We start from the raw sequence: 72,089 nt of genomic DNA, 5'->3' as shown, positions 1-72,089 counted from the left end.
AAGCAAGAAGACAAACTGAAAAGGAGGGTCAGAAGCCGCTGGAGAAGGTGGTGATCAGGTGGAGAGCACCAAGACTGAGGGGCAGGCGGAGTCCAGCTCCAGGGAAGTGTGTATGTTTCTGAAGTTCCAATTTTATAAAAAGGTTTAGATTTTTAAAATTAGATGTTAAAATGAGGCGGATTTAGATTTTAAACTATTTAGAATCTAAAAGGTTTCGATTTTAAAATGAAGTAGCTTACACAGAAGAGTCATCAACCGTATTATTTTGGAAATTCTCCTCCACACCTTACTCCTATGGTCATAGTCCCAACAAATGTAAATTAGTGTGGCTAGCCCAGTATAAAAAGTTTGTACCTCATCTGATAGCATTCATGGTGGGGAAAAACCCTGAATGTGGGAAAAGTTTTATTCACTTGTCATATTTTATTGAATGTAAAAGTCATGCTGAAAAGAAACTGCCTCTGGGGAGTACTGAAAAGCCTTTAGCTAGATGACAGATCTCAATGAGCACCAGAAAATTCATGCCAGAAACCAGTACATGTACCAGAATTTCACTGAATATTAGAAAGCTTATAATGAAGAGAAAGCTTTGAATGTACTGAGTATGATAACACTTTCTTTCAAATCTTATCCTTTTTTTTGCATTTGAGAGGTCATATACAGAGAACCTTTATAAATGTAGGCAATTTGGGGATATCTTCAGCCAAAAGTAAATTCTCATTCCTGAAAAAATTTTTGTTGAGCGTCAGGCATGGTGGCGCATGCTTGTAATCCCAGTAATTCGGAGACAGGAAGACTGCAGTTCATGGACAGCCTCAGCTACTTAGTGAGGCCTTTTGCAACTCAGTGAGATCCTGTTTCAAAATAAAGAATAAAAAATAGGGCTGGGGATATAGCTTGGTGGTAGAATACCCCTGGGTTCCATCCCCAGTGCCACAAAAAAGAAAAAAAAAATTCTTGTTTTAGAGAAATCCTGTGAGTGTGAGAAAGCTTAGATTCAGATGTCGCACATCAACAGAGAACTTATAGTGGGGAAACCCCTTTGCCTGTATGGCATGTTGGAAATGCCAGCTCTCTGTACATAAAAAAGGTGTGAAGGCCTTTAGCCAAAGCAGTATGTTAATAAACATCATGATACCCATACTGGAAAAACTGTTTGGATGTAATGATTGTGGAAAATTCTTTAGCCAGAAGGAAATCCTCCTTACCCATCAAAAAGTTCACACTAAAGTATACCTTTTGAGGGCAAAGACTGTGGGAAAGCTCTCATTCAAAAGTCAAACTTCATCAGATACCAGAGAAATCACACATATATGAAACCTTTTATATGTAAGGACTATGGGAAAACCTTTAACCTTAGTGATCATGAGAAAAATCTATATGGGAGAGAAACTCGTGTGTATGTGTGGGGGGGTACTGAGGATGGAACCCAGGGGCATTCGACCTGTGAGCTACCCACAGCCCTATTTTTTTTAATCTTTATTTTGAAACATACCTCAACATCATAAAGGTAATATATGATAAATCTAAAGCCAACATCATACTAAATGGGAAAAAAACTGAAAGCATTTCGTCTTAAATCAGGAACAAGACAAGGATGCCCATTATCACCGCTCCTATTCAATATAGTACTAGAGATTCTAGCCAGAGCAATAAGGCAAGAAAAAGAAATTAGCCGGGCGTGGTGGCGCACGCTTGTAATCCCCGCGCTTGGGAGGCAGAGACAGGCGGATCGCGCAGGTTCGAAGCCAGCCGCGCGCGCTGGCTTAGGAGACCCTGTTTCCCAATAAAAATATAAAAATAGGTCTGGGAGTGTAGCCCGGAGGTAGAAGGGCTTCCAGGAACCCCAGTACCACCAAAAAAAAAAAAAAAAAGAAAAGAAAAAGAAATTAAAGGAATACAAAAAAAGAAAAAAGAAATGAACTCTATTTGCAGATGACATGATCCTATATTTAGAAGACCCAATAGACTCAAGTACAAGACTTTTAGAGGTGATACACAAGTCAACAAAGTAGCTGGGTATAAAATAAACTTACAAATATCAATAGCTTTTCTATACATGAACCATTAATCCACTGAAAACTAAATGAAAATAATTTCATTCACAATAGCTTCAAAAAGAATAAAATACTTAGGTATAAATCTAGCCAAGCAAGTAAAACTTGTGTGTGTGCGCGTGTGTGTGCATGAGAGAGAGAGAGAGAGAGAGAGAGAGAGAGAGAGGATATGAATGAGAGTGAATGAGAATTATATATACTAGAGATAGAACCCAGGGACATTCTACCTCGAGCTACACCCCAGCCCTATTTTATTCTTTATTTTGAAACCAGGTTTCACTAAGTTATGAAGAAACTCACAAAGTTGCTTAGGCTGGCTACAAACCTGCAATCCTCCTGTCTCGGCCTCCCCAGTACAGGGATGACAAGCGTGCACCACCACACCCAGCTGGAATTAAAACATTTCTACAATGAAAATTGCAGAACACTGAAGAAAGAAATTGAGTCCTTGAAAATGGAAAGACCTCCCACTTTCTTGGATAGGGAGAATAAAATGTATCAAAATGATCATACTACCAAATATATGATATATAGATTTAGTGCAATCCCATTAAAATACCAGCGTCATTCTTCAAAGAGCTAGAAAAAAGTTCTAAAATTCATATGGAAAAACAAAAGGCCCAGAATAAACAAAGTAGTTCTTAGCAATAAGAACCACTCTGGAGGTATCACAAAACCTGACTTCAAATTATACTGTAGCCGGAGCCGGGAGTGGTGGTGCATGCTTGTAATCCCAGCCTTTGGGAAGCTGAGACCAGAGGATCAGGGTTCGCGGACAGCCTCAGCTACTTAGTGAGGCCCTTTGCAACTCAGTGAGACCCGGTTTCAAAATAAAGAATAAAAAAAATAGGGCAGGGGATGTAGCTCGGAGGTCGATGCCCCTGGGTTCCATCCCCAGACCCGCAAAAAAAAAAAAAAAAAAAAAAAAAAAATTTACTGTAGCCAGGCATGGTGGTGCACACTTGTAATCCCCGTGCTTGGGAGGTGCTGGCTTAAGAGACCCTGTTTCCAAATAAAATGTATTAAAAAAAAAAATAGGTCTGGGAGTGTAGCCCTGAGATAGAAGGGCTTCCAGGAACCCCAATACTACATACATACATACATACATACATATATATACACACACACACACACACACACACACATACATACACACACACACATATGTACTGTAGAACAACAGTAATAAAAGCAGCATGGTATTGGCACAAAAGCACACAAAGATCAATGGAATAGAGGATTCAGAAACAAACCCTCACACCTATAGACAGTTTACTTTTGACAAAGGTAAAAAAAAGACCGCCATTTCAACAAATAGTGCTAGGAAAACTGATTATCCTGATGTAGAAGAATGGAATTAGACCCCAATTAACCATGCACAAGTCAATTCAAGATGGATAAAAGATCTAAAATTAGACCAGAGACTGCGATTACTAGAAAAGCGCAAAGGACTAATGCTCCAACATACAGGAGCTTCCTCAATAAGAACCCCCATACTCAGGAAATAAAATAAGAATCAATTAATGGATGACATTAAAAGCTTCTGTGAAACAAAACTATCAAGAGTCTAAAAGAGAGAGCCTGTAGAATAGGAGAAAATCTTTGTCAGCTTGTCTTGTCCTCCACTAGAGGACTAATATCTAGAATATACATAGAATTTTAAATTTTTCACACACACAACACACACAAATAACTCAACCAAAAATGGACAAACTGAATAGATACTTCTCAACAAAATACAAATTACAAATGGCCAATAAATATATGAAAACATGTTCAACATCATTAGCATCCAAGAAATACAAACCACAATGGCACTGAGATCTCATCTACTCCCAGTTAGGGAGGCAATCATCAAGAACACCAACAGTACTGCTGGTGAGTGGGGGAGGAGTCAGGAACGCTACTCAGCTGCTAATGGATACCAGTGTGGAGGTTCCACAAAATCCTGGGAATGGAACCACCATATGACACTGCTCTCCCACTATTTGGAATCATTCCAAAGAAAATGAAGTCAGAATATTCTAGTTATACATGCATATCCATGTTTATAGCAGAGCAGTTCACAACAGTCATCACAATAGTCCAGCTACAGAACAAGCCTAGGTGCCAGCAGATGAATGGATTACAAAACTGTGGTGTGCACACAAATTTTACTCAGCCATTTAGAGCAAAATTATTTCATTTGCAAGAAAATGGATGGAACTCGAGAATATCATGCTAAGTGAGACTGGCCAGTCTCGGAGAGTGAGGCGCCATATGTTTTTACTCACATGTGAAAGCTAGAAAAAAATAAGAAATAAAGAGATATTAGATAAATGATGGGAGATACTAATAGAACAGTGGAAGGGAATTGGGGAGGGAGGTAAACGGGGAAACCGAGGAAGGGAGATCATATATGATGCTATCAATACCAACAATATATATATGAGAAGAGGAGGGAGCAGGGGAGGACCCAGAGGAAAGCACAAGTGCTGTGTGTGTGTGTTTCTCTCACGCTGAACCTCATTACACTACTTTTTAAAAGACATGACATTTTAAAGCAAGGGATATTGGAAGAACGCGGAGGACGGTGGGCCCCTAGGTCATAAAAAATGCTGCTTTGGTCCCGATTACATTAAATCCACACAGTACCAACCCTATGGCATAATGTCGCCATATTTAAGAAATGAGGATACCACCAACAGATGCTATGACTTCTGTAATGACCACACCAGATACAACAGAATTACAGTTGTCATGGATAGAGAAACCCTGGCATTGCTGCCCACAGCAAAGGAACCACCTTGCCAACCACTCTCTGAAAAGGCACTCAGCTGCCACCCAGGCAGCATACCCCACTAAAGATGCACTGTGGAACAAAATATTCTTGGGCTGGGTAAGACCACTGGGTGATCCTCGAGACAGCGCCCTTCCTGTTGGCCACAGATGGCCTGCAGCGCTAACCCCTGCTCCGTTGCCATACCTCTTTCTTACCTGAGGAATTCCCACCTTGCACTGCCAACTGTACATCTTATTGGTGGTTCAGCCTAGTCTTGCTTATGCTATACTGCTGCTGACCACAGCATGTCATATCACACACAAGGACACACAACATGGGTCACAATGGGGCGAGGGACCACACTGTTGGCCATCTGGGTGGGTCAGTCAGTACTGAGGCTGGCATTCTTCCTACGTCTCTGCCACTTGTTCACGCTAATAGTTATTGACCTCATTTTCTATATATAATCTTTCTCCTCTCCTACTATAAGTCCCATTTACTAAGAAGAAAAAAAAAACTGCACTGAGTAGCCAAGGGTACATTATTACTATGGCTCTCCTTTGTGGCTGCTGCTAGCCAATGTACACAGGAAGGTTATGAATATTAAAAGATATTACGTGGGTAAATCATGTTTAAAATCAGGGACTACAACCAGCTTAGGAATTCTCTTTAACCTAACCCTCTCACAATGCCAGCTAAAAGTTTTATACAAATCCCTGTGGAAGCAGGCCCTACAATAATTGCAGTGCTGCCCAAAGAAAATAATCATAGCTCTTGGGTATCACAACAAAGCAAAATTTTTAAGAAAAAAATGCGTCTGAAGAGATTGATAGAATAAGTAATCTATTATTCTCTGCATGAGAGTTTTTCCACCCAACTGCTTGCTTATAGCTATCACAAAATTTGCTGGGCCTGCCTTCCAACACCACCATTAAGAAGGATTTGAGGGAAACTGCAGGGCAATGTTACTCTTGGGGGTTTCTTAAAAACATACCCATCATACCCATCTGACATCACGGAAGTAGAAAAGTAATGAAAAACCCAGCAGGAAAGCTAACCTGGAGGAAATTTATTGGTGTGCTCATGTCGCCACTTCCCAAGAGGTCATCCCTGAGCTACTAAAGCTCTACAATCTGCATGAGTGGTGTCCTTAGAGTGGAGGTGACGCAGCATATAGTTCCACAATAACACACAGCCATGCTACACTGTAATGAACAGAGACAGAGATGTGTCAAACATATAATACAATTAATGCCTGCTTTTAAAATAACTTGTCCCTGCTGGGCTTGTTGGCACATGCTTGTAATCCGAGTACTCGGGAGGCTGAGACAGGAAGATTGCAGGTTCGCAGCCAGCTTCTGCATCTTGGGCCCTCAACAATTTAGCAAGACCCTGTTACAATATTTTTTAAACTATGAAATCAGGCTGGAGGTAAAGTTCAGAGGTGGAACAACCCTGAGTTCAATCCCCAGTACCACACAAAACAGTTAATAACTTGTCCCGCCTGTGGCAACCCCATGTGTGAATGCCCCACACTTCCAGATCCAATTTGGTGCACAGCTAAATTAACTTGTTTGCAAATTGCCAAGAGCATTTGACAGACCTATCTTCTAAGCCCACTGAAATGCTAGTAACTGCTGCAATCAGTAGAAAACTCAGTCAGTGCACACTGGTCTGAGCAAGAAATGGCATGCAGTTGCTTATGACATCACAGGAAGACATGGCAACAATCTCCTGAGTTCAACTCAATTATTCTCATTTAACAATCAAAAAGTCTAAGCAACTGTTTATAATTGTTGTGTAATTTGCCTGGTATAAAACAGAAATATCTAGTAGAATCTTATTTGGAATCCAGATCAATTTGGAATCCAGACTGCAGCGCCTACACAAATAATAAAAACATACAATTTAATTCCAAGGGCTTGGAAGAAATGGGCTGTATTTATTTTATAAGTCCTATCAGAAGAGGCCTTGGCTACAAGGGATGTACTTCCTAGCCCTGGAGTCACCTGGTTTGCATTCTGACTGCTATGTCTTCTCTAAGATATTGCAAGCACATTTCAAAGTAAAACCAAAGAATTTTAATATCAAAGAATTTAAACCCAGGAGGGCTCTTGGAGATTATTTAGTCCAGGTTTCATATTACTACCTTAGATAAAAACTAATGCCTATGAATAGAAAATAACCTTCCTAGAGATCATGGGATGTTTGTACAAGAGCTAGAAACAGAACCTGAGCTCTGTTACACAGTGAAAGAAATGGTCATGAGAACAGCAGTGATTACAGTACAAGCTGTCAGCATTGGGTGGGGGTTTGCAGTATGTCCTGTATACACAGTTTTTCATTAAATCCTTAACAATACTTTAATGTAGGTATTATTATATATGCCTCTTAAATAAAAGTTTCTAAGTTCAGGATCACACAGGTAATACATGGCAAAACCTACACTTGAATTTATTCTTATAGACTCAAGATTCCAATATTTTCCCACTATTATATTATTTCCATCTTAATTTTAGCATCAAATTTATTTATGCTATTCACGCAACAGAAAAATAATTAAAATGATATCAATGAGAAGAGATCAGAATTGAGGCAAATAAATGAGTTTCATGATCAGAAAGATCGTGAAAGTAGCTAAGCTTTATTCCTGTCTCAATGAAAGCTTCTAAGAGTGTATGCATTGTATATTACTATTTCAAGTTGTAAAGAAACAGCATCATCTGGAAAAATCAATGCTTATTTTCTTTTGTAGATATTTCATTTGTATCTTCAATTGTATAATCTTTTTTTTCCACTTGCCCTACTCTCTCATACTGCTTTCTTGGGTTATACAGATACAGGAGACTCAGATGTTTTCTGAACTGAACCATTTGGATGCACTCCTCACTTACAGTGGCATCAGTCACCAGAAGTCCATTCGAGGAAAATAACCAGTTGTTGTGTGAAGCTTTTTCAAGAACTTCTTCAGGGTTGCTTTTTCTTTATCAATCTCCCTGATCCGGGTATTTAAAGCTTTCTGGAGTTTTTCAATGTGAATCTTGGTCCTCTTGTCTTCTCCCAGGTTGTTCACAAGGGCCTTCCGCAGGTATGTGGGGTCTCCAGTCTTGACAGTGTTCTTCTTTGTTGTGCATCCCACCCCACCCATCTTCAAACCGTGGCCAAGGTGGTTTAAGATAGACCGTGAGGCCGCCTGGGTCTTTATAGAATGATTCTTCTGTGGTTTAGAATATTAGAACCACAGCACAATGGGGACAGAGCCTCACAGAATCTTGGAGCCGAGTGGCATCAGAAATCTACCTAGGCCAAAATCTTAAGTTTACTGATCAGGAGGTGTTAAGGTTGCAGAAAAGCTACGTATACTGATAGACCAGGATGCCTATCAGATGTGCACTACCAATCTTCTGCATCTGTTTAGGTTCAGTGGTAAGTGCTTTAGGTGCTCATAATCAGAACTAGAATGTTTATGGAGAAAAAACACGTTGATTCAATAGTTTAGTTTAGCAATGCCTATTCATTCCCTTATGTATGCACCTGAAGCTAGAGAGTGAGACTGTCTTCGTTTAGATATAGGATTAATTAGACTCAGATACAAAAATTTCATGATCTAGTTTTCATATTAAAAAGAATAGGAAACAAGAAATATACATTTATCTATTCATTTTCACAAGAGAGAAAATAAAAATTCAGAACTAATTAGATTACAGAAATGGGATGAGGCAAGGTAAGTAGGATAGGGAACGGGAGCTAGGTAGGAGGAATAACACTTCTTGGAATGCACCTTTTCATGGGTCTTACACTTTAAAATGCTGATTTTCTTTCGTGTGCTCAAAAATAATTAAGTTTATCAAGGACTGGGGGAGGGAGTACCCTAAACTACTTCATGTATATTCTAGGGTTGAGCAAAGCAGCAAATGCATTGTAGGTAATGAAAGCCAAATGTCCTGTTGGAGAAAGAGCTACAAATAAAGTAGGAAGACTATTATGTACTCTATGGCGATGGGTGGGATTAGAAATATCAATTTGAATCTCTGTCTTATGAATCAGTATGAGTTTGTGTCTGTGCTTGTGAACCAGTATGAATTTGTTATATATGAATCTATAAATTAGTCTTTCTACTAATCTGTGGCTTTTTGGAGCAGTATAAATTAAGAAGAATGGCACACTAGAAGCCAGGGATGGTGGAGCATGCTTGCAATCCCAGTACTTGGGAGGTTGAGACAGGAGGATTGCAGGTTCATGGCCAGCCTCTGCTACTTACTGAGGCTCTCCATAATTTAGTAAGGTCCTATTTCAAAATAAAGAATGAAAAACAGGGTCGGGGGTATAGCTTGGAGGTAGAGTGCTCTGGGTTCCATCCTAGTGCCGCAAAAAAAAAAAAAAAAAAGGATGGTCCACTTTAAACTCTGACCCCAAAGATGCCACAGTGACTTGGGACCTAGATTGGGGTCTGTGGTTCTCCCAACCTATTTATTCCCAACTTCAAAATTCTGGAAAACACAAAAGACAGGTTTTATGTTCTCCCTTGTGCATTGTGAATATGTATAATTTCACCTACATCTTGATTTTGTTGTTTCAGTCCCTTGAGACTCTACGAGCAGTGTACACACGCATAAATCTTGCAGTCCTCCTGTTACTGGGCTCCTAGTCCAGAAGCCCAGTTTTGGGTATCTCAACAAATAAGGTCTGGCCACTCACCCCAAAAGGCAAAAGGGAAAGTGATGGTAAAAGGAACTTAAATCAGTATGGCTATACTGGGAAGGCAAAATGCACCCATGCATCTCAGGCCTGTCTTCAGGGCACTGACGCGAGTTTTAGATTTAAACAGGGAAAAAAACTGGAATAAAGACTTAGATGTATGCATAATTAAACAGTCTTGGTCAAACTGTGGTCCAGTTGGTCACATGAAGGACTGGAGATGTGGCTCATTACTACTGCCCAGCATCTCAAGAGATTACTGGGCTAGCCTGGGGGAAAAGATCAAACTTCAAAGTCTGAAGTACTGTTCCTATCTAAGGTGCTCTGTCCTTCACTCCACTTCTAAAGCTGAAATGTGAATCAATATGGAGGTTTCTCAAAGCTATACTCCTCAGTATCTTTCCAAAGGAATTAAAGTTAAAATACTATAGTGGTCAGAGCCGGGCGTGGTAGTGCACGCTTGTAATCCCCGCACTTGGGAGGTGGAGATAGGAGGATCGCGCAGGTTCGAAGCCAGCCTCTGCTGGCTTAAGAGACCCTGTTTCCACATAAAATATAAAATAGGCCTGGGAGTGTAGCCCGGAGGTAGAAGACCCCTGGGTTCCATCCCCAGTACTACCAAAAAAAAAAAAAATACTATAGTGGTCCATGCGTACCTGTGTTTGCTGTAACACAATTCACAATAGTCAAATGATTGAGCCAGCCTAAGTGTCTGTCAACAAATGGAGGAAGACAATGTGGACTATTTCACAGTAGACGCTTATTCAGCCATAGAGACAAAATGACGTCATTTGCAGGAAAAGGGATGCAACGCGAGAGTATTTAGTTAAATAAGATGGACCAATCTCAAAAAGTCAAGGGTTGCATGTTTTCCCTCATATGTGGTAACTTAAGAAAAATCAGGAAGCAAAAGGGACATCAGGCAAGTGAGCAGAGACCAGTGGAAGGGGACTGAAGGAGTGAGATGAGAGGGAAAGGAGGAGGAAGGAAGAAAACAGTTCAGATAATGCTACGTCCATTTATGACAGCATCCACCACCAATCTCACTCACATGCAACACGGAGGAAAGAGGGGAAGTGGGTGGGATGTGGAGTGAAACACACCAAGCCATGTGTGCATGTATGTCGGTATTACTTTGAATATCACTATGATATATAATTGCAGTGCACCGATAAAATTATATAAAAAGAAAAAATCGTTGGAGAACTGTGTTTTAGTCTTCTAAAGAGAACTTTAAAGTAAGAAAATGTTTATGTAATGTCATTTACATTTACCTACATATTTACTATTTCTACATAATTTACATATTTATTCTTCTGTGAAATATCCTATTTCCATGTGGTGTCCTTTTCCTTCTACTTGAAGTACTTAATTTGCTCTGGTGACTATTTAGGTTTTCCTTGTATGAAATGAATTTATCTTGATATTTGATTTAAAAATTATTTGTCTAATCATAGTTTCAATGCTCTAAAGGTGTTACTTCAGTGTTGGCTAGCTTGATTTACTTAAGAGAAACCAGTCGTTCTTATTTCCTTGCATATAATGTAGTTTATTTCTCTGTTTTATCGCTAGTTTGGAAAAACCTGATTATGACATGCTTTGGTATCATTTTATTCTTTTTTATTTTATTTTAGTCTCATTGAGTTCCTTGGATCTGTAGGTTTATTTATTTATTTATTTTTTTGGTGATACTGAGGTTCCTGGAAGCCCGTCTATCTCCGGGCTACACTCCCAGACCTATTTTATTTTTGGAAACAGGGTCTCCTACGCCAGCGCGGCTGGCTTCGAACCTGCGTGATCCTCCTGTCTCTGCCTCCCAAGCGCGGGGATTACAAGCGTGCGCCACCACACCCGGCGGATCTGTAGGTTTATGAAGTTTTTTAGAAAATAAAATTTGAAAATATTTTGGCTATTGTGTTGTCAACTTCCAACACTGTAATAAAATATTGGAGATAATTAACTTATGAACATGGTTTATTTGGGCTTATGGTTTTGGAGCTTCTAATCCAAGATCAGTGTGGTATGGGCCTCTGTTTAGGGTTACATATCCCACTTAGGAGCACATGATCAGTCTTGTAATGAAACAAAAAGGACAAGGATGGGGCCAAGGTCCCATAATCACCCTTGAGGGCATCCACCCAGTGACAAAAGGCTCTCCTATTATTTTCCACACCCTAAAGGGTCTATGCTCTCCCAATAGTACCACCTTGGGGGGCAACCTTTAAGACACAGCCATTGAAGAACAAACCATAACAGCCATATCCAGAATTTCTCTTTCATCTGTTCCAAATACTTTATACATATTAACTCTAACATTCAAAATCCTATAAAGTTAGCATTGCTACTAGATTTTACAGAGAAGGAAGCTGAGGATAAGAAAGGCTAAGACACTTGCCCAAGGTCACAAAGATCACAGAGCTGAAATGGGTTTCTGGGATTTCAACCGGCCCCTGGCTCTGCAGCCTATATCCTCATAATGCCAAGGCTTTCCCTTAAGGACCATGTCAGCCCCTGAATAGTTGTTAATGCAAAGAAAAAACTTCATATAGCAAGAGGCCCCTCAAATACCTCTTCTAGAGATATAACTACTACAAAGCACCAAAAGAAGCATCACCCCAGGTAGGCCATCCCACCATCCACTGCAGCCCGGCAGGTATCGCCTTGCTGCGAGGATACCCCGCTGCCCACTACCTGCTCCTGAGATGGGTCAGGGTCTACCCACCTGGGCTCCCTCCAGCCGCGTCTGTCCCACGGCTGAATGGGCGCTAGAAGCTCCTCACAGAAGTAGCCCTTGGCTTCCTCATGTGTACCTATTCTAACGGAATCCAAGAGCATCATGAACCTCTGTTCCTCAAAGGATGGGTGAGTGAAGCCTCGGTCCATGGGAAGGATTTAGAATGCTGAACCCCAAGCGGACATCCCTCTGTGCTCCCTGCTACCCAGTCACAGGAAATTAATCTAGGCAAAGTGAGGGCTGAGCCTGCTGTATTCTGGATGAGAGCTATATATTTGGCTTTCCAACAGTGCAACCAAATAGCTGAGATGAACAACTGAAAAGGAGAAAGTAAGCAGACATGTTGTGTACACTTATAATCCCAGTACTTGGGAGGCTGAGATAGGAGGACTGCAGGTGTGAGGATAGCCTCAGCAAATTAGGCCTTCTGCAGCTTAGTGAGACTCTATTCCAAAATAAAAAAATAAAATATGGCTGGGGGTATAGCCAGGAGCAGATTGCCCCTGGGTTCAATCCTCAGTACCATATACACACAGAAAGGAGAAACTATGATGGGGCAGTGCCTTGTGGTGGGAAGGATGTGTTAGAGGAAATATGCTCACTTCATGGTGGCTGGAAAATTAAGAGAAGAGAAAGGGCTGAGTCCCAACACCTCCTAAGGGCACAACCCCAGTGACCTAATTTCCTTCCACTAGGCTTGATCCACTAGAAAGTTTCACTAGCGTCCAACAGTGTCATTAACTGGGGACCAAGTCTTTAGCACATGAGCCCTTGGGGGACACTGCCAATCCAACCCTAACAGGGGAATCATATCCCCTAACCTGTTCCCTCTACCTTTTCCTACATATACCAAGTCTGAGCAGGACCATACTGGGATCCCATCCAGGAGATTCAGCATAAAAGAAAGGCATAGAAACCCTGGAGAGGGTCCCAGGGGGCAGGATGTGTTTGTTGTAGGATAACCTGGTAGCCTCTTTGATCGTACGACTCCCTCTGTTGGGTTAGCTGCCAAAGAGAAACGCAGAAAATGAAGACAGTTGCAGGACCCTATCCGAGAACCATGAAGCTGAGATGAGCTTCCCATAAAAAGGATACTGACCCTTCAGAAAAGAAAGACCATTTCTTCAACTGGAATATGGCTCCCCAAACAGAATCTCAAATCTCTCAGCCCTAGGGCCCCCTGGAGGTCCTGACTATCCCTGAAGCCTCTGGTTTCCAAGGGTATAGGTTGGTTTGGAACTAGTGATGCAGTTGATCTGCCAGGTGCCTAGTACTACTAAACTCTGAAAAACTGTGTCCAATGGCATCAGGTTGGTAGGTTGAAATTAGTCACGATGGGGCAGGTATACTACTTAAAGCCAAAGTTGTCTTGCTTTCACCTGAGAGATAACTTATTAAATATTTACTAACACAACTTTAGTGTGGTTGGGGCAGAAGGTAGATGGTATTGGAGGTTCTGTAGTCTTTCAACAGAAAGTGTCCTTACCTACCAGCTACACTCCAGAAGAAACAGCAGCACCTTAGAGCTCATCTTCTAGGGGTTTCACATGGGAAAGGACTTTACACATATGACTTCCCACCTGGACAATACTCATGAAAGTTCTGTTCTCATGGCTTCCTCCACAGCTATCTGTCCATCAGAGCTAGCCATCTCACAACCCATATGTCAGGACCGAAGAAGTGCCGGAAGAGCATTTACCTATTTAAGGTACAGACACAGCTGACTTGAAGAATCTTTGGCCATGAAGAATGAACACAAGATAGGAGTAATGCAGTGGCTCAGAATGATAATAGTCAATGCACACACACACACCCCTCACATTCCCTTGCCCTGCTCAAAATTCTCATAAAGTCTCCAATACTCATTCTTTCCTGAATGTGTTCATGTTACAAACATCTGATCATACATACTGAACATACACACACAGGTACATACAACTAGAGGTGTGCTAGTAATGCTTAAGAGGATACTCCAGGGGAAAGCAAGACAGCCATGACACTGAGCAGTGTAACTATCCTACTGTGACTCATAATTCTGACCTACCAACCTGATGCCACTGAACAGAGTGTGAAGAGACAAGCGCCATACACGACCACAAGCTAGTTCCAGCTAGCTCTAACGCACATACAGAGATATGCACATTATTCACCTCTCCCCAAAGTAAGAGCCTCAACTCCACTCCCCAATATGCACCCTTCACATTTCCTGAACACACACATACAACTGCTACCTGTGAGACAGGAAATGAGAAGTAGGTGTGAGCTGGTCCTGCTTACCTATAGATATTCTGCTGGCATAAGGCCTCCTGCTTGACCACAGATAGCCTGCTGGCATCAGATTGTACAAAACAGTATTCTACCTAATCACAGAGTGACCACAATCTCGAGCCAGCTCTGGCCGGCTTCTCACACAGGAGCATCAGAGGCACTGACCCTAATTTCACATACTTGCTTATTTAGGCTGATTAGTATATATATACATATATATATACACACACACATATATGAAACTGAGCAGGGCTTCACCAAAAGACCCTATTTCTAGAAAATCCAATCCATTTTCAACCCCTGCTTATAAATATTGATTCCCCTGACCAATATAAACCACAAACCATCTGACTGAAAGCTGATCTGCCTTTCAGTATTTGGCATGCAGACCTTGAGTGTGAACCTTTGCAGGAAAGCTCTTACCCTTAAACATGAAGCCATATTAAATTCTTTTCTTCTACATAGTCAAGAACCTGGAAGTTTTGAGTATATGTCTCCTCCATCTCTGGAGACCTTCTCAAACCACTGACTGCTGACACCTGCACACTAAACACACAGACAAACCACTTGTTACCACGTAAGCTTTTACAGAAAAAAAAACTACTCACCTGAATGTTCACATGCCATTCCTACAATGCACACATACCCAGCATGTGTAATCGATACAAACATGTACAACAAACACACTGCCCATATGCACAGAATAAAATCCCATGGATAGAGACTCTAGAAAACAAACCAAGCATACAGAGAGTAGTCTCATGCACCACCCAACAAAAGGCCTACACAAAATACCACGGCTTCAAAACCTATATGCTCCAAAATTTCTGAATGCACACACAATATACACAGATTGGTTTAGAAGGGGCAAGAGAGTGGTGGCCGCAGTCGCAGTGGTGATTGTGGCCACCAAAAAGAACATGCATTCCTTGGAGAAACCTTGGACACCAGATTTTGGTTTAATATCTGATTGGGACAACTTAAGGAAAGCTGTGACTTCCTATCTAGAATTCAGGAGAGAGAGTGGATAACGGCAGAATTAGAAACAAGGTGACAAGGAGGTGCACGCCACGCAAGAAAAGTGTTTTGGAAGAACATCTCAGATGAGATTAGAGAAAAGACCACTTCAGCTGTGCATGCTGGGGAACTCTTAACAACATACCTTGTAAGATAAATGACCTGGGCGTGGTGGAGAGAGCTGAGCAGCGCTGGGCGGGAAGCTGAGCCACATGTCCCGAGAAGCTCAGTGTCGGGTGGGAAGCTGAGCCATGCGTCCTGAGGAGCTCAGTGCCTCTGTGCTGCGCTGGGGGCTGTGGTGCGCTCAGAACAGCAGATCCCGCTCTACGCGGTCAGTCTGTGGGCCTCTGCTCTTGGAAGGGAGATAAAATTCATTGCTGCTGAGTGCTCGATCCCACAACCTCTTCAAAACACACATACTATCTTCTCTTACTAAAAAAAATATTGGAGAGGGGTTAAGATGGTGGCAGCAGCATCCAGGATTCAGGAGATGCAGACAAATCCTATCCAATTCATCTGGAACTTTTGGAAAAAAATCCCCCTGAAGGGGAACTGCTCCTTCCTCACATGCTTAAGAATTCTGGATATCATATGTAAGGAAGGAGCTCAGCAGAGAACTAGGTGGTGGCAGTGGCAGCAGTGGTGGCGGTGGCAGTGGAGGCTAGTATTTGGGAGAGGCTGAGATCTGATCCAACCCACCCTGATCTTCTGAAGAAATTTCCCCAAAGGTAGAATGCTACCACCACGCATGCTCAACAATTCCGGACAACATGCAGTGTGGGAAGTGTCTGGGGCAGAATTGAGATGGTGGAGGCAGTGGCAATGGCAGCGGCCAGTATTCAGGAGAGGCAGAGATCTGATTCAATCCACCTTGATCTTTTGAAGAAATCGCCCCAATGGTAGAATGCTACCACCATGCACTCTCGGGAATTTGGGACAACATGCTGTGTGAATAAAGTACTTGGAAGAGAACCGAGATGGCTATGGCAGTGGCAGTGGTGGTCAGTATTTGGTAGAGGCAGTGATTCAATCCAATCCACCTAATAATTTGAAAGAAATATCCTCAAAGGTATAATGCTACTGCTGCACATGCTCGGGAATTCTGGAAAACAAACTGTGTGGGAAAAGGTGTTCAGGAGAGAACCAAGATGGCACTGGCAGCAGCGGTGGTGGTGGTGACCAGAATTTGGAGGGGCAAACAGATCCAGTCCAGGCCACCTTGAACTTTTGAGGAAATCTCCCCAAAAGTAGACTGTTCCTGCCACACATGGTAATTATGGACAACATGCTAAGTGGTAAAAAGGTTTGGGGGGTTTCAGAGGGAGCTCTGCATAGCCGGAATGGGCTGCCACGCTGCATGTTCTGGGGGTCATCAGCCCTCATGGCCACCACGCTCCTCTACGTAGACCGGGAGCTCAGGGTACATGTGGAACAGCAGAGCCTGCTCTCTGGAGTGAAGCTGCGGACCTCTGCCTTTGGAGGGAAGACAAAATTCATTGCCACTAGGTATTTGGGGTCCCAGCTTTTGCCAAAGACACGTACTGCTCTCTCATATTAAAAAAAAAATCGAAGAACACCGGGTGTGGTGGCACACACTTGTAAACCCCGCACTTGGGAAGCAGAGACAGGAGGATCACACAGGTTTGAGGCCAGCCTTGCTGGCTTAAGAGACCCTGTTTCCAAATAAAAATATATAAAAAATGGGACTCCAGGAATAGGGTTTCCAGGAACCCCAGTACCACCAAAAAAAAAAAAAAAAAAGGAAAAAGAAAAAAGGAAGAAAAAAGGGAACATCTATAGACGACCTTCTCATAGTGGCAGAGAACAGAGCCCGATGCACAGCAAGACAGCAAGGCTGGTGCCAGGGCCTCTGAGGCCAGGACAGGAGCCTGCCGGGCGGCTAGGCCAGTGCCGGGGCCAGTGAGGCCGGGATCGGAGCCTGCTGTGAGGCAAGGTCGGTGCTTGGGCCTCCAAGGCCAGGATTGGAGCCTGCCAAAGCGGTGAGGCCAGTGTTGGGGCCAGAGAGGCTGGGATTGGAGCCTGCTGTGAGGCAGGGCTGGTGCTTGGGCCTCTGAGGCCGGGATAAGAGCCTGCCGAGGGGTGAAGCCAGTTCTGGGGCCTCGGAGGCCGGAATCGGAGCCTGCCAAGGGGTGAGGCCGGTACTGGGGTCAGCAAGGTGGGGTTGGAGCCTGCCAAGGGGTGAGGCTGGTGCCAGGGCCAACGAGGCTGAGATCGGAGCTTGACATGAGGCAAGGGTGGTGCTGGAGCCTCTGAGGCCAGGATTGAAGCCTGCCGAGGGGTGAGGCTGGTGCTGGGGCCAGCGAGGCCAGGATTGGGGCCTGTCATGAGGCAAGGCTGGTGCTGGGGCCTCGGAGGTGGGGATCGGAGCCTGCCAAGGGGTGAGGCTGGTGCTGGGGTCAGTGAGGCCAGGATCAGAGCCTGCTGTGAGGCAAGGCCGGTGCTGGTGCCTCCAAGGCCAGAATCGGAGCCTGCCGAGGGGTGAGGCCAGTGCCAGGTCCAGCAAGGCTGGGATCAGAGCCTGCCGTGAGGCAAGGCTGGTGCTGGGGCCTCGGAGGCTGGGATTGGAGCTTGCCAAGGGGGGAGGCCAGTGATGGGGTCAAGGAGGCCGGGATCAGAGCCCGCCATGCAGCAAGGCCGGTGCTGGGGTCAGCAAGGCCAGGATCGGTGCCTACCATTTGGTGAGGCCATAGCTGGAGCCAGCGAGGCCAGGATAGGAGTTTGCCTAAAGGCATGGCCAGTACTGGGATCTCCGAGCCCGGGACAGGAGCCTACCATGAGGCAAGGCTGGTGCCAGGGCCTTCAAGAGTGAAATCAGAACTTGCAATGTGGCATACACAGAGAAATATATAAAAAAAAAATCAGATCCTCTCCCTAAAATGCAAAAACTAGGAAGAAATGGGTAATAGGAGGAAATCTAGTGGAAGAAAGGGCCCTATGGAGGAGCAATTAAGGTGAGCATGGAGGAGCAATTAAGGTGAGCAATCAGAGGGTATATGATGGGGGAAAATGGAATCTCTTTAAAACATATGATGTATGTAAACAAATATGTCAATGTAAATCACTAAATCAAGCATGGGATTGAGGGAGGGGGAGGGAGTGGGATGGGGATTGGATAAGGGCTAATTGGATGATGTGTACTTGGATATCTTCACAAGTCTTCTATTCCATTGTGATATTTGACTACAATGCACCAATAAAAATATATTAAAAATAAATAAATTTGCTACTATAAATAGTGCTACAACCACCAACCATATGCATTTATAAAGAAACAAAAATCTATTTTGTACCACATAATTATATTTAATACATGTTCCATTTGACCATAATATGTGTGGACCTGAAACAGAATCACGTGTCATGAGACCATACAAGGGTATTAAAATTTCATTAATGTCAAACAAAAAAATACATTTTATAAAGGCAGGTATTAAAAAGACTGCATCTAACAAAACTCTTATAAATACTGCTGAAAATTCTAAGTTAAAAAAATAAAATGCTTGGGTTCTTTTTATTTATACTATAAAAACTCTTTGCAATGTTACATATAGTGACTCGTGTTTTGTGCAAATAGGCTACCTGGCCTCCAAATTAGAATGAATGCTAACAGATAGATGGCACAAGATAATGGGTTATGGAAACATATTATAGCAAAATATCTGGGCTATTGTATGGTATACTAATATATCAGTTTTTCATGTAGATACCCAGTTATCGCCATAAATAACTTTGAGCCAAGATAATCAAACACTTTCAGCCTTCCAGCTCCAGATGATTATGACTGAAACACCACATATAGAATTCCTTCTTCCACAGACCTCTAGATCGTCCCTCATCCATCCCTGAGACCTTAAATTGAAATACTCTGACAGCACCCCTACCAACTCAAAGCAGTTAGGGCCACATCATCACGGAAGAGAACATATAGAAATATTGAGGTAGTCACCTACACCCCCTTTCTGTGAGGTTGGAAAAAGTAAACAGAAAACTGCAAAGGTCCAAAATATTGTAGCTTGGACTCATCACAGTCGCCTAAGGCCAGCTGCCTTGGAGACCACTGCTTCCGAGACAACTCATTCCATTGCTTGCAGGAAATCTGCAAAACCAAGCAAGCTGATCCTGAAAGAAACAGCCTGCCCTGTTCTACCCACAACTAGAAACGAATACACTAACACACACAAGACACCAAGGACCATCACACCTCAAACCACAAAATGAACTCTAGATTTTGTGCCATCAGTGCCTCAGAATTGACAGTTTTAGCCGGGCGCGCTTGGAAGGTGGAGACAGGAGGATCATGCAGGTTCCAAGCCAGCCTTGCTGGCTTAAGAGACCCTGTTTCCAAATAAAAATATAAAATAGGTCTGGGAGTGTAGCCTGAAGGTAGAAGGGCTTCCAGGAAACCCCAGTTTTAGTAAACTTTTTTTCTTTTGGTTTTTTATTTTGACACTGGGGTGTCTGCTTAATGTGACTTTGAATTGCTAAGATACAAAAAATGTCATTAGCAGTTCTCATCCTGTGGGGTAAAGCTCAACTGGAACTGGTGTAAGAATTTGGTCCAATAAATGATAAAAAAAAAACCTCAATGGCTGAAAAAAAAAATCCAACCTTTTATGCTGTCCTCACAACTGACTAAAAGTAGCCTTAAAGGCTGAGAATTCCTCGTTTATTGAAAATTCTCAAAAGGGAGGAATGAGGTAGAACACCCAGTCAGAGCCTTAGAAACATTGTTAGTTTAGACCCAAGGTGGGAAAGAGTAAGAGTTCCCAAACTCTCCCTCTAGTTATTCACGAGCAAGGGAGCAGACGCTCCCGAAAACCAGGGAACTGTTCCTTAGACAACCCAGAGTCATGATCCAGGAGCATTCCTGATGTAATAAGAGGAGACAGTTAAAGACGGGAGAGAGCTGGGGGATGGTATGCAACTTAAGCCCCTTGCTAGGTAGAATAAATTTCAAACTTCTCCCCTCTCCAAAGTGAGAGAGGGTGCAAGAACCATGGGCCCTTTGTTTGAGGCTCAGTTCCATGAATTTGTCAAACGAGCCATTTACTGGTAAATAAATACGAGAGCCCGTCTCTGATTTTGACCTCTGGAAATCCTGTCTCAAGAATCTGAGAGAAACTGAAGAGAGGGAGTCTGAAGAGTCTTCTAGAGCAATATAAACACACCACGAACCTAGAAAAATAGAAACACTTTTCTAAACATGGCCAATGTGTACCTACCTGTATTTCTTCCAGACTCCCCATGAACACACACGCAAATCCCAACATTCAAGGGCAAGAACACAAGTGAAACACTGCAAAACTATATTCACAAACACCTAAATACCAATTCTAAAACTCAAAGAATATACACACATTCCCAACCCTCTGACCCCAAAGATATACAACAGACCACGAACGCCCTCTAAATTCCCCAAGTCCCCAATTAGTATGTGCAGGTGCACAGGATCACCCACAACTCGCGTGCCCGCCCTCAAATCCCGCGCCTCCCGCCACGCGAGCGCGCAGAGCCCGCGCTGAGCTTTCCTCCGGGACGCGCAGGCCCCGCGGTCTTCACGGGAAGCTCCTCGGGGCGGCGGGGGCGCCGTGCACAGCGGCCCCTCCCCGTCCTGGCCCCGCGGCCCCGCCGGGCTGCACGGGCCCCGCCGGGCTCAGGCCGCCCGCCGCGAGGCCAGGACCCACGTGCAGGGGCCCCGCGGCCATTCCCTCTGCGCCCGGGCACGGGCTCCCGACGCCCATGGAGCCGCGGCCGTTGGTACCCGCCCTGCGCTCACGCGCCTGCGCGAGGCCGCAATGGACGCCGGGAGCCGTTGAAGCGGCGTGCGCGCATGCGCCAGGGTGACGTAGGCGGAGGCAGGGGCACAAGCATAAGCGTGCGCATGCGCGAGGAAAAGCCTAGCTCCGGAGGGCTTGCAAGACAGGGCCGGAGCGGCCTTGTGGTTGAGGCTTCGCATCCTCATGGATCCTCTGCGGCGGCCATCCTTAAAAATCACAATTACAAACACGCCATCCTTGCATTCCATACCACTCTCACTGAAACATTTCACACAGGTCCATCCTGAGCCCAGGGCTTTGGCTCACTACAGGCCATGATATTTGATTCTCACTCCTTAAGAAAAAAAAAAAGCGTGTCCTTTCTTCCTAGTCCATCTGAAGGTTCCATTACATGACATTCTGAAAAGAATTTTAGGCCTGGGAAATATTCTGAAGACCCAATTTGTCCCGACTTCAATAGCTGCATTTACTGTACTAAGAACTGATTTCACACAAGGAACTCTACTAATAAATGCTGATTCAAAATGTTATCTTTGAAACTTTTTTGTTATACTTTTAATCAAGACTTGACAATCTGAACCAGTTTTAGTCATCAGAGAAGATAGTGTGGAACCAAATTTACCCTTTCATTAAAAATTGTAATGTACTTGCAATTTTTCACTTGGAACTTAAAAAATGTGCAATCCAACTTGCTTGACTCTGAAATAGTTCGATAAATCTTTGTATATCATTTCCTCTTTCTGACAATTTGCAAAATTGGTATCTTTTCCCTCCACAGGATAACATGGATGACCCCCACATTCAGCACTGCCAGGTCCCTCCCAGCACACTGCTCCGCAGGGCAAAGGCTGTGGTCCGCCATTCCTCTCTGATGGAGTGGACTAGCATCTCTTCTGAAGCTCATGATCTATGTTCAGAAATGCTTTTCTTCTCAGCAGTCAGCATTGGCCCAGGGCGTTCCTAGTGGTCAGAGGGTATAGTCCAAGGAACATTTAGACACCCCTTTCCATGGCAGCCTTTACAAGTTCTATTTGGGTTAATATGGTTATTATATGTATTGGTGACTAGAGTTTTGAAGCAGACCAAAATGACGACAGAATCAGAAGAAGACAGTATCTCCACAATGTAATTTTTGCATCACAGGTCCAGAAAACAGAAAAAAATAAAAACAAAAAGAAAAACCAACTAACTCAAATCCTATATACAAAACCATGAGTTGGAATCTTGGGAAATAATTAATTAATTAGATGGTGGGAACATGCAGCAAAAAATCCTGTCTTTCTCCAGTGCCTGAGATTATTTTGCCTCACCATCTCTCAAAAAGTGTATTTTATAATAAAGTTTTGAATATCTTAGAGACATACATACATGGGTACTTTGTATAAATGATGACATGTAAAAAATATGAAACAATATTCAAAAATGTAAGCTGCACACTACTATGTAGAGTACTGGCTATTTGCCTCCCTGATGGTGTAGTTAATGAGAGATACAACCTACTTACCCTGCCCAACCAAGTGAGAGAGTATGGTACCCAACATCACTAGCCCAGGGAAAGAAAAAACACAAAATTCAGAGTACAATGTCCTCTGAATGAGTATCGCTTTGGCACCATCTCAAAGTCAAAGCTGTAAGTCGAGGTGCCATAAGTTGGGAACAGTCTGTTCTTGCAATGAAGACACTGGATCCCAAAGAACCACAGCCAGTGATGGAGATGAACAGTGAAAGTCGATGAGCAGGGTCCCCAGGATCAACTGGAGAGCAGGATTTAGGAGAGTTGTACAGATGAATGGGGATTCAGATTAGTAGAATCCTTACCCATTCGATGGGAAGTGAATCTCGACCTTCTGAGAAATCAAGACTCTAGGAATGTTCAGCTCCCTTTCCTTCCCGTCCACGACACCTGTGCATACTCCCGCCAATTCTAAAGGCTCCAGGGGTGTGATGGCTGCTCCATATGACACATGATCCAGTAAGCCTGAATATTTTTCATCTGCAACTATAGTGTTTTAGGGGTAGAGCCTATATTCTTACTTGAGTGCCTTCACTGCAAACAAACTTGAACACTATAATTTGATAAACCAAAGGAAGACATACGTGGTTTGGATCTCATGTGGGCTACATAGTGGCTCCTCGATAGTCTGAGGCTTTTCAGCAAAAGGGATCTCAAGTCAGACTATCACGCTGAAGAATGAAGACTCCACCATGGACATTTACTGGCGACACAAGGATTGCTTTGGAAAACACCACGCGCCCAGCATGCAAATGCCCGGCTCTCCTGGGATGATGATCCTCCTTCAAACACCATCCTCGAGTATCCCTGAGAAGCCCTGTATTTATCTGAATATAGGTAGCAAATTTCTCTCATAAACTGCAACCATTACTGGAATTAGTTAAGCGCCCACCTCTACAAGAGCAGCAGGGTAGAATGAGTGGACTCAAGTAAGGCTTATCAAGGAGGAATGGAAGGAAGGTGACTTCCTTGTGCGATGAATCTGAGAAACCTTTAAGGTGGCCTAGAGGCACACACCAACTAGGTGGCCACTGTGTTCTGAGCGGGGAGTGGACGTTCTTGCCCACCTGCCAGAGCTCTCCTTGGAATGTTCCCTCTCCCGCTCGGGCATGCTGCCAGCCCCTCCCCCACCACAGAATGTCTGGGCCCTACATTCTGTTCCTATTTAAATTCAAACTCTGCCTGCCCAGCTCTAGTTGGACCTCGAGCATCGGCTGGAGCCAGCTCAAGCTCTGGGTCCCGCAGTTGACTCTTTTCACCGTGGAGGACATCAGACACCTGTAGTCAGTGTCCAAGCGTGTGGGGATGACTTTAGAAGCAGGTAAGCCTGGAGGGTCAGGGGATTATTATCTGAATACCTGCCACCCCTTACATCTTTGAGAATTTGAAGTTGGCACTTGCCCTGTGGACAGCTGACTAAGCTGACCTAGAGGAAGGAGTGAGGGATGTGCTTCCCCAAGGGTAGCTCACTTAGGTACGGGGGAACCCCGCAGGGGCACTGCTTATGGGAGGAGAGGGATCCTTTGAGGGAGATCAAGATGCCTTGGTGGGAATGCAGTGGGTCAGGAGAAAGACAGGAGTCAGGTGACTCAGTCTTCCTAGACAGAGACAGGTCACCTCAACAGGTTTAGGGAAGTGGCGGGAGTGTGTCACGGTGGGACCTGGAGGGGGTTCAGTGGGAAAGCCCTTTCTCAAGACACCTAGAACTCCCCGTGATATCTTTCTAAGGGGCTTGAGAATAGTATCCTAGATCTTACGGGACACTGGTGAGAAAAGATGTCAGCCAGGACATTGCCTCATGAGGGTCTCTTACGACACTGGTGATGAAACCTCTCTGCCAGTGGGGCTGGAGGGCTCTCCAGCTGCCGTGGCCCAGGCCCCCTTGGCCTCTTCCTTCTCAGAAGGAAGCTTCTTCTTCAGCCTAGGCAACGGATGTCTTTGATTTCACCGGGGCAGGGCAGCTGGGAGACCTCAGCCAACATAGTGCTGGGCCTCCCTGAATTGCTGGACTGTTGTCGCCCTACAGACGCAGGTCTTCAGAGGTTCTGTCTTTCCACTCTACTGTGTATGTTCAACCTTCCTTGTATAATTGACAGGAAGACTGCTCATCTTCCCTGTCTGCGAGTTTGTGATCAGGGAACAGATGTGGGTACACCTAGCTTTCTGGAAGCAGGTTCTGTGACTGCTGGAACCCTCCAGGGGAAAGAGACCAGCATAGAATCAGGAAGACCCCTGTCATTGCCACTGGTATGAGAAGTCACATCAGGGCCTCTTGTAAGGTGATTGCTTTATGGCCCTTGCTCTCATCCACTGGTCTGCATCAAGGCTTACTGGACAGGGAGGTGTCCTTGTCCCACCTGGTACCTGGCTCAAGCCTAGTTTCTGTCTTGTTCATTATTGGAAGCTTAAAAAAAAGTGTGGGTGAACAAACAGGTCTTGATTGGATCCATTTCCCATAATGAATTCTGACATGACCAGTGGCTATAAAAACCTCTGGCGATCGTCCCTGACAGACCCATGGCACCCCCCCACACACCTTTACCATCCTAGGTGGCAGCTGCTGCACTGCAAGGACCTGATCTCAGGGACCCAATGTCTACCCACTCACCTCTTCCCTGGAAACAGACCTCCCCATGTACAGCAAGGCCCACTGCTGGGGAAAGGGTGGCCAGAAATGTCGCCACCTTGGTCTTTGCTGTGGAAGGTGCCAGAAGAAGTACCCACCTTCTTTACTGATTTCCCTTCAGGGTTCCTCATGCACCGTCTAAGGAGAGGTTCCACTGATGTGCCTTTGTTTCTGCGTGATAGGTTGGGGGAAGAGAGATGATTATTAGGAACATCAGCAAAACAAAGACAAAGGGTGCAAGGGCGCATCACCCTTTGAACCTGTGGCCAACCCACAGGCTCATCGAGTGCCGGGGACAGGCCGAGACAAGGTCCCTTTCCTGCCGGTGGGATGCTGAGGTGGCATCACTGAGCAGAGTCCACAGATCCATCTCTAGGGAGATGCCTGGGCAGGAGGCTCCAAGGCCCGCGGGGGGTCTCAAGAGGAGGGAAGGCCTAGGCGCTGCTCCTGGCAGACAGGGCCAGGGAGTTTGGGTGGACTTGGAGCCAGATGTTTGCCGGGATACTTCTGAACAGTTGGAACACAGCATGAAATCCACTCGGAAACACTTACAAACTGCCCGATGCCCCTGCCGCAGTGGCCGGAACTGCTGAGCCTTTGCTCCCAGTGACCGAGGAGCTGGGCGTCGCCCTCCAGCTGCCAGTTCTCCTCCTCAGCTCAACCCTTTCCTCTGTCTCCACAGCGTCTACAGGGCTGGGACAGAACATGGCCCTGAACCCTGCGGCCTCCATGTCTCCATTCGCTGGCCTGCCCCTCCTGCCAGCTCTCCCCGTCCCAGCAGTCCAGCGGTTCTGGGAACAGCCCCCAGGCACCTTCATGCCTGCACCGTGCTCTCAGGGGAGCGCACAGCTGCCACCTGCCCATCCCAGGACACCTTTGGAGGCAGGAGCTGGCGGCCATGGGCCAGGCGGGCCTGGGCCTTTCAACCTCATCTTCCAAGTTGGGACAGAAGGGCGGCCAGCAGGGCCTCCAAACACCCAGAATGCTGTCCTCACTCAGGCCCCAGCCAGCTGGAGCGCCCTCCGTGGGGCTGCGGGGCACCCCGCTCCCATCCTTATGGCGATTCCTGCCCCAGTGACCATTGTGCCTGCCTCGGCCAGCGCCGAGCCTCAGCCCCCGGCGGGGAGCTGGCCCCTGGGCCTCGCCCCTCAGGGCCCACCACCGTTAGCCACCCTGGCCCCCGTTGCGTCTCCAATGACTGGCGGGCCATGGCAGTGCCGGGCAGGTGGAGAGGGCAGCCTGGCCAGCTCCCAGGACGGGGCTTCCACGGATGGCTCCTGCAGACAGCATAGCGTCTACGAGAACTTTAGACACTGGCAGCGCCTCAAGACCCTGGTGCGCAGGAACCTCCCCGGGACGCCTGATGTGAAGGCACTCTCCTGCTTCCTCATGTGAGCACCCCAGGGCCTGGGCTCACCCTGAAGTCCTGCCCGAGTGCACATGTGGGCGGGGGGCCGGGGCGGGAGGGCGCCAAGGACGGCTGGTCAGGAGGGGAAAGGCAAGCTGAGAGCCGCGTGCCAGCACCATGCCTCTCGGGCCAGGCGGGAAGTGTGCCTTCTCCCGCTGGTCCTCAGCCCCGGGAGTGCAGCCATGGCTCCTCAGCATACCTGGTAGGGGCACCTGACCAGGCAGGAACACAAAGGCACGCGGCTGTGTTGACCTGGGGCCCCTGGGACGCAGGGCGGGCTGGGGGACCGTGGCTGACCCTGAGCAATTCCAGCCCCGTGCTCCGGACCCTGTCGCGACGGGAGCCCACCATGTCTCTGGAGGACGGGCTGTGGAGGGGCCTGCAGGAATGGCAGCGCACAAGCAACTTTGACAAGATGATCTTCCACGAGATGGCGGAGAAGTGAGTGAGCCCTTGGCCGCCCAGAGGTGGGGTGTGAGAACTGTACAGCAGCGTGGTGTGGCTGGTCACAAGCACTGTTGGGAGAGTCCACTCCTACAGGCCCGAGCCTGCGTCCCCTGCTGCCCAGGCACCATCCCCTCCCTGGAGGGCTGTGGTTCCAAGTTCGGGGCTCCTGAAATTCCAGGCTCACTAGAATTCAGTCCACACTGGCCTTGATGCTCCGGGGCAGGGTGGGAGGCCTAACACAGCCAGCCAACGTGGTCTCCTGCGCAGCAGGGCTGCACACACCGGACACTCCACTAGTGCATGCCGCCCACCCAACGGGGCCTGTTGCCCTTTACAGGGTGGGCCGCCCCTGCTCATCAAGGATGCCACAGTTACAGTCTTGCATCCTCAAGGGGTGGGAGTGGGGACAGCATGGTGGGAAAGCCTACCTCCAGATACCCTGAGGACAAGTCTCTTCCTACGACCTCTGCTCCTCCCTGTCATCCCTGCCACTCAAACGAGCAAACAACAACAGCCACACAATCCCTGCCTTCTTGTAAGAATCCCAGTCCTCTCTGGGTAGCTTCCACGCTGTGTGACCTCCCCTTGGCCCTTGGCTCCCAGATAATACCTCCAGGGCTCATGGGCCTCGTGATCCCGGGGTGACAGGACCCTGGTATTCTCAGCCACTAATCACCTCCCTCATGAGTTGACTGGTGCCCTCTTTTATGCTTGATCCTGGGCAGGGACAGGAGAGTCCTGGCGGAGGAATCCCACAGGGGACCTGATGGGTCGGCTAGGCTGGCCAGTTTCCCTTGGGTGCTAGGTGGCATGGTGGAACTCCACGCTGTGTTCTGCCCAGGCTGCAGCTCCCTCCTGGGGCTGCCCCAGCATGCACACGCACTGCTCCTGCCCCTGTGCTGGGATCCCGCCTCCTATGGGGATGTGGCTGGCACCCCTACTCTCGCTTACCTGGATCCCAGCCACCCATCATCTCTGTCACCCAGGTTCACGGAATTTGAGGCTGCGGAGGAAATGGAGAATCCCAAGCTGCTGTTGATGGGGGAGTTCCAGGGCCGGCCTCCTGCGGCCCCACCCAGGCTGGACCCCCCGAAGCCATCAGCTCCCAAGGTGGCCCAGCAGCCAGGTGAGGCTTCCCGCATTCCCATAAGCACTCATGAGAGAAGTCAGGGCTCAGGAAGACCTCTGTCCCCCAGGAGCACTTTTCCTTCAGGATGGGGCACTTGCGGGTGCAAGCAGAGCACGCCCCTAGGCTGGGCTCCCCGATGCCCTTGCTCCTGGACTGCTTGGCTGGCTATTGACCTTGTCTAGTTCAGCGCTCTCTCCCCCTGCACTGTCCACTGGACTACCAGTGGCTCTAAATGTCCTCCACGTGACCACTGTCTTAATGCCCCACCTCATGCACAGCCTCCTCTATGGGTCCTGAGGTCAGGATGCCCTGGCTCACCCTGGGCCAGATTAGGTCCTCTGCCTGCCCTGCAGCAAGTGTCTGGGGTGAGGCTGGAGCCCTCTGCACACACCACCCTCCTCTTCCTCCCTGGCCCAGTGTGCGCCTCCAGGAAGACTGGTCCCAAGTCCCGGGCTGCCCGCCCATCGGCACCCAAGCGCCAGCTGCCAGCACGGACCAAGGCCCCGCAGGAGATCCCTCCTGAAGCCGTGCAGGAGTACATTGACATCATGGAGCACCTGGCTGTGACTTGCTCCTCAGCCTCAGGGGCGTCTGACACAGCCCGGGAAGGGGACGAAATGCAGCCGCTGCCCGAAGGATACAGCGCCAGCTCTAACCCGAACATCATGAGCTACATTGACAAGCTGTGCGCCCAGAGGGACTTTGTCACCAGGGTAGGCTGGGCCTGGAGCTCTGATGTCTGGAGGATTCTGGGAATGGTACCCAGGCCCTTGGAATTAAGCTGGGTCCCTAGTACCAAGTATAGTGTGTGTGTGTGTGTGTGTGTGTGTGTGTTTGTGTGTGTGCGTGCGTGCGCATGTGTGTAGCTAGTGGTCATGACGATTTAGCAACCCCATGGTGTGGACCAGTACCAGGCTTATTGCTTCCTGTTCTTCCTGGAAGTCTCCTTGGCCTTGGGGTTGCTCCAGGCCACGGTCAGCCATGCTTTATCCTTCTTTTCCCAGGTGGAGGCCATCATTCACCCCCAGTTCCTGGCAGATTTGCTTTCCTCAGAAGCAGATATGGATATCTTGGCTCTAACCAAAGTGTTGGAGGAGGAAGAAGGACTGACTTCTGACCAGGTAGGCGGTGCAGGAAGGGTCAGGAGGCACACAAGTATCCAGGGGAATACCTGTAAACAAGAAATGAAAGGTAACAGGTAGACCAGGGCATGGTCACCAGAAACATTAGCGGAGGGGAGGAAACCTGGTAGAAAGGAGAGAGGGACACCAGGTGGGACAAGGGAGATGGACCACCACGAACCAGGGCAGCAGCTACACTGGCAAGCAAAGGTTCCTGAGGCAGAAGAGGAAAGAAAGGGATCCCAGATTAACAGAGGACTGGAGAGCCCGGCTAGACCAGGGCAAGAGCGTCGCCATGTACAGCTGGGGACCTGAAACACCTGGTAGAACAGAGGAGCATGGGACACCAGGTAGACAAAGCCGAGAGGGACCCCACCCTCTAGAAGCAAACGCCAGACGGTGAGGGCGGATATGCGGTAGACCTGGGTGGTGGAGACCCTGCTCTCAAGCCTTGGTCAACCTGGCTAGCCCTGTTCTGCTGGGGATTCATGGCTTCCTGAACAAGGCTGCCCCTGGACGGGGTGTTGTGGGATGGATAAGATGAGAGGAGACAGGAGATCCAGGGACGGCTGAGGCTGCAGGGCTGAAAGAAGGCCCACCACGTGAGCTGGCAGAGACCAAGTCCTTCTCTGAGACCTAGACAGGTGACGCTCAGGTCCTCGCTCCCGTCCCAAGCTCCCGGGGTCCCAGCCCCTCTGCCCTCCCCCTGCCCTGTGCAGAGTCGGCAAGTCCCATTTCCTCCTGCAGCTGGTGGAGAAGCGTCTCCAGTCCTCCAAGAAGAAAGGAGGGGCGTGGGGCCAATGGAGTCGCGCTGTGCCTGCAATGGACTCAAGAGATTCCAAGCCTGCGGCCTGCCGAGGTGCAGAGCAAGATGGCCGTGGTGCGCAAGGGGTCAGCACTGAGGCCTGCCCCCCACGGATCACCTCGCAGGAACTTCCAAGATGCAGGGCCACAGATGCAGAGTTGCCTAAGCGTGCTGCCAAGGGCTCCCTCGGTGCTGCCAGGCCCCACACTGAGGAGAGCACAGCCACCTGCGTGAGCCTCAGGCCAAGAGGTCCAGTGAGCCCCAGCATGGCCTCTCCCACGGCGGGACCAAGTGGGACAGCAGTCGGCCTCAGAGAGGACGATGAGCTCCCCAGCCTGGCCTTCCTCCTGGCCTCCCAGCACCGTCTGCTGCCCCTGGAACTGTCCCACAGCCAGGGCCCTGCCATGGACCTCCTCTGTCCTGGAGGTCGAGCGTCCCAGCAGGGAAGGGGCCTCCACCCCACCCTGCATCCAGCCACCCACTCCAACACGCAAGCTCTCATGGGAGGCGCATCTTGGCTGGCAAAGGCCCCCTGCTCTGGGCCTTCCCTGGATGGATCTGGACGGCCAGATGAGGCTCTGGGCCTGGCTCGAGGCTCACAGCCTCAGAAGAAGTGCGAGTCATTGGGGCCCCCGAAGAGGAAGAAGAAGAAGAGGCATTGAGGCCCGTGGTGTCAGTGGGCGGCCCCCAGGGTGCTTACCACTCAGGTTGGGCCTTGGCGTGGGTTCACCCTCAGTGCATCCTGCACCCCCAATGAACTGAAGGCTCCTCACACTGTGGGGATCCCGCTGGTCCTCAGCATGGGAAGGTAGGGGAGGGTATTGGGAGGGTTGGGGTGGGCAGAGGGCGGGCAGGGGATGAGAAAGTTTGGGAGAGTGGGTGTGGTGGGAAACTGAATTCCGGGCTATTGTAATATGTTTAAGTAAATTAGTGTGGTTAACGAATGTGCTGACTCTTGTCTTGGTATCTGTGCTGCTCCATGGGGTGAGGACTGGGAGGACTGCAGGATCCTTGATTCCAAGTTCTAGGCTGCACAGGCGCACTAGGTGTCTGGACGAGGCCTTTAGGTTTAGACTGGTCATTCCACTGTTCCTGGGAGAGAAAGACCAAAACTCCCTGAAATTCCGTTTATGACCCCACTCGCAAGTTCCTGCTTCATGTAGAGAAACTTCACTTCACATCCCTTCATTACCTGTGTCTCTTGGACATCGGTGTGTTACCAATTGTCTGAGAATTCTTAGGCTCAATTTGGAAAGCATTCCCAGACAGGCCAGTCCTGCCCCTGGTGTCAGCATCTCCGTCTTGGAGGCAATTGGATCTCAGTTGTATCAGGAGGCCTGACGCCAGCAACTCGCGTGGCCGCTCTTCCCATTGTGCTCCCAGCGGCAGGAGCCAGGTCCTCAGCGTGGGGAGGTTGGGAGGGTATTGAGAGGGTCAGCAGAGGGGTGAGAGAGGGAGGGATCGTGCCTGGGTGGAGGCTGAACTTTGGGGTGTGTGTGTCTTATGAGTAAAGGCAGTGTGGCCAGAAACTGCTCGTGGTGCCACTGCCTTGCGTTCTGTCCTCCGTGGAGTGAGGACTGAGAGGAGGAAGGAGCCGGCGTGCCAGGCTCCGTGTGCAGGTGTCTGGCCAAGGTCTTCCTCTAGAATGAGGCTGCTCCTAGAATTCCCCATAATCCCACCCGTCTGTCCACTCACAAGGCCCCTCTTCAGCCTTCTGTGTGTGTCCCTATGCTATCTATGTCCCTTAATAATCTTTATTGTCCTGCTCTGATGAGGGTTTTTGCTTAATTCATGTAGTGACCAAGAATAGGCAAGTGCCACGTCGGGTGTGGTGGCGCACCCTGGTAATGCCACGTCGGGTGTGATGGCGCACCCTGGTAATGCCAGCATTTGGGAGGTTGAGGTGGGAGCATCTGGATTGGTGGACAGCTCAGCTACTTAGTGAAGCCCTCTGCATCTCAGTGAGACCCTGTGTCAAAATGAAGACTAAATCTAGGGCTTGGGGTGTCACTTGGAGGTAGAATGGCCCTGGGTTCCATCCCCAGTACCATAAAAAATTTTTTTAATAAAAAGAGGATAGTCAAGTGCATCTCTTCCTCCAAGGGCTAGTCAGTCTCTGCTGTTACCTTTAGGGCTCTTTGCCTTGAGGGCAGTCCTCAGTTCCTGGTGCTAGTAGGTCTCCTGGTGCCTTCCTGGAAGCCAGAGCCAGCAACTATGGACAGGTCAGTGGAATGCTGCAGAGAGCCAGAGCTCCTGGCAGTTCTTGACGGGCACCTGTCCCTCTCTGGCTGGTTGTTGCCTCAGTGTGACCAGCACAACTGCTCTCCTTGAGGTAGAAATCAGGTGAAATACAGCCATGTGAAATAGGCTTTATTAGCACAGTTGCTGTAGCCTGGGAAGTGGTCCAGGGGCTGCTTACATAGATTAAAATGTGGACTTGTCAGTGGAGAATGTCGATTTCACGAAGGGCCCAGAGGGATTCTGAGCAGTGGACAGAGGGGGACAAAACTCAGAACTGGCTGGTTCTTGGTGTACATAGCAGTAAGGAATTTCAGCAAAAGTCAGAGACATAGATTTATTTCAGAACGTGAGAAATACGCATCTAAGGAGAATGCTGGCTGTTACCGTTGTAATGGCGCTGTGGGCTCTTTTCCCTCTGTTCAAGTAAAATTTGTTGAATAGGGAAATCAAAACTAATAGCTTGGTGAAGCATTGACAAGTCTTTATTACAAAATCAGCATGAAATAGAACTAGAAGAAAAAGCAGCATGCCTGGGGCACACTGGAGAATCCCCAAAATGGAGCTCTGCCGCTCTCCATCCCTGGCCTTTCAATAGAGTTTGTGTTGGAATATTCCTATCAGTGTTACCTAAGCAATGGGCTAGGAAGTTATTTTTTCTCAGGCGGTGCCTCTTTGCCTTTGGACGGTGCGCTTGCGCAGTGCAGGGTCAATCATCTACCTTGTTTTCTGTTGTATTAGACAGCATTGGTTGTTGATCAGCTCTGGGTGCTTTGAGGCAGCACAGTTACCTTTCCTATACCCAGCCAGGTCACAAAGGAGAGGAGGTCAACAGAGGCACTGATTACCTTTACATATTTTTAAGGCTAAAAGCTTCAGTTGTCTCTAGAACTTTTAAGGCTAAAGGCTTTCATTTCTTTTACGTCCTTACTATAGTTTAGTCACTAGAACAAAGAACAGAGAGACAGGGGAGCTCTGCGGCGTGACAGCCGCCACCCCTCCCCTCCCTGCCTGAGCGCCCGCGCAGCACCTAGGCTCTGACTGCTTCTTACATTTTGGAAATTAGTACCAGAGCAATTTTCCAATACCAGCACACTGGCCATCACAAGAGACACCTTTTGAGGGCTGTGTCGCTCTTATTTCATTGGGAACTATACTTGGGAGAGTGTAAGAGGTGCGTGGGGGCAGTGTCAGCCTGATGCGCTCAGTTCCTTGACTGTGGCGCACAGAGCAGGTGACGGTGGTCTGGTTTGCCTCAGAATCTTCAGGGTGGCATGATCTGGCTGATGGTTAGCACCCATATCACCTGGACTTTGAGCAATACCGTCTCGAGACTTTTTTCGATTGGTCTAATAATATATCCTATAACCAAAATGGATACTATAAATATACTCCAAAGTATATTTTATTGGATCTTTTAAGAATTCCGATGTGGAAGAAAACTTTGGCGTGCAGGCGAGAACAGCGTAGAATGGCTAGATTTAAGTGAGGCCTTTCCTGCCTCTTTGTCTCCTTTCTCCCAATTTCTCTTATTTCTTCTGTCCTACCTCAGATTCACACGCATGCGCAGTGTCCCGCCAGCTAACTGCAGAACTTGTGCTAGTCATGGGTAGAGAAGGTTCTTCACTGTGACCAGACCAGAGATGGCTGGAAGGCTCCATGCCGGTGGAGTCATCTAAAGAAGACAGAGGGTGGAGCCCTGTGGACTGGCAACCTGAACTTGGCGATCAAAGCAAGAGTGTCCAGGGGACCATGAGGTGTTTGAGGCAGCCATGGATGTCAGAGACAAGAGACAGAAAACATTTTAAAGTACTTCTTGGGAATGTTGGGCCCTCACTTTATTTATTTATTTATTTATTTATTTATTTATTTATTTATTTATTTATTTATTTATAAATTAAGAAAAAGTGCTGGGAGCCGGGCGTGGTGGCGCACGCTTGTAATCCCCGCGCTTGGGAGGCAGAGACAGGAGGATCGCGCAGGTTCAAAGCCAGCCGTGCTGGCTTAAGAGACCCTGTTTCTAAATTAAAAAAAAAAAAACAACAACATAAAAATAGGTCTGGGAGTGTAGCCCTGAGGTAGAAGTGTTTCCAGGAACCCCAGTATTACACAAAAAAAATAGGGCTGGGGGTGTAGCTCGAAGGTAGAATGCCCCTGGGTTCCACCCCCAGTATGGCAGAAAAATTCCTTCCCTTTTAGCTAAAATTCCATCCCCCACCTACACCCCAACTCTAAGCAATCCTAGACCATCTCCATGTCTTTCCAAATTCATCCATGCCTCATCTCCTCCCCACCAGTTTAGATCAGTATGCAGAAATATAGTGTTCGTCTGATTGAGACATTCACTCTCATTAATCATTTTTACTGCTTCATCTAGAATATGCTTAACAGAAAAATTTTCAATGCAGGTGTATCACAATGACAAATGTAATCCCTACTAGTACAGTTTAGTGCCACGAATTGGATATTCTCTCTCTCTCTCTCTCTCTCTCTCTCTCTCTCTCTCTCTCATTAAACCCATGGGCATTCCTACTTCTGAGCTACACCCTCATCACTTTTTTTTTTTTTTTTGGTGGTACTGGGGTTCCTGGAAGCCCTTCTACCTCTGGGCTACACTCCCAGACCTATTTTTTTTTTTTTTACATTTTTTTAAATTTGGAAACAGGGTCTCCTAAGCCAGCATGCACGGCTGGCTTCAAACCTGCGCGATCCTCCTGTCTCTGCCTCCCAAGTGCAGGGATTACTAGCGTGCGCCACCACGTCCGGCCACCCTCATCACTTTTTATTTTGAAGTGGGTATCACTAAGTTGCAGGGTTGGCCTCGAGCCTGGTCTTCCTGTTTCCGCCTGCCACCTTGACTCCTCTTAAGGAGCCAGCAGTGCTGGCCCGTTGTTGTGTGCCATCAGTACACACATCGACGCAATGGCTCCATAACATTCACCAAAGTGAATCATATTGGTACCTGCGTATCTATGTTTATAGAAGTACAATTCACAATCGCCAAATTATGGAACCAACCTAGGCGCCCTTCAACAGATGAATGCATGACGAAAATGTGGCCTATACGTGCAGTGGAAGTCTACTTAGCCGTAAAGAAGGAGAAAAGGATGTCATTTGCACGAAAATGGACGGAACTAGAGAATATTGTGCCGAGTAAGATCAGCTGGTCTCAAAGGTCAAGGATCATGTGTTCTCTCTTGTATGTGGAAGCTAGAAAGAAACTGCGAGGCCAGAGAGACGTAGCTAGTTGAGAGAGACCCATGGGAGAACGGAAGGGATGGAGAAGGGAGGAGAGGGTGAAAGGCCGAGGGAGGACGCACTCAGAATATGCTGCGTCCGATTGGAAGGTATCACTACCAACTTCACTATTCTGTATGGGAAGGGGGAGTGCAGGGTGCGTCCTGAGAGGGACGCCAAGACCCCCACACGTGTGTGTTTGTATCGCTTTGAACCTCACTGTGTCCTGCGATTACAATGCACCAAAGAGGCATTAAAAGGTTAAACAATGTGTGGCTACTTTGCCACCATTCTGCTTGTGATACAGTATGAAGATCTTTTTTTTTTTTTTTTACTATTATTTGGTGCTGATAATGATACCTAATAAACTCCTGCATCTAGAATCTATAACTAAAAACTCCACAGTAAAAATAGAAATTTTAAAAGCGAGAAAAAAGCTGGATGGGGTGGTGCATGCTTATAATTCCAGTCCTGGGGGGGCTGAGACAGGAGGGTCACAGGTTCACAGCCAGCCTCAGCTACTTAGGCCTCTGCAGCTTGGTGAGACCCCGTTTCAAGATAAAGAATAATAAATAGGGCTGGGGGTGTAGCTCAAAGGTAGATTGCCTTTGGTTTCATCCCCAGGACAGCAAAAAATAAAATAAAACAAAATAAAATAAAAAGTGAGAAAAGGCATTAAGATACATTTTACCCAAGAGGACATATTTTTGGCAAGTAAGCCATAAAAGATTCTCAACTTAACTAATAATTAATGAAATGCATATTAATAACCTGAGGAGAATAATCACATGCCAATTAGCACAGCTAAGACGAAAATTAGTGATATTATCAAATGCTGGTGAAAATACTATGAAAGTGACTTGTCATTTATTTCTGGAGGACTGTAGAATGAAAAATCATTCTGGAAAATAGTGTGTTTTTTAAAAAAAAAATTAAAAACGAATCATGCACTTCCCATATGACCCAACAATTGCATTCCTTGCTATTTATCCCATGAAAATGAAGACTTGTGTCTTCACAGAACTCTCTCCACAGAGTAGCTTTACTTGTAGTGTCCAAAACTGGCAACAGACACAACACCTCCAGTAGCTTAATGGTGAAAGAAGCCAGCACGGTAGTCCCAGGAAAAGCTCGACAGCTAAGGTAGATTTCAGGTGTGTTACTGAAACTGGGGGAAAGCCTCAAAAACCTGCCAGATTCAGCTGCATTTAAGTTATTTTTATACTGGAGGTGTAACCCAAGGGTATTCTGCCTCTGAGCTACACCTCCAGACTTGTTTTATTTTTTACTTTGAACGAGGTCTCACTAAGTTGTTGAGACTGGCCTTGAACCTGCAACCCTCCTGTCTCAGCCTCTCCGGGACTAGGATTACTGGTGTGCACCACCATGGCTGGCTCCTTCGCTTGCTTTTAGATACTGGCTTTTCCTCAACTTTAACAATCCCTCATTTTGGCGGTGACACAGCTGAGCAATAGAGCGTTATTCTCCTCCCACCTCAGGCGCGGGTGTCACCGCTGACGTGTGTGCTCTAATGACGCTGGCCCTGAGGTCTGCGTCTGATGGACCACTGACTGGGAAGGCACAGAGGTGCCGGCCTATTACAGAACACTCAATCCCTTCTCTACCTGATGGCCGCCCTTCAGAGGCCCTGCAGGCCCCGTCTCCGTCTTGCACAGTGGGTGTCTGACGCCCACCCTTGGGACAGGTCAGAGAAAGCCTCCCCCAGCATCTGGCTCAGCTTGTGGGAGAGGCAAGGACAGAGGTGTTCAAGGTCTGTCAGGAGAGACCTGGTTTCGCGTTCCTATTTCACCACTTACTTCCTAAAGCATCTCAGGTAGCTGCTCAGCCCTAACGGGCTTCAGCCCAACATTAAAAAGAAGTAAGACCAGCTGGGGACAGCAATGTGCACCTGCAATCCTGGCACTTAGGAGGCTGGGACAGGAGGGTCTCAGGTTCAAGGCCAGCCTCCGCAACTTAGCCAGATCCTCGGTAACTTAGAAAGACACTGTTTTGAAATAAAAAATAAAAAGGGCTGGCTGTACTTGGGAGGCTGAGGCAGGAGGATCTCAGGTTTGAAGCCAGCCTGTATTCCAGCCAGGGGAAGGCCCAGGAAATTTAGGAAACACCAGAATTAAAGAGAATTTGCACTAAAATCCCAGAATGGAGCCTGGTTCATGCAGACTGTGCTAATGCAGAGCTCTGAAGGCGGGGATGGGCTGCACTGTAAGACCATGGGCCCCTACTGTCTGCATGAAGGCTCTGGCATATTTTCAGAAAAAACAGCCTAGCCCTACTCCAGGGCCTATTTCTGGTACCCCGGGTGCCAGCTCAGCTACATAAACAAGGTGACACGTGGCTCCTCCCACTGGAGGCGGTGGATGTAGACTGGAGAGGTGTGACCTGGGCCTGGGATAGCAGGGAGCTGGTTCATGGGGCCTGGGAAATGGGCAGCGGGTTAGTCCTGGCAGAGGTGGGGAGGTGAGGCCTACGGGGCAGGCAAGCAGGGTGCAAAGTGCACCCCAGGAATGGACTCAGCTTTCAGCCCGGCAGCAGGGCCTCCTCCGTCTGCTGATGAATCACTACGCCCGCTGCGTGGCCTTCTTTGAAGGACTTGGTGCCCAGCTCCCCAGCACCTCCTTGGCCTGCCGTGAGCCTGCTTTCTCCCCAGGGGCCCGTGGCTGAATGTCCCTGTGCATTTCATTTCCTTCCGTGGTGAGTCAGACGGCAAAACTCAAAGGAAGGGTGAGTGCCAAGGGTCACCCATCGCTGGATGGTGAGTCTTTTATTTGCTTTGGTTTGCCGGGCGTGGTTTGGGGAGTGGCCGATGTTGGACAGAGAAGCTGGGGAACAGAAACCATTTGGGCCGATGTGGGCTGGAGACGGGGGCCACAGCCTGGGAACCTGGGCCTGAGCAGAGAGAATGGCCAGGGCCATGCTCACCCAGGGGCTTGCCATGGTGTCATGATGATGACTGGCAGAAGGAGCCTCGTTGGTGCGGGCACAAGGGTGCCGTGGGTCCCAGGCCAGCCGGCAGCCCTCAGTGACTGCCTCGGAGCGTCTGTGTGAGGAACAGAGGGTGTGGGGGTTGGGGGAACATCGAGCCTCTTGACACTGCTGATCCAGTCACTAAAATAGGCAACCCTGGAGAAGATGCTGGGGTAGGCGGGATGTCGGCAGTCCAGGCCCCAGCTGGCCAGGCCCACCAGGACCCAGGCATGGAGGTGGTAGCAGACAAGGGGGCCCCCGGAATCACCCTGGGGGAGAGAGAGAGAGAGAGAGAAGAGTTAGTGGGTGGAGCTGAGCGGGGTCAGAGATGCCAGGTGTCTGTGGCCCCACCAGATCAGTCCTCGGGGTGGGACACTGAATCGGGCAGCAAGGGGCAATGGCGCTGACCCTCATCTATCAACACATGGACCTTTCCCGTCGTTCTCTATTCCTGGGCACCTGGTGGCCTGCGACAACCCGCTGTTTACAGCCAGGAGGGGATAGCTGTATGGACAGAGGGATCTCTGAGCCGACTTGGTAACTGATATCAGTACACAGACCCTGGCTCATGAACCCTGAGCTGCAGCAGGACGCCGACACACACACACACACACACACACACACACACACACACACACACACACCGTCTTTAACCTCTCTTTTCACTTGGGCTCATGGTTTTGTCTCAATCCCTGGTTTCACATCTTTTTTTTTTCTTCTAAACCTCTTTTAACCTGTACTTTGTATCTATCATTTTTATTCCTCTACTGATAGTATTTTCTGGCTTTGTAGAATGCTGTTTTTGAGGCAATAAAGATTAGGTTTCAGCAGGAATGGTATGTGCTACTTTCCTCAGTTGCCATCTTCTGGAAGTCCCTGTTTTACTTTTAACTTTATTTTTTTAATTTATTTTTTTATTGGTACACTGTATTCATACATCATAGTGGGATACAAACTTTTGTAGACATACATGCACACATCGCCCAGTCAGCCCCCACCCGATCCCCACCCCAACCCCTCCCCATCCCTCCCTCCCATGCTTGGATTAGTGGTTGACATCTAGTATTATAGCAATTTATCCAAAATTAACAATGATAATCTCACATAACAGTTTCATTTGTCTGATACCAAGCTTTTGATGACTTAAAGATAACATTTCAATATTTCTTTTTGCTTTCTTACCAGAGAATTTATTTTTCTATTTTTTTTAGGTGAAACTGTCATATATTTATATATTTATTTTTCAGAAAAAAATCTATCCTAATATGGAAAATGGACTCTAGATACCCAAAACGATCTTGAAAAAAGAACAAAGCTAGAAGATATATATTTTCTGATTTCAAACCATATAAAGCTACAATAATTGAAACAGTGTAGTATTGTTCTAAAGGCAGATATATAAAACACTGGAGTTAAAAGCCTAGATCTAAATTCTTCCCTATATTGTCAAGTTATTTTTGACAAGGTTTCCACGAACATTTATTGGTGGAAATAATAATCTTTTAACTAAATATTGTTGAAAAATAATAATTACATGAAAAAGAATAAAATTGGACCCTTACCTAATCCCATATACAAATATTAACTCAAAATAGATAAAAGACCTAAATATAAATCTTAAGACTGTAAACTTTTAGGAGAAAATCTGGGTCATAAAAACTTACAACATTGAAATTGGCAGTGATTTATTGGATATGATTTCAATGGCACAGGCAACAGAAGAGTATACAAACTCCCTAAAAAATAAAAAAATAATGTATATCCAAAGACAATGTAAACAGTTAAAAGTTACTAATAGAATGGGATAAAATATTTCCAAATGCTATATCTGAAGGTATATAAATATTCCAAATAGAAATCCTAAAAATTAACAACAATAAGGGCAAACAATACAATTTAGAGATAGGTAAAAGACTAACATAAATAATGAATCTCCACAGATAACCAATCTTAGTTGTCTGTTGGATGGAAAATCTTATTTCTCTGGTCCTGGTGTGTGTTACCTATTTCTTCTTTGTAGTTAATCTCTTTGAGTATTTTCTCTAGTGCTGGTTTTGAAGACATAAATTCCTTCAGTTTCTGTTTGTCATGGAAGCTTCTTATTTCTCCATCTAATTTGATAGAAAGTTTTGCTGGGTAGGAAATTTTTGGCTGGAAGTTGTTTTCTTTCAGAGTTTGGAATATGTTACTCCAAGCCCTTCTGGCTCTCATGACTTGGTTTGGGAAGTCTGGAGTGATTCTAATTGGTTTGCCTCTGAATGTCACTTGGCCCTTTGTTTTTGTTGCCTTTAAGATTCTCTGCTTGGCTTCCACATTGGTCATTTTGACAATTATGTGGCGTGGGGATCCTCTTCTCCGATCCTGTCTGAAGGGAGTTCTATAAGTTTCCTGGACCTATGTACCGACCTCTTGCTCTATGTTTGGAAAATTTTCTGCTATTACTTCCCTGAAGAGATTGTTGATCCCTTTGGTTTCACTTTCTTTTCCCTCCTCTATTCCAATTATTCTTAGGTTAGCTCTCTTAAAATGGACCCATATTTCTTCAATATCAGATTCCTGCTGTCGGATATTTTTTTCTAGCTTAGAAACTATGCGTTCATTTTTGGAATGATCATCTTCTAAGAGCAAGATTCTGTTCTCCATGTGGTCTAATCGGTTGTTTGTGCTTTGAATTGAGGCCTTTACTTCATTAATTGCATCCTTTATCTCTTTTTGGCTCTCTCTGAGTTCTTTTCGAAGCACCTCTATTATTTCTACAGTTATTTTCCTGATTTGATCTTCTAGAAATCTCTGATTTTCTGTTTTATCAGGTTCTGATATTGTGGGGTTGTGGGCATTCATTGCTCCAGTATTATTCCTCTTTCTCATGATTTTGGAAGTTTGTGCCTTCTCTGGGTTCTTCCCTTGGGTCACTACGACTTACCTTAAGGTGCTCTGGATCTCGAGTCTGTAGTATCTCAGACCCCACTACTCCTTTACTGGGTTGTATCACAGAATCTCCGACCCAGGGAGTCGATAGAGGCTGCTTTAGACTATGGGGGGTGCCAGGTTGCACGTTCTCCTATGGTGTGATATCTCTGCCACCGCCACTCCCCCACTGGGTCAAGTCCCAGGGAGTACAGTACTGGGATTTCTCCTCTGTGGCCTGAAATTTGACTCACTGTTCTTGAGTACGCAGATGTAGCTGTACTGGACTCGGTGAATTCACTGCTGCTGCCGCTGGTGGCAATATGGTGCTGCTGCTACGTCCTCGGCCGTGAGGCTGGCTTATTTCTTCTTGGTTTTGATTTCCACTCTGAATCCCTTCAGCGTGTGCTGAGCTCAGCCACTGGGAGCTTTAGATGCCCTCTGCGCCGAGAAATCCCGCCTGGCTGTTCCGCAGCGGCTCACCTCGGCTTGCTGTAGCCATCCGGTGAAATCGCCGCTGCCGCTGGCAGTATGGCACTGCTGCTGCGTCCTCGGGCGTGAGGCCGGTGTATCTCCTCTGTGGCTCTGAGCTCTGTTCTCAGTCCGCTTTCTCTCTGGAGCCTGGTGATTTTTTTGTTTCTCTGGCGATGGTGTTTTCTGGTTATGAAAGGCGCTGATTTTGTGGTAATGGAGATTGGTTGTTAGCGGGGCTCTTAATCCCCGCTTTTCTTGGTCGCCATCTTCCCGGAAGTCTCCTGGTTTCACATCTTTAGAAAACTCCCACACCCAGGCCTGGTGGAGACAGTTCACATCACCGGGGGAGTGAACTCGGGTCCTGAAATGCAGGCGGGGCAAGATGGTCCCACAGGAGAGCCAGGCCGCAGGGACACCTGTGTGCGGCTCACAGAGATCTGCACAGGAGGATGGGCCAGAGCCACAGTGGACAGGCAGCTTGGCCTTGGCCTCAGGACACCAGGGTCCTGACTGGCCGCCCCACTGTGGGCTGGCCAATTTCTTCTCTGGGCCTCATTTGACCCACCTATAAAATGAGACACATCCATACATCCATTGGTGGGCTCCTACTTAGAAATACAAACCAACAGAAAAGTGGAGGGGAAGAAACAGGAAGGAGATGTCCAGGATACAGGCGGGGCGTCCAGTGACAGAAAACATACAAAAATACATGGAACTTGACCCTTAGGGGACCCTCCCCACCCAGAAGGCCTCGGAGGTCCGGGCTGCATGGCCCCGACCCCGGGATGGTGGGCGGGTGCGCGCGTGGCACCCTTAGGCAAACCCCCCACCTGGAAGGACTCAGAGGTCTGGGCCACTTGGTCCCGACCCCAGGGCGGTGGGCGGGCACGGGTGGGGCACCCTTTGGCAACCCTCCCCCCCCCCGGAAGGGCCCGAAGGTCCAGGCCACTTGGCCCCGACCCTGGGTGGGTGGGCGGGCGCATGTTGGGCACCATTAAGCGACCCCCCTACCCGGAAGGCCCTGGAGGTCCAGGCCGCATGGCTCTGACCCCGGGAGGGTGGGCGGGCGTGGGCAGGGCACCTTTAGGTGACACCCCCCCACCCGGATGGTCTGGGCCACAAGACTCCAACTCCAGGCGGGTGGGTGGGCACCGGCGGGGCACCCTATGGAGACCCCCCTCCCACCCGGAAAGAAAAAAAATTTTTCATCGCTACCAAGTACCTGATCCCACATCCTCCCCAAACCACACATACTCTCTTCTCTTACTTTAAAAAAAAAAAAAAGGGGAAACGAAAAAAGAAAAATATTCAAGAGGGGTTAAGAAGGCTGCGGCGGCAGCTAGAATATTGGAGATGCAGACAAAACATATCCATCTGAACTGGAACTTTTGGAAAAATTCCCTGTGAAGGAGGACTGCTGCTTCTCTACATAGTTAAGAATCCGGGACATCACCTGTAAGGAGAGAGTCTAGCAGAGACCTAGGAGGAAGGTGGTGGCAGCAGCAGTGGCCGAGATGGCGGTGGAGACTTGTCTTTGGGAGAGGCAGACATATGATCCAACCCACCCTGATCCTCTGAAGAAATTACCCCAAAGGTCAAGTGCTACCATCACACATGCTTAGGAACACTGGACATTATGTGGTATGGGAAAATAGCTTGGGAAAGATTTGAAATGGTGGAGGCAGTCGCATTGGCAGCGGCAAGTACTCAGGGGAGGCAGAGATCTGACGTAATGCACCTGGAACTTTTGAAGAAATTACTTCAGAGGCAGAATACTACCACCACGCACCCTTGGAAACGTGGGACAACCTGCTGGGTGAAGAGGGTGCTCGGATCGGAGCCTGCCAACGGGTGAGGCCAGTGCCGGGGCCAGCGAAGCTGGGATCAGAGCCTGCTGTGAGACAAGGCTGGTGCTGGGGCCTCCGAGGCCGGGATTGGAGCCTGCCGAGGGGTTAGGCCAGGGCCGGGGCCAACAAGGCCGGGATTGGAGCCTGCTGCGAGGCAAGGCCGGTGCTGAGGCCTCCGAGGTCTGGATAGGAGCCAGCTGAGGGGTTAGGCCGGTGCCAGGGCCAGCGAAGCTGGGATCAGAGCCTGCCTTGAGGTATGGCTGGTGCTGGGGCCTCCGAGGCCGGAATTGGAGCCTGCCGAGGGGTGAGGTCAGTGCCGGGGCTAACGAGGCCAGAACCGGAGCCTGCCGTGAGGAAAGGCTGCCACTGAGGCCTCTGAGGCAGGGATCGGCACCAGCCGAGGGGTTAGGCCGGTGCCGGGGCCAGCAAAGTCGGGATCGGAGCCTGCCATGAGGCATGACTGGTGCTGGGACCTACGAGGCCGGGATCGGACTCTGCCGAGGGGTAAGGCCGGTGCCAAGGCCAGTGAGGCCAGGATCGGAAACTGCTGTGAGGCAAGGATGGAGCTGGGACTTACAAGACCAGGATAGGAGCCTGCCAAGGGGTTAGGCCGGTGCCAGGGTCAGTGAGGCCAGGATCGAGTCTGTCGTGAAGCTAGGCCAGTGCTGGGGCCTCTGAGGCCAGAAGAGGAGCCAGCCTAGGGGTTAGTTCGGTGTGGGGGCCAGCGAGGCCAGGATCGGGGCCTCCCATGAGGCAAGCCTGGTACTGGAGCCAGCGAGGTCGGGATCAGAGTCCTCCGGGTGGCCAGGCCACTACTGGGGCCGTCAAGAGTGGGATCAGAACTTGCAATGCGGCATGCACAGAGAAATAGCACAGAAAATAAAATCCAGATGCTTCCCCTAATTAGCAAGAACTAGGAGGAAAGGGGTAACAGGAGGAGGTCGAGTAGTAGAAAGGGCCCTATTGAAAAGCAATTAAGGTGACCAATGAGAGGGGAGGGTATAGGGGAGGATGGAATCTTTTTAAAACTCATGAGGTGCGTAAATAATTATATCAAAGATAATCACCAATTAAGCATGGGATCGAGGGAGGGAGAGGGAATAGGATGGGGATTGGATGAGGGCTTTTTGGATGATATGTGCTTGTATATCCTCTCAAGTCTTGTATTCCAAAGTGATGTATGAATACAATAATAATAATAATAATAATAATAATAAAAGATTATAAAATGCAAAAAACACAAAATAAATCTTTCTTCTTTTTGAAAAAAATACATATATATTTTTTAAAAATTTAAATCTTAAAAAATAAATAAATAATAGACAATTCAGAATGGCACCTCAAAAAATAAAAATAAAAATAAAATAAAGTTATGAAGAAAAACTTTTAAAAAATACATGGAACTTAACTGGTGACAAGGGGGGCATAAAGCTGGGCATGGTGGCACATGCCTATTATCCCAGTACTTGGGAGGATGAGACAGGAGGATCACAGGCTTGAGGCCAGCCTCAGCAACCTGAGACCCTGTTTTAAAATGAAAGAGAGCCGGGCGTGGGGGCACACGCTTGTAATCCCAGCATTCGGGAGGCTGAGACTGGAGGATCGCGGTTTGTGGACAGCCTCAGCTACTTAGTGAGGCCCTTTGCAACTCAGTGAGACCCTGTTTCAAAATAAAAGAATAAAAAATAGGGCAGGGGGTGTCGCTCAGAGGTCAAATGCTCCTGGGTTCCATCCCCAGACCCACAAAAAAAAAAAAAAAGATAAAGCCTGGCATGGTGGCACACACTTGTAATCTCCACACTTTTGAGGTGGAGACAGGAGGGTCGCGCAGATTCGAAGCCAGCATCCCTAGCTTAAGAGACCCTGTTTTTAAATAAAAATATAAAAATAGGTCTGGGCATGTAGCCCGGAGGTAGAAGGGTTTCCAGGAACCCTAAGACCACCAAAAAAATAAATAAATAAAAAATAAATGATAAAAAAAATAAAAAAGAGGTAGGGGAGGCAAGCATGGTGGCGCATGCTTGTACTCCCAGTATTCGGGAGGCTGAGACCCGAGGATCGTGGTTCACGGCCAGCCTCAGCTACTTAGTGAGGCCCTCCGCAAGTTAGGGAGACCCTGTGTCAAAATAAAGAAAAAAAGTAGGGCTGGGGGTGTCACTCAGAGGTTGAATGCCCCTGGGTTCCATCCCCAGACCTGCAAAAAATAAATAAATAAATAAAGAGCTAGGGGTGTAGCTCAGAGGTAGAATGCCTCTGGGTTAAACCCCCATTACCAAAATAGGAGGAGGAGGAGGAAGAGGAGGAGGAGGAGGAGGAAAAAAAAATAGAAGAAAGGGGCATGAGGGGTGTTCTGTTCACATGTGTCCACATGGGAAAATCCACCAAACTCTACAATTTCATCAGGAAAATGAAGATGGAAGTCACAAACCCACACATAACTCAACAAAATAGCCAACATGAGAAGGGTTGGAAAGTGCCAAGCGGAAAAGACTTAAACTCCCATCCACTGCTAGAGAAAGGGCCATTCACGAACCTCTCCAACAGCTCAACACACACACTTTTCATCTGGCAATTCTATCCATGGGCTTTTATGAAGCAGAATACAAAAGATACAGTTTTCACCTCTGCCCCAAAGACAGGCGAAGCTGCGGAGCGCGGCTACTCATACACCTCCAACGTGTAAGCTACTCAGTGCCCATCAACCAGAAAACCGAAAATAGGATTCACACAGCAACACACTGCAATGAGCCAACAAGCTACGCGTCACGGGTGGGTGGATCTCATAAAAATAATGTCAGGACACAAAAGAGTGCTGACTGCAAATTCCATTTTCAGAAAACTCAGAATTGAGTCTGAGCTTAAAAGTGAAGGTGGTGGTTACCCTTGGGCGTCAGGGACGAGAAGGGGACCGCAGGGGCCTCTGGGGGGCTGGTGACATATTGTGTCGGCATTTATAACTTACTCATTCTTGTATGTCATGCTTCAGTAAAAAGTTTAAAATATGTGACAAGCAGATGCTCTGCGAGGGCCATTCCAGCAGGCCCTCCTCATGCTGGGGTGGGCTGGGGAAGCGGTTATTCATCTTGGGGGGAGATGCCAGAGGCCCAGGAAAAACACACAGAGGGATGGAGACAGGAAGTCCAGGAGCCTCCGTAAAAAGAGTTGGGGCCACACAGATCCTCCTGGGGAAACTGAGGCCAAACAGGCAAGCGAACAGCAGACACTAGCCTTACTCACCCGGCAGATGGACTTTCCCGTGAAGTCCCCTGCACACAGCATGGTCTCGTCCAAAAAGTAGTCCTGGCCTGAGCCAGAGCCTCCGGAGAATAAGATACTGCAGAGCGCATTCTCCATGAGGCCTACTTTACCCTCCTGGAGAGAGAAGGGTGGTAGCAGGGGCGCTGTGAAGATAAGAGGGTGTAAGTGATATGCGCTGCAGTGCAGCCCAAGGGGCCCAGGCTGCTCTGCACCCCACTCTGCCCGATGCTCCCCACTACTGCCAAACAGCTGAGTTTGAAACACTGCTCAATCTCCTACCTACCCCTGATAAGCCATCTCCCTTCTCTCAAACCTGTCACATCCCCTACTCCGTCCTCTACCTCTTTAAAGGAAACAAATCATACCTCTTATTCCAGGAAGCAGCAAGTCCCCACACACAAGACCCACTCACTGAGCCTCGCAACCATTTCCTCACCCACCCACCTTTCATGAACAGTGCCATTCATTCTCTACCCACACGCCACTGACCTTTCTCACGTCTCTTCATCAACTTGTCTATTCACACAACCACTCCCTCACCCATTCCTCCATCCATCCACCCGAACTCTCACATGCATACTACCATCCATCTACTCTTTCATCAGTCTCTCCATATGTCCTCGCACTCATCACCTGCCCATCCACCCACCCACCTATCCATCCATCATCCATCCATCCATCAGCCTTCATTTTTCCATCCATCACCCATCCATCTATCCATCCATCTACACATCCATCTATCCTCCATCCATCCATCACCCATCCATCTATCCACACGTCCATCCATCCTTCATCCACCCATCCATCCATTCATCATCCACCCACCCACCCGTCCATCCATTCATCATCCTTCCATCCATCATCCTTCATCCTTCCATCCATCACCCATCCATCTATCCATCCATCCACACATACATCCATTCATCATCCACCCACCCACCCACCCGTCCACCCATTCATCATCCTTCCATCCATCACCCATCTATCTCTCCACAATCCATCCATCCATCCATCCATCCACACATCTATCCATCCATTTGCACATCCACCTTCCCTTCTATCTACCCACTTGTCCTCCCAACTCTGCCCATCCATCCACTCACCCAGTCACTAATCTACTCATATGTACTCAGGCCAGGTTTATTTTGGACACTAATGATATGGGGGGGGAGAACAGTTAAATAAAGGATTTTTCAAGTAGTATGAAGGAAATAAAATGGGGATGATCATCGAGGCTGCCTAGTTTAGCTCATGCTTTTAGGAAGAGCTGAGTTGCACATGTAAAAAAGAAAGCAGCCATGCAAAGAACAGAGGGGAGAGCAGCCAGGCTTGGAGAGAGCGGCGGGTCCTGGGATGGAGCTGACACTGGACATTCAGGGCGTGGCGTGGGAGCTCGTGGGGTGGTGTGGGGTGTGTGAGGGATGCAGTAGGAGACCAGGCGGCGGGGACAGAGCACCAATCCCATGCAAGGCCTCGTAGCCAAGGCTGGGACTTTGGATTTTATTCTAAGCACAAATGAGAAAGCACTGGAGAAGGGACATGACATGTTTTAGAGTCACACTCTGGTAGCTGTGTGCAGACTCACGTGGAGGCACTAGAAAATGGAGACTATCAGGCCCCCAAATTACGGTTTATTGTGCCACAGTGCTACTGTGCAATGGAGTGCCTACAAGGTGCCAGGCCCTGGGGCACAGATTGTTACATTAAAGCAAGATGTGGTCCCTGCCTGCAAGAATGAAGGTGTGTGTGTGTGTGTGTGTGTGTGTGTGTGTGTGTGCGTGCACGCGTGCGTGCATGCATGAATATACTGCTACTTTCTGTCATAAGTTTCTAACATATAGGACAGATGATAGCCCTACTTGAAAAAACACAAAAAAACATGTCCTGCTGAGTGTGGTAGCACACACCTGTGATATCAGTACTTTAGGAGACTGAGACAGGAGGATCATAGATTTGAGGCCAGCTTCAGCAATTTAGTGGAACTCTGTTTTGAAATAAAAAATATAGCTGGGCATGGTGGCACATACTTGTAATGCCCACACTTGGGAGGCAGAGACAGAAGGATCGCAGAGGTTCGAAGCCAGCCTCTCTGGCTTATGAGACCCTGTTTCCAAATAAAATAAAATAAAATAAAATAAAATAAAATAAAATAAAATAAAATAAAATAAAATAAAATAAAATATATAGTAGGTCTAGGAGTGTAGCCTGGAGGTAAAAGGGTTTCCAGGAACCCAAGTACCACCAAAAAATAAAAAATAAAAAAATAAAAAATATAGAGGTCTGGGGCTATAGCTTAGAAGTAGAATGCCCCTGAGTTTAATCCCCAGTACCCAAAAATTAATTAATTAAAAAGACACATCCTGTCCAAATACCTATAACAGTTCTATTGAGAAACAATGTACCAAAAAATGGCCCCACAAATCATTACAAATCTATACTTTCCCCTTAAATTATATCATAACCATCTTCTCAAATCATAAACAATCCTTCCTTTAGTAAATACTCCTGTGAATCATAAGTCTTTTCCTACGTTTCTCATCTTTCAATCTAAGAAAGCAAAACAAAATACTTTCTCCATTTTTTAGCTCATCTGATGAGAAGACCACGTCAGCAGCATTGGAGCTGAGTGAAGTGTTGTGAGCCTCCCACCTCCATTACGCAGGTTTCGTGCCTTCCTTCCACCTTTCCCAAGCACTTGCAAGGTGTTTGGTGATGGCTTGTAGTTCAGCTTGGGTCTTGCATGGCCCCCAAGGGCTGATGTGTTTAAGGATTAGTTGCCATCCCATGGGAGGTGGGGAGACTGGGTGCATCCTGGAGTGGGCACCTGCCCACCCTCACCTTCCTCTTCCTCTCACCTTCTCCTTCCTCACCCTCTCCTTCCTCTCTTTGCTTCCCAGCTGCTGCGAGGTGAGCTGCCCAGCGTGCCCTCAGCACAGACCCAAGCAGCGTGACCAACTGAACATGGAGTGCAGCCTGTGAAACCATGAGCCCAAATAAACCCTTCCTTTTTTGTGTGCTGGAAGTTAAACCCAGGGGTATTCTACCTCTGAGCTATACCACCAGCCCTATTCTATTTTGAAATAGAATCTAAGTTTCTGGGGCTGGCCTTGAACCTGTGATCCTCCTGTCTCAGCCTCTCAAGTACTGGAATTATAGGTGCGTGCCACCATGCCCATCACCCTTCCTATTTTTAAGTTGACCAGCTCAGGTATTTGGTTATAGTGACAGAAAGCTGACTAACACAACCAGAAATGGTCTAGCCCCCAAGTGTGCCTTTTGAGTTGAATTTCCTCATCTCAGATTCATGGCCTGATGAAAACCTCAGAATCAAAAGCCACAACAATTCAAAGAACCAACAGCCTGGATTCCAAACATCAAGGGCTCCCAAACGTCGGGGCCTGGGCCTTGGGGCATTCTGCAACTGTGGAATCATATGATTTCTTGTGATCATGGACATGAGGCTCACGTGAGCAGGTCCAGGGCTTTGGCAGCCAGGCTGGACCTCTTGCCTGGCTGACCCACCTTACTGCCCTCCATCTCCTCCTCCCCTGGCCTCCCGCTCTGTCCTCTGGGCCCTCTCACTGTTCTCGGAGAGCATTCCCCAGCCCGTCATCCAACAGGACGCGTTCTTGCGCAGCTGCATGTCTGGGGGCGGGAGGCAGGCAGGGATGGTGTGGGGCGTGAAGTTCACAGGCGGGTGCAGCTTCAGCATTGCAATGTCACTCCCGAAGGGGTGAGACTTCTGGAAGTCCGGGTGGGTGACAATCTGGCTCACTGACATCTTCTGGGTGTGCTGGGTTTGCTGGTACAGCTGAATATTCCCCAACAGGACCCTGTAATCCTCCGGGGCCTGGGAATTGCTGGAGGAGAAAGAGCCCATGCTCACCATCATCCTGGGTGTGGGGCCAGCACTCTCTTTCTGCCTCGTCCACTCCCGTGCTGCTCGGGGCCTCCTCTCTGCTGTGGTTGTAGCAGCTTTGTCTCCTACATCCTCATCACCAGGCAGTTACCGCTCTCTAGGCGGGTGGATATTCTACTCACGGCCTCTAGACATGGGGCTTCCACGCACACCATAGAATCAGGGGGCAGTAAGGCACCTTGAAGGGAACCTCAAGTCAAGGCCCTTGTATTTTATGTAATAAGACGTCTGGCTCGATCCCAGTGGCATGGTTTGGATCTTAAATGTCTCCCAAAGGCCCAAGTGCTAAGGGCTTGGTGGCCAGGCCTATTGGCAAACAGTGGAATCTTTAAGGGGTGGGGCCTTGTAGGAAAAAGTTAGGTCTTTGGGGTGTGCCCTTAAAGACAGAGTAGCGTCACAGCTGCCTCCTCTAGCTCCTCCTATGATTCCCTGGTGTCACGTGGTGTCTAGGACTCCTCCATCTCTGCTCCTGCCCAGGCCCAAAGCAACAGGCCCACGCTACCATAGACGGAAAACACTGAAACTGTGAGCCGAAATAAATGTTTCTCCTTTTAACATGATTTCCTCAATTTTTCTTTCTTTCTCCAGTACTGGGGATTGAGCCTAGATGCATTCTACCTTCGAGCTACACCCCCTGCCCTATTCTTCATTCTTTATTTTGAAACAGGGTCTCACTGAGTTGTGGAGGGCCTCACTAAGTAGCTGCAGCTGTCCATGAACCGCGATCCTCCTGTCTCAGCCTCCCGAATGCTGGGATGACAAGCGTGAGCCACCACGCCCAGCAACCACATCTCTTCTGACGGCTGCTCATCACCCATCAGTCCTGACTCTTCCCCAATGGCTGTTCCGGCACTTGGGGACAAACCCTCACAAAGGACTTGTTAAAAGCAAAACTGAGCACACAAAATCAGGGCTTCCTTGTCCCTGCACAGCAACAAGGGCGTCTTGTGGCTGGCAGGCCTGTGAGCCCAAGCCCTCTTCATGGCAGCCCTGCTCAGGCCTCCCGGCACCTTTCTGGACCGCCCTCCTCAGGTCTGCCCTCCTTGCCCACTTGTACCTTTCTTTTCTGCATCACCTGAGAATGAGGACAAATCGCCATGGGATCTCACCATCTGGTGCCAAGGAGGGTTTTAGGGTGGTGGGCGCAGGCCAGATGCCAACAGGACCCAACTGGGGTCTTGAAGCCAGTCGGTGTCTAAGCTGCCACTCCTTGACCTGCTCCACAAATCTCCTTTTCCCCCTGGGCCCCTCTACACGTTCAGAAGCCAGGCACTTCTGGGCACGGTGATAAATGCTTGTAATCCCAGGACTTGGGAGGCCGAGACAGGAGGACCATTGGAGGCCGGCCTCGGCAATAGCAAGGACTTTAGCAACTTAGTGAGATCCTGTTTCACACTAAAGAGAAATCAAAAGGGCTGGGGGTGTAGCTTGGAGGCAGAATGCCCCTGAGGTCAATCCTCAATACCAAAAAATAAATACATTAATTAAAAATTTAAAAGCCAGGCAGAGTGAAGCCCAGGAAGACCGCCAGGGTTAAGACTCCGGGCTGTCCACACCCGTCATTCTGCAAGGTGAGGGGGCCCCATGCTACCAGCCCCCCATACACTGACCCAGGGGAAGGGGCAAGCAGGGATCCCCAGGAACGAGGTTTTAGAGATGTGAGAGAGATCTCCTGCTGCTGGTCATGTGGGGCCTCTGCCTAGGCCTGGGTGTGAGGGACCTGCTAAGACTCTCAGGACGTGACTACATCGGGGCGGACATGCGGGCCGGGGGGGGCCCCCTGCTAGAGGAGGAGGCTAAGGAGCTGAAGGGAGAGCGTTGGAGCCAGGAGTGCAGGGGACTCACTTGAGGAAGCAGTGGGCCGTAGAGAGCAGCCACTGGGGGTCGATGAGGACCGCTCCACAGAGGAACTGGCCGCGGTGCCACAAGCTGGCCTGCCACGGCCACTGGCCAGCCTGTGCGTCCTGGCCACCGTACACCTTCCCTACAATCGCTGGCTTCCCACACACTGCGGAGACACCACACGGCCTGTGAGTGCCGTGGGGTGCAGAGGCCCCCCCACGGGGGCCACACCAGGCCCAGGGGCCTGTGATCTGGCCAGGTCAGGGAGGGCACAGCCTGGCAAGGAACTGGGTCTCCACACGGTAGGAGGGCACTGCTCAGAGTCATGCCGAGTCCCTGCCTACCTCAGCCCAGCGTCCCAGGGCAGAGAGAAGCGCAGGCAGGACGCTGCGGGGTGTGCCTGGAGCCAGCCTCTTCCCGAGGTTTCCCCACTCTTTGCACTGGGGAGGGGAGCACAGGGCTGTGGGGCCCAGGCCCTGCCCTTGCTCCGCAGGATCCCGAGGAGACAGACTTCTAGGCCCACCCTGCTCCGGCCTCCCTCCGTCCACTAGCCCGGGGTGGACTCTGGCCCCTGAATCATGGCCTTCGCAGGATTCTCACCCAAGGACCCGGGCCCTGACCCACCTCGGTTGATGTTGTCCTCTCTGGGACCGTCTGGTTTGGAGAGGAGGTAAAGACAAGACACTGGTGGCCTCCCGCCCTGCCCCCGGCGGACCCCAGCCCCCACCCCAGCCAGATCCCTTCAAACGGACCTCGGGGCCCTCCCGCCGAGCCCTGGGGCCTAGGGGCTGCTGGCTCCCGGCCCTTCTGGGCCCCGGTTCTCCCCGCCACCTTCCCCAAAGCCAGCGGGGGGGCGGGGGGGCGCTGCAGAGGAGGGGCGGCGGTGGCCTCCGCGCTCAGGGGCAGCAGTAACGGCAGCAGCCGCCAGAACAGGGGCTCTGGCCGGCCCCGGGTCCGCGCCGCCGCCGGGCCCATCCCGGACAGCACTGGACCCACGGAGGGGAGAGCGGCTCTGACCCCGCAGCCCCCGCGGACCCCGCGTCCACCGCGAGGCAGCCAGCCAGCGGGACCCCAGCCCTGACCCCACCCTGACCATCCCGCAGTGCAGCCCAGGGCTCCTGGGAATCTGGGAGGAAAAGGAATCCAAGCGGAGGAGACCGGGACAGGGAATCGCAGGAAGAATGAGAACTGCTAGACGAGCAAAGCTGAGGTCTGTCACCGCAGACAGCGCCCACTAGAAAGGCTATGGGTGTTTAGGTTGACATGGAAGGGTGCTAGGGGGCGACCCAAGGTCAAATGGGAACCAGGATTAGTGTGTGTCTGGTAGTTATAAATTAAAACGAAGCCTCAGCTACTTAGTGAGGCCCTCTGCAGCTTAGTGAGACCTCCGAGGTAAAATGCCCCTGGTTTCAAGCCCCAGTTCCTTCCCCCCAAAATGAATAAAAATTAAAAAATTAAAAAATTCATATCAAAACATAGGATGTAGCAAAAGCAGTGATCAGAGGAAGTCTGTACTTGTAAGTGGCTATATTAAATAAGAAGAAAGATTTTAAATTTTATTTACTATAAATAAATACTAATTTTATTATTATTATTACCATCATCTTTTAAATAACTAGTAAAAGAAGAGCAAGCCAGTGATGTAGAATGAAAGCAACACTAAAGGTAAATAGGATGGAAAAACAATGGATAAATGAATATAATGCACCAATAAAAAATTTAAAAATAATAAAAATCAACAATGGATTAAGATCAACAAAAGGAAAAGTTGGGTCTAGGAGCATAGAAACAGCGCTGAGCCTTTATGTAGTTTGAGTAAGACTAAGAGAGAAAACCCAAGTTATTTAAATCAGTTGTGAAAGTTGAGTCATCACCCTACATTATAGAAATAAAAAAAGATTATACAAGAACACGGTGGACGACTGTGCGTAAGAAATTTGATAACCTAAATGAAATTGGCAAAGCCCTAGAAAAACATAAACTACCGAAGTAAGGGATGCAAGCCACAGGATCCCTCAGCGTGATCTGCTTCAGACACGGGATGAAGGGTAAAGAGAAGATGCGGTCATCACATCTGACTTTTCTAAAGGGCTGAACACAATGCCACACATTTCCTTACAAGAACATTTAAACTAGGAATGCAAAAGGCTTCCTAAATTTGATAGAGGGCAATTGCGAAAAATCCACAGTTAACACTGAAGGGTCAAAGACTGAAAGCATTCACGCGTAAGATGCTGACTATGAAAAGCAGCCCTCATTTCACCACGCGCAGGTGAAATTGTCCTGGAGCCTCTTCTGTGCCCCCGCCCCCCGCTGCTGCTTGTGTGCGCGTCCGGTGCAGACCTGGTATCTCTTTTGTGAAGCAGCTGACGAAATCCCAAGGGAGGAGTCAAGACTGAGAACACCGATGATATTTTATTAATTTTTGATTTTTATTTTCATATTTATTTATTTTTGCAGTGCTGGGGACGGAACCTGGTAGCAGGGCAGGATGGTTCTGTGGTGCAGTCTCAGATTAAGATGCATACACCACGTAGTCAACTAATGAAAGCCTATTGGTAACGACGGGTTCTGTCAATGAAGCAGATCAGACTCCGATTTGATGGGCAGCCATTGAGACTGGCACACCTGCACAGGTGGAAATGGAGGCTGGAGATACAATTGATGTGTTCCAGCAGTGAAGGGAGGTGCCTGCTAAAAAGAGAACCTGCTACTTACTCCAGCACTCTGTCCTTACAGACCAAGAATACATCCTTATTTAGAAAACTGCAATTTGTTTGCATCTCATCCTGACTACCACCGTATAGTTTTCTCTGTTCTTTCATTTTCCCCTTCTTTTATTATACATAAAGTAACTGGTGTGTGTGCACAGCATATCGCTTTCTTTTTAAACTAAATGGCCAAAGATATTCTTTGACTGACATCAATGAAGATGGGATGGGGAAATACTGGTTCTGTGAACATGTCTCCTTTCTTCATCAGTGGCATGCTCATTCAGCACTTTAGAGTCCAGTAAGTTATATGTTCCTTTGCTCTCATTGTTTTAACAACAACAACAACAACAACAACAACACCCAACAGCATAAAAATCCTTGCATACCTTGTTCGATTGGAAAATTTTAATATTTTCTTTTTTTTTTTTTTTTGGTGGTACTGGGGTTCCTGGAAGCCCGTCTACCTCCGGGCTACACTCCCAGTCCTATTTTTACATTTTATATTTGGAAACAGGGTCTCCTAAGCCAGCACACGTGGCTGGCTTCGAACCTGCGTGATCCTCCTGTCTCTGCCTCCCAAGCGCGGGGATTTCAAGCGTGCACCACCACGCCCGGCTTAATATTTTTTATTTTTATCTTTGTAAAACCAAGGACAATTTTATAACTTTTTTTTAATGTAGCTGTTACATGTAGGGCAATCTGTTTCTAAGTAGGGCTAAATTACTCTTAAAGCGTCCTAGATACTTTTCCCTTCAAGTCAAATGTCATGCTATTTTATTTATTTGTTTATTTATTTATTTATTTATTTATTTATTTATTTATTTATTTGTGGTACCGGGGATGGAACCCAGGGGCAAAGGCATACAAATTGAAAAGTAAGAAATAAAATTATCGACTTCCAGGAAGATGGCAATGGAGAAAAGCAGGGCTTACAAGCCCCGCTAACAACCAATCTCTATTACCACAAAATCAGTGCCTTTCATAGCCAGAAAACACCATCAGCAGAGAAACAAAATATGTAAATACAAGGGACAGAGAAAAAGAGGGCTGGAAAGACGAGACACCAGAAAGAAACCAGACTGCAGTGCTGCGGCCAGAGCCAAGGCACGGAGTGGTGTGGACGCCATCTTCCCTCGCAGCACTAGACTCCAGAGAGGAGGAGGACTCAGAACGGAGCTCAGAGCCACAGAGGAGATATGCTGGCCTCACAGCTGAGGACGCAGCAGCAGCTCCTTACTGCCGGCTGCAGCGGCAAATTCACCAGACCGCTCCAGCCCAACGCACTCAACAACCCACCAGGCTCCAGAGAGGAGGGGCAGACAGCGAGCTGAGCAAACTCTGCAGGGACTCAAAGCAGAGCTCAAAACCAGAGAGGAGATATGCTGGCCTCACACCCAAGGACGTGGCAGCAGCGCCTTACTGCCGGTGGCAGCGGCAAATTCACCGGACAGATCCAGACCAACGCACTCAACAGCCCACCAGGCTCCAGAGAGGAGCAGCAGACAGTGAGCCGAGGTGAGCCGCTGTGGATCAGCTGGGCAGAATTTGGCAGATTTTTCGGCGCAGGGAGCGTCTAAAGCTCCCAGGGGCCAGGCTCAGCACACCCTGCAGGGACTCAGAGCAGAGCTCAAAAACAGAGAAGAAATACGCCAGCCTCACAGCCGAGGGCATGGCAGTAGTGCCATATTGCCACCAGCGGTGGCAGCAGCGAATTCACCAAGTCCACTACAGCTTCATCAGCGCACTCAACAACAGTGAGTCAAATTGTGGCCCCTAGAGGAGAAATCCCAGTACGGCACTCCCAGAGACTTGACCCAGTGGGGGAGTGGCGGTGGCAGAGATATCACACCATTGTCACAATTCCCCGCAGGAGAACGCCCAACCTGGCACCCCCCATGGTCTAAAGCAGCCTCGACTGACTCCCTGGGTCTGAGACTCTGCGATACAACCCAGTAAAGGAGTAGGGGTTACTGAGATACCACAGACTCAAGATCCAGAGCAACTTAAGTGAAGTCGTAGTGACCCAGGGAAGAACCCGGAGAAGGCAAAAACTTCCGAAATCATGGGAAAGAGGAATAACAATGGAGCAATGAATGCCCACAACCCCACAACCTCAGAACCTGATAAAACAGAAATTCAGAGATTTCTAGAAGATCAAATCAGGAAAATAACTGTAGAAATAATAGAGGTGTTTCGAAAAAAATTCAGAGAGAGCCAAAAAGAGATAAAGGATGCAATTAATGAAGTAAAGTCCTCAATTCAAAGTACAAAAAACCAATTAGACCACATGGAGGATAGAATCTCGCTCCTAGAATATAATCACTCCAAAAATGAACGCATAGTTTCTAATTTAGAAAAAAAAATCCCACAGCAGGAATCTGACATTGAAGAAATATGGGCCCATTTTAAGAGAGCTAACCTAAGAATAATTGGAATAGAGGAGGGAAAAGAAAGTGAAACCAAAGGGATCAACAATCTCTTCATGGAAGTAATAGCAGAAAATTTTCCAAACATAGAGCAAGAGGTCGATACACAGGTCCAGGAAACTTATAGAACTCCCTTTAGACAGGATTGGAGAAGAGGATCCCCACGCCACATAATTGTCAAAATGACCAATGTGGAAGCCAAGCAGAGAATCTTAAAGGCAACAAAAACAAAGGGCCAAGCCGGGCGTGGTGGCGCACGCTTGTAATCCCCGCGCTTGGGAGGCAGAGACAGGAAGATCGCGCAGGTTCGAAGCCAGCCGCGCGCACTGGCTTAGGAGACCCTGTTTCCAAAATGAAAATGTAAAAATAGGTCTGGGAGTGTAGCCCAGAGGTAGAAGGGCTTCCAGGAACCCCAGTACCACAAAAAAAAAAAAAAAAAAAACAAAGGGCCAAGTGACATTCAGAGGCAAACCAATTAGAATCACTCCAGACTTCCCAAACCAAGTCATGAGAGCCAGAAGGGCTTGGGGTAACATATTCCAAACTCTGAAAGAAAACAACTTCCAGCGAAAAATTTCCTACCCAGCAAAACTTTCTATCAAATTAGATGGGGAAATAAGAAGCTTCCATGACAAACAGAAACTGAAGGAATTTATGTCTTCAAAACCAGTGCTAGAGAAAATACTCAAAGAGATTAACTACGAAGAAGAAATAGGTAACACACACCAGAACCAGAGAAACAAGATTTTCCATCCAACAGACAACTAAGACTGGTTATCTTTGGAGATTCATTATTTATGTTAGTCTTTTATCTATTTCTAAATTGTATTGTTTGCTTTTATTGTTGCTAATTTTTAGGATTTATAGTTGGAATATTAATATACCTTCAGATATAGCATTTGGAAATATTTTATCCCATTCTATCAGTAACTTTTAACTCTGTTTACATTGTCTTTGGATATACAATATTTTTTTAGGGAGTTTGTTTACCCTTCTGTTGCCTGTGCCATTGAAATCATATCCAAGAAATCACTGCCAATTTCAATGTTGTGAGGTTTTATGACCCAGATTTTCTTCTAAAAGTTTATAGTTTAAGATTTATATATAGGTCTTTTATCTATTTTGAGTTAATATTTGTATATGGTCTTAGGTAAAGGTTCAATTTTATTCTTTTTCATGTAATTATTATTTTTCAACAATATTTAGTTAAAAGATTATTATTTCCACCACCAAATGTTCATGGAAACCTTGTCAAAAATAACTTGAAAATATATGGAAGAATTTATCTCTAGGCTTTTATTTAACTCTAATGGTTTATATATCTGCCTTTAGAACAGTACTATACTGTTTCAATTATTGTAGCTTTATAAGGTTTGAAATCAGAAAATATACATCTTCTAGCTTTGTTCTTTTTCGAGATCGTTTTGGGTATCTAGAGTCCATTTTCCATAATAGGATAGATTTTTTCTGAAAAATAAATAAATAAATGTATGATAGTTTCACCTAAAAAAAAAAAGAAAAAATATTCTCTGGTAAGAAAGAAAGCAAAAAGAAATATTGAAATGTTATCTTTAAGTCATCAAAAGCTTGGTATCAGACAAATGAAACTGTTATATTAGATTATCATTGTTAATTTTGGATAAATTGCTATAATACTACATGTAAACCACTAAGCCAAGCATGGGAAGGAGGGATGGGGAGGGAACAGGGTGGGGATCGGGTAGGGGCTAACTGGGCAATGTGTGCACGTATGTCTACAAAAGTTTTTTTTTATCCCACTATGATGTATGAATACAGTGCACCAATAAAAATAAATAAATAAATAAATAAATAAATAAATAAGAAATAAAATTATCCCTATTCACAGGAAGCATAATATTTCTACATAAAATCCTAGAAAATCTTGCCAAATCTATTACAGCTAATTAAAAAAATTAACAAAGTCGTATGATAAAAAATCAATAAATAAATCATTTTTCTATTATGCTAGTGGTGGGTAATTGAAAGGAAATTAAGAGAACAATTAAATTTATAAAAAACATTCAAGCCGGGTGTGGTGGCACATGCCTGTAATCCCAGTACCTAAGAGGTTGATACAGGAGGATTGCAGATTTGAAGCCAGCCTCAGCAACTTAGTGAGGCCCTCTGCAATTTAGTGAGACCCTGTTTCAAAATAATAAAATAAAATAGGGCTGGGTGTGTTTAGCTTGGAGGTATAATGCCCCTGGGTTTCCCTAGTGTATCTCTTTCTCTCTCTCTCTCTCTCTCTCTCTCTCTCTCTCTCTCTCTCTCTCTCTCTCTCTCAAAAAAATAAGTTTTAGGAAAATACTTTTACACTCTCTCTCTCTCTCTCTCTCTCTCTCTCTCTCTCAAAAAAATAAGTTTTAGGAAAATACTTTTACACTTAAAACTATAAAATATTGATGAAAGAAATTCAAGAAAACCAAATAAGTAAGAAAACTTCCTATCATCATAGATTGGAAGGCTTAAAAGGCTGATTAAAAATTAATAGGAATTGGATGGACCATGAAGAACTAAGCCAATACCAAAAACAAAAATGGAGCCTTAGGATTCAGATTTTTCTATTTGAAACTTTACTACATAGTTACTGTGATTTTTAAAAAGTGAATTACAATCAACTGTAATTGATATTGAAGAAAATCAGAGAATTACCCAAATCTAAAAAAATGTGATGGGTATTCACATATAGGAGTCATTCAGAACTCTGAATTGAAAAGATTAAAAAGAAACTCTTAACACATTATAATTAAAATGCTGTCAAGAAGTAAATTTTAAATGCATTAAGAGAAAGAGGCCAGGTCTCACGCAGAGGTAATCCAATAAGAATTACCTTGATTTCTCAACGCAGAATCTAAAAACCAAACCTTGTATTCCAAGCTTTGAAAGAAAACAACTTCCAATCAAGAATTCCATATCCATCAAATCTGTCTTTCAAAATTGAAGAGGACATAAAAATCATCCATGATAAAATAAACTAAAAGAATTTGTGACTACAAAGCCAAGACTACAGAAAACATTCAAAGAAATAATACACACAGAATTCAAGATGAACTTCAGATCCAGAGAAGACATGCGTCCCTATAGAAGAGCAACGAGTAAAAAACTAATGTTGACTCAAACGGTAGAAATAAATCAAAATGGCAGGAAATTACAAATACCTCAATATAATAACAGAATGTCAATGGCTTCAACTATCCAGTGGAAAGTCACAGATGGGAAGAGTTGACTAAAAAACAAGACTCAGCTATTTTTTTTTTTCATGAAACTGACCTCACAAGCAAGATGTCTGTAGGCTAAAGATAAAAGGATGGAATAAGATATATCCAAGGACTCTCTCTGAGTCACCTGTGCCCCAAGGCACTCTTGTCACTCTGCCAAGCTTTCTCTCCCTTTTGTGTCCTCTCTGTCCCCCCGCCTTCTAGAAGCTACCACCATGTCCCCTGATAATCTAGACACCCTTGAAACTTCCCAGGGTTCGTATTCACCCAGAGACCCCTAAAAAACCTCTAAGACTCCTGTGTCCCAGACACGTCCTCAACCCTTCCCAGTGATCCTCTGCCTGCAGGAATCCCAGCCACTCATTCCAGGTTCCTCGTCCCAGACTGTCTCATTTATGTGTTTTGTATATAGTTCTATGAAATTGTGTAACACTTAGATCTTGTGTTCATCACAATAAAGATGCATCCTGGATCCTCCATATATATATATATATATATATATATATATATATATATATATATATATATATAATCAATGACTCTGGAAATCAGGTTCTCCTCCTTTTTCAGGGTTTGCATTTTTTTTCGGTTTTAAAATGTTGGAGTTTGTTAGAATAGCCATACATGATAATTTGCAAATAAGGTCTACTCTGCTCCCTTAGGTTTCAGAAAGGGTACTTGGGCTCCTACCTCCACCTTCTCAAAACCAAGACTATTGAGAAGTACGTGGACACGCAGTACTCGCCGAATTCTGAGCCAGAACACAGGAATCCAAGATAGCTGGAATCCGTGCCCAGGAGGAGCATTGAGACTGAAGGTGGGATGGCCTGGCATCTCCAAGCTGGTGCTGATGGAATCACTTGGTTGGTGTGACTTACGCTCCCGAGGTCCTCTCTTTCATCCTGGTCTGCAGAAGAACCTGCATCCAGTCAGTTTCATGTTAACAGGTGGTGAGGTGAGCAGCTTATGGCTCGTGCCTCTACTTCTGTTTATCAGGAACCTTATGATCTTATCCTCATGTTTGAGATTTCTCTGCTGTTTGTGTTTATTGATAGATAATAGGTTTTCTCCCCTTCTTTTTTTTTTAAATTGAGTGTATTTGTACTTCTTTACAAATACACTCAGTTAAAGTCCTGACATCTGACCTTTGGGATGAAGTCAGAAATAGGACATTTCAAGGACTATGGCATAAGAGGTACAATTTGTCCATAAGAAGACAGAAACAAGGATAGGAAAAGTACCATTGGTCAGCACAGCCTTATCGCAAGAGAGCTGCTTAAATGAGACACATAAAGTACCCACGATGCTGAGAAATCATTAGTCAGTGGTGTCTTATCTTCCTACAGGGGATGTGATATATTGGTGGCTTTGAGAACCCTGCTGGGAATCTCAGAGGGGTCCTAAGTGCGGACTTCTCAGACTCATTTCCAGTCTAGAATTTCCACAAAGATCCCGTAGAAAATTGAAAAGGGCTTTCTCCTGGCCTCCTGTGTGCCTTGATGCCCATCCTGGGTCAGCATCGTCCTCTGCCCTGAGCCTCATCTAAGAACGGGGCCTAGCGAAGTCCAGCGATTGATGACTGGCGTTGGCTTGGGCAGGCCAGGCGTGTCTTGGCTGCCTGGCCAGGATGTGACAACCTGGCCAAAATCCTATGAAATGAGTCTCCCCAATCCTACCCAGTGTGGAGACCTGGAAGACTCCCTGCAACCCCGAGTTAGAATAAAAGTGCAACTAAAAAAGGGCACCCGTGGGGAGAAAGTCCCTCCGGTCACTCTCAGAAAACACGGCATTTTTGTTACTGGTGGGGGTCCGGCTCACGTTGTCAGCTTCACATTTCCCCCAAAGTGCAGTGGCTTTTCTCCCTGGAGGTCAGGCCTTCTCCCCTCCTCAACCCAGTCAATCACGAAGGTCCCGATTGGCTCAGCCTTGCCAGATATCTTCTTTCAAGGGAGTGGAAAGAAACTCTCTGAGGAAACTGCATCTCCAGGCCCAGTTCTGGAAAATTAGCTAACAGTACAAAGGGCTGAGGGCTGAAGGACACTGTCCACATAATTCCAAGAAACACAGATAATGAAGGGCTGCACATAGAAAGACCCCTCACCGGTGAGGCCATTGTGAGTGGACGGAGGGAGGATTCTGGGGAACTCCTGTGCTGTCTGCTCCCAGGGCAGAGAGAGGAGCAGCCTCATTCTAGGGGAAGACCTTGGCCAGACACCTGCACACGGATCCTGACACACCGGCTCCTTTCTCCTCTCAGTCCTCACTCCAAGGAGGCCAGAACAAGGCAACGGCACCAAAAGCAGTTTCCGTCCACACTGCCTTTATTCATAAGACATACATACCCCAAAATTCAGCCTCCACCCAGGCATGCTCCCTCCCTTTCTCATCCCGCCACCAACCCTCTGCCCACCCTCTGCCCACCACGACCCTCCCAATACCCTTCCCGACCTCCCCATGCTGAGGACCAGCGGGATCCTGCAGTGTGAGGAGCCTTTGGCTCATTGGGGTGCAGGATGAACTGAGGGTGAACCCTCGTCAAGGCCCAACTTGAGTGGTGGGCACCCTGGGGGCCACCCACAGACACCACGGGCCTCAATGCCTCTTCTTCTTCTTCCTCTTCCGGGGCCCTAATGACTCATACTTCTTCTGAGGCTGTGAGCCTTGAGTCAGGCCCAGAACCTTATCTCGTCCTCCAGAACCCTCCAGGGAAGGCCCAGAGCAGGGGGCCTTTTCCAGCTGGGATGCGCCTCCCATGAGAGCTTGCGTGTTGGAGTGGGTGGCTGGATGCAGGCTGGGGTGGAGGCTCCTTCCCTGCTGGGATGCTCGACCTCCGGGACAGAGGAGGTCCATGGCAGGGCCCTGGCTGTGGGACAGTTCCAGGGGCAGCAGACGGTGCTGGGAGGCCAGGAGGAAGGCCAGGCTGGGGAGCTCATCGTCCTCGCTGCAGCTGACTGCTGTTCCACATGGCCCCGCCGTGGGAGAGGCCATGCTGGGGTTCACTGGACCTCTTGGCCTGAGGCTCACGCAGGTGGCTGTGCTCTCCTCAGTGTGGGGCCTGGCATCACTGAGGGAGCCCGTGGCAGCACCCTTAGGCAACTCTGCATCTGTGGCCCTGCATCTTGGAAGTTCCTGCGAGGTGATCCGTGGGGGGCAGGCCTCAGTGCTGACCCCTTGCGCACCACGGCCATCTTGCTCTGCACCTCGGCAGGCCGCAGGCTTGGAATCTCTTGAGTCCATTGCAGGCACAGCGCGACTCCGTTGGCCCCGGGCCCCTCCTTTCTTCTTGGAGGACTGGAGACGCTTCTCCACCAGCTGCAGGAGGAAATGGGACTTGCCGACTCTGCACAGGGCAGGGGGAGGGCAGAGGGGCTGGGACCCCGGGAGCTTGGGACGGGAGCGAGGACCTGAGCGTCACCTGTCTAGGTCTCAGAGAAGGACTTGGTCTCTGCCAGCTCACGTGGTGGGCCTTCTTTCAGCCCTGCAGCCTCAGCCCTTCCTGGATCTCCTGTCTCCTCTCATCTTATCCATCCCACAACACCCCGTCCAGGGGCAGCCTTGTTCAGGAAGCCATGAATCCCCAGCAGAACAGGGCTAGCCAGGTTGACCAAGGCTTGAGAGCAGGGTCTCCACCACTCCTGGTCTACCTGCTGTTCATTTGTTTCATATCTAAAAGTGTCCCTCTCTGCCCCATCTATCAGGTGTCCCATCCAGCTCTGGTCTACCCTGTGTCTCTACCTACCTTGTTTTACCTGGTGTCCCTCCCCTGGTCTACCTGCTCTCTCTTCCTCCCCTGCCCACCTGGTTTTTTATTGTCTTCTAGGCAACCTAGTGTTGTCCCTATTCTAGTTTACCCCATGTCTCCACCTACCTTGTTCTCTTGGCGAGCCCCCCTCACTTTTCCACTTGTAGTGCTCATTCTTCCTTGTGGTCCCTACTGGTCTACCTCTTGTCTATGTCTTGTCTACCTGATGGCTCTCCTGACCCTTGTCTACCCAGTGATCCTCCTTCCCCTGCCTACCTGGTCAAGAGTCAGTCCTTCTTCCTCTTCCAATACTTTGGTTAAGGCCAAGATATCCATGTCTGGTTCTGGAGAAAGCAATACTGCCAGAAATTGGGGGTGAATGATGGCCTCCACCTGGGAAAAGAAAGATAAAGCATGGCTGACCGTGGCCTGGAGCAACCCCAAGGCCAAGCAGACTTCCAGGAAGAAAAGGAAGCAATGAGCCTGGTATTGGTCCACACCATGGGGTTGCTAAATCGTCATGACCACTAGCTACACACATGCGCACGCACACACATACACACGCACACTATACTTGGTACTAGGGACCCAGCTTAATTCCAAGGGCCTGGGTACCATTCCCAGAATCCTCCAGACATCAGAGCTCCAGGCCCAGCCTACCCTGGTGACAAAGTCCTTCTGGGCGCACAGCTTGTCAATGTAGCTCAGCATGTTCGGGTTAGAGCTGGCGCTGTATCCTTCGGGCAGCGGCTGCATTTCGTCCCCTTCCCGGGCTGTGTCAGACGCCCCTGAGGCTGAGGAGCAAGTCACAGCCAGGTGCTCCATGATGTCAATGTACTCCTGCACGGCTTCAGGAGGGATCTCCTGTGGGGCCTTGGTCCGTGCTGGCAGCTGGCGCTTGGGTGCCGATGGGCGGGCAGCCCGGGACTTGGGACCAGTCTTCCTGGAGGCGCACACTGGGCCAGGGAGGAAGAGGAGGGTGGTGTGTGCACAGGGCTCCAGCCTCACCCCAGACACTTGCTGCAGGGCAGGCAGAGGACCTAATCTGGCCCAGGGTGAGCCAGGGCATTCTGACCTCAGGACCCATAGAGGAGGCTGTGCATGAGGTGGGGCATTAAGACAGTGGTCACGTGGAGGACATTTAGAGCCATTGGTAGTCCAGTAGACAGTGCAGGGGAGAGAGCGCTGAACTAGACAAGGTCAATAGCCAGCCAAGCAGTCCAGGAGCAAGGGCATCGGGGAGCCCAGCCTAGGGGCGTGCTCTGCTTGCACCCGCAAGTGCCCCATCCTGAAGGAAAAGTGCTCCTGGGGGACAGAGGTCTTCCTGAGCCCCGACTTCTCTCATGAGTGCTTATGGGAATGGGAAGCCTCACCTGGCTGCTGGGCCACCTTGGGAGCTGATGGCCTCGGGGGGTCCAGCCTGGGTGGGGCCGCAGGAGGCCGGCCCTGGAACTCCCCCATCAACAGCAGCCTGGGATTCCCCATCTCCTCCACAGACACAAGCTCCATGAACCTGGGTGAGAGATGTGGTGGCTGATCTGAGCGGGAGGAAAGGCCACGGCTCCACACCAGGCAGAGTCTTTGACAGGAATTGGAGTCAGGGCGCTGTAATGTGCCGGTCCATTCCCAGGAGGCAGCTGCACCCAGAGGACACACTCCTGGGGACACCATAGAGTACCTCAGCCCTGAAGGAAATCTACTCCACCCTAGATATTCCGTGGCTTGACCCCTCTTCCAGGGCTCACCTCTCTCTGTTCAGAAAAAGCAGAGGAGAACTGACTAGCAGAAACTATCGGGAATGTGACTTATGGCTGAGAATTCCAGGGTCCTGGTCACTCCTGGGATACTGAGGCTGGAGCTATGAGCCCTGGATGATGACCCAATAGATAAAGGCCTGGGGAGGTCACAGTGTGGAGGCTAAGGTCAGAGGTTTGAGTTGCTTCCAAAGAGGCCTGTTTTTGTTTCCTTGTTAATTTATTTGTTTGAATGACAGGCATTACATGGAGTGAGGCCAGAGATGTACCCCCAGGGCATCCTAAAGCTTCTCTCCATCAATCTTGCTACACTCTCCTGCCCCCTTCTGGCACACTTTTGTGACCACTTTCATGAGTAGGGATGGCCAGTTCTCGGCAGGAGGCCAGCATGAGGAGAGTGGACCATGACCTTTGCACGGTCATCACAACTAGGGGAAACCTCATGTTGTAAGCTGATTATTTCTCCCAGCCCTGACCATGGGCCTCAGGCAGCAGTGGACCCAAGGCCGCTGAGGTCAGGGCTTCTGGGATAATCAAACAGAGCTCCAGCTTGCCTGGTGGTGGAGAGAGCAGCTACACAGATAGCTAGGGTTTCAGGGCTCAGCCCGTGTTTCTGGATAAACCTCTATTGTGGGTGACCAGCCAGCCAGACTCGCTGTGCAATCTGTATTCCCCACCACAAAGGCCGGGCCGGGGGCTCTGACTCACTTCTCCGCCATGTCGTGGAAGATGATCTTGTCGAAGTTGCTTGTGCGCTGCCATTCCTGCAGGCCCCTCCACAGCCCGTCCTCCAGAGACATGGTGGGCTCCGGTTGGGACAGGGTCTGGAGCACGGGACTGGAATTGCTCAGGGTCAGCCGTGGTCCCCCAGCCCGCCCTCTGTCCCAGGGGCCCCAAGTTAAGACCTCCTGCTAATATGGGCTCTCAGGCTCTGTGTTACACTGCCACTCACTAAGAACAACCAGGGCTGTGTTGGCCTCTCTGACGTTTCTGTGTTATGGACTGAATGTTTTTACCTTCCACAGTTTACATTAACCCCCAATGTGATGGCATTTCAATACAGTGAACTGGACAGTTATGAGGGTTAGATGAGGTCATGACAGTGATGGCATTAATGCCCTTGTAGGAGGAGGAAGAGGAACCAAGGCCCACTCAACTAAGTGAGCACACCGTGAGGCAGGCATCTTCTCGAACCCAGAGAAGTGGGGCTCAGCAGACACTAATCTGGGTGGGCGTCTTTATGTCATCTGTCAACCCGGCACCCCTTCCCTCCCATGGCTGTGCTGTCCTCTGGCCACCAACCATCAGGTTCCTGTGGGAAGTTAAAATACTAGGGAAGGGGCTAGCTAGGGAGTCCGGACTTGGCTCCGGGCCCTCACTGCCCAGGGGCCTTCTCTGACTGAGTCCTCTGAATGGTGGTGATGACAGCTGAGGAGCCATGGCTGCACTCCCGGGACTGAGGACCAGCGGGAGAAGGCACACTTCCCGCCTGGCCCGAGAGGCATGGTGCTGACACGCGGCTCTCAGCTTGCCCTTCCCCTCCTGACCAGCCGTCCTTGGCGCCCTCCCACCCCGGCCCCCCGCCCACATGTGCACTCGGGCAGGACTTCAGGGTGAGCCCAGGCCCTGGGGTGCTCACATGAGGAAGCAGGAGAGTGCCTTCACATCAGGCGTCCCGGGGAGGTTCCTGCGCACCAGGGTCTTGAGGCGCTGCCAGTGTCTAAAGTTCTCGTAGACGCTATGCTGTCTGCAGGAGCCATCCGTGGAAGCCCCGTCCTGGGAGCTGGCCAGGCTGCCCTCTCCACCTGCCCGGCACTGCCATGGCCCACCAGTCATTGGAGACGCAACGGGGGCCAGGGTGGCTAACGGTGGTGGGCCCTGAGGGGCGAGGCCCAGGGGCCAGCTCCCCACCGGGGGCTGAGGCTCGGCGCTGGCCGAGGCAGGCACAATGGTCACTGGGGCAGGAATCGCCATAAGGATGGGAGCGGGGTGCCCCGCAGCCCCACGGAGGGCGCTCCAGCTGGCCGGGGCCTGAGTGAGGACAGCATTCTGGGTGTTTGGAGGCCCTGCTGGCCGCCCTTCTGTCCCAACTTGGAGGACGAGGTTGAAAGGCCCAGGCCCGCCTGGCCCATGGCCGCCAGCTCCCGCCTCCAAAGGTGTCCTGGGATGGGCAGGTGGCAGCTGTGCGCTCCCCTGAGAGCACGGTGCAGGCATGAAGGCGCCTGGGGGCTGCTCCCAGAACCGCTGGACTGCTGGGACGGGGAGAGCTGGCAGGAGGGGCAGGCCAGCGAATGGAGACATGGAGGCCGCAGGGTTCAGGGCCATGTTCTGTCCTAGCCCTGTAGACGCTGTGGAGACAGAGGAAAGGGTTGAGCTGAGGAGGGGAACTGGCAGCTGGAGGGCGACGCCCAGCTCCTCGGTCACTGGGAGTGAGAGAGGAAGCTCAGCAGTTCTGGCCACTGCGGCAGGGGCATCGGGCAGTTTGTTTCGGAGTGGATTTCAGCTGTGTTTTTATTTTTTTGTGGTACTGGGGTTCCTGGAAGCCCTCCTACCTCCGGGCTGCACTCCCAGACCCATTTTTTAAAAATATATTTTTATTTGGAAACAGGGTCTCTTAAACCAGCACGGCTGGCTTTGAACCTGCGCGATCCTCCTGTCTCTGCCTCCCAAGCGCGGGGATTACAAGCGTGCACCACCACGCCCGGTGATTTCATGCTGTATTGAGTAGAAAGTGATACTAGCAAAGAACGTGGTCCCACTTCACGGAGATTCCCTGACCCCATCTGCCAAAAGGGACACAGGAGCCCTCCGTGCCTCTGACAGATCTGGACATTTCTGGTAGGAAGCCCATTACCCACATAGGCATCTTCCTAGAAATAGATTGACCTGACCATCCCACTCAGCATGGTCACCAGAAAGAAAAGTATCATCTTCAGGTGACTTCCAAGTATTCTGAGGCCTACAGCTGGACAGGTTCAAAATACTATAGCCCATCACCTCTACGGTCGTCCATTTGCTGACACTCTTTACAAAGCCCTCTTTTCTTTACTAGCCTACCACAATAAAACACAAACACTCGAATTAAACCTCTTCCTAGATAGTGCCTGAGGAACCAGGAAAATAACCCAATAACACATCCTGCCCAGCATGTGAGTACTTCTCCTGGTATCTTTCACAGAAAAGACCAATGAGAGAAAAGAGTCTGGCCACCCGGTCCCCGGCAGAGGTCCCTGCCATACCATGGGAAGATCCGTTCTCAGGGAAGAGGTGAGTAAGACAGATGTTGGGTCCCCGAGATCAGGTTCTTGCACAGCAGCAGCCGCTGCCCAGGATTAAGGGCTGCGGCGTGTGGGCCAGGGGTCTATCAGGGGAGGTGGCCAGAGGTTTTCATGGTCAGTGGTCATTCAGAATTGATCGTGGGAAATGGATCCTGTGTTTGCTCTATATCCTCTGAGCTCCCAATAATATAATGAAGGACCCAGGAAGATACAGGGACGGCCTATCTGTTGGGTGGGACACAGTTCTTTGGAACACATCCTTCTTTAGCAGAAATTAATTTAGTGTCTAGTTCAGGAGAGCAAGACCCACAATACCTGCGCCTACCCTAACTTCTAATATTAGTAGTAATAGCAGGCATCTTCCTAAGTGTGTGTTACTCTCCTCTTGAAAAGAAACCTAGTTGTTATATATAACCTGCTACTTGAAAACCAAGAATATCCCATCTCTTTTTCTTGTTCATGAAATATCAGACAAGAAGGGAGATCTGAATCTTTTTGAAAACAGTAAAATGAAGGGCTTTTTAAAAATATCATGGATATCTGATTTAAGGCATCAAAACTAAGCTTTTATTCAGTGTATGGTTAATCAAAGCAATTGTTCAATCTATCTGACTTATAATAGATAAATGTTAAGAAGAAATATGCCATAGTCTCATAATAATTTTCATAATATTTTACTACTTAGTCTTAACCTTAAAGAATTTATTCTTTTTTTATGAAAGAACTCTTATTAAATTTATTTATCTACTCTCCATTTATCTATTCCTAGATTCTGACACTGCTACACCATTATTTTGATTAATGTAGTTTCATAATCAGTCTGAAAATTAGGAATATTAGTCCTCAATATTTTTGTGCTTTTTAAAAATTTTTTAAATTTTTATTTGTGCATTGTAGTCATACATCTTAATGTAGTACAAAATGGTGGAGGCATACATGCACACTTCACCCAATTAGCCCTTACCCAATTCTTGCCCATTCACTCCCCGCCCCCTTTGTCCATGTTTGGCTTAGTGATTGACTTTGATATGTTTGCTAAAGTACATCATGTGCATTAGAGAATTTCCCTCTTTCCCCCTCCCATCCCTTCAGTTGGCTGCCCTATTTGCTCATCTAAAGAATCTCTTTCTTCAACTAGAGTTCCTCCTCTGACCAATTTTGTCTCTAGCTTCTGTGTATTAGGGAAAGGTCAACTGCCTTTTAAGTTTGGTATGGGACCCAAGGAGTCTATTGACAATCGTCTTACTGATCTTGTTGCTAAAATATGTATCTTGAGCTTTTTGTGCCTTCTGGACAGCTGATGTAAAAGGAGGGAAGCCTGAATAGTTTTATAGTAAACATCTCTGCACAGACACCTCAAAAGGGCTTATCACATAACCATGAGGTTCCTTTATCTTTTATGTCCATTGCCAATTCTGGCAGAGTATCTAGGGAGCAGGAATACTGTCATAGAATTTACCTAGTAGCATGGAAAAAGATGAGTTATGCTGTTTTATGCTGATTCCTTTTTGTATTTTATTGGATGACTTGAAATCAGAACTAAATTAATTTTTTTCTACAAAGAAAAAGATTTCATTATGCACTCTATCATTTTGTCTTTATTTATAATATATTTAGATAAAATTATTCTCTCTGACAACTTTGGATAGCCTGTGGCCTTTAAATTAATTTTTTATCAAAAGAATACTTTTTTCATTGTAAGATTAAATTTGTATTGCGATAGATCTTCTCAAGGAACACAATTTAAAATTTTTTCTGAATGTATTTTTTTTTTATTTACTCAGAATTGACGCTTTGGAATTTTAACTGAAGTTGAAGATTCACGTATATCCGCTCTTACCCCTATG

At 48.0% G+C, this 72,089-nt stretch overlaps 1 protein-coding gene across 1 annotated transcript; it reads right to left on the bottom strand.

The window, feature by feature from the left end:
* Positions 1–34,223: 34,223 nt before the first annotated feature.
* LOC308272272 (putative serine protease 47) lies at positions 34,224–63,581 on the bottom strand (the record flags this gene model as incomplete). Its single annotated transcript, XM_080709015.1, has 12 exons — positions 34,224–34,295; positions 38,798–38,915; positions 38,960–39,111; positions 47,308–47,471; positions 50,911–51,188; positions 53,093–53,255; positions 53,714–53,743; positions 53,842–54,075; positions 55,075–55,114; positions 62,159–62,219; positions 63,287–63,408; positions 63,570–63,581. 12 exons carry the CDS (start codon positions 63,579–63,581, stop codon positions 34,224–34,226), a joined length of 1,446 nt encoding a protein of 481 aa, XP_080565141.1.
* Between the last annotated feature and the right edge of the window lie 8,508 nt (positions 63,582–72,089).

The sequence above is a fragment of the Muscardinus avellanarius genome (genome assembly GCF_963383645.1).
Source record: "Muscardinus avellanarius genome assembly, chromosome: 13".
Classification (NCBI taxonomy): Eukaryota; Metazoa; Chordata; class Mammalia; order Rodentia; family Gliridae; genus Muscardinus; species Muscardinus avellanarius.
This window is presented reverse-complemented; position numbering and strand designations above follow the sequence as displayed.